General features: G+C 47.8%; 2 long non-coding RNA genes across 2 annotated transcripts in view; both read right to left on the reverse strand.

Moving 5' to 3' along the window:
- Window positions 1-71, reverse strand: part of LOC142907703 (uncharacterized) — a 9,556-nt gene extending 9,485 nt beyond the window's left edge. Inside the window, exon 1 of the long non-coding RNA XR_012931209.1 lies at window positions 1-71. This exon is cut by the window's left edge and continues 105 nt beyond it. This is a non-coding gene — a long non-coding RNA (uncharacterized LOC142907703).
- A 31,302-nt stretch (window positions 72-31,373) lies between these two features.
- On the reverse strand, window positions 31,374-46,814 carry LOC142907704 (uncharacterized). The gene is made up of 5 exons (XR_012931211.1): window positions 46,661-46,814; window positions 44,434-44,520; window positions 38,808-38,969; window positions 32,374-32,457; window positions 31,374-32,096 (listed from the first exon to the last, which is right to left on the reverse strand). It is a non-coding gene; the product is annotated as an uncharacterized LOC142907704 (long non-coding RNA).
- Window positions 46,815-72,089: the final 25,275 nt, after the last annotated feature.

Here is a 72,089-nt window from a genome sequence, read left to right on the forward strand (position 1 = left end):
GAATCCAAATCGGCCGCTCGCCACCCACAATGCACAGCGCCGCCTCCACTCGCCCCGGCCTCAGCGGAAGAAGCAGCGGGGGGAGGGGCGGGGAGAGGGGGCGGGGTGAGGGGGGTAAAGGGGTGGGGCGAGGGGGTGTGGCCATGGGAGGGAGGAGCTCCGGTGGGGGGAGGGGCTCAGGGCTGTTTACGTCGCAGTGGGCGTGGTCTCATGGTACCGCCCCCTCGTCTCGAGCCACGCGCTTCCTCCTGGCAGTTTGTCCGTTAGAGAGGCGGGGAGAGCATCTGGCGAAGGTGAGGAGCGGTGAGGTGATGTGAGTCTGTGTGTGTGTGAGTCTGTGTGTGTGTGTCTGTGTGTGTGTGTGAGTCTGTGTGTGTGTGTGAGTCTGTGTGTGTCTGTGTGTGTGTGAGTCTGTGTGTGTGTGAGTCTGTGTGTGTGTGAGTCTGTGTGTGTGTAGTGGTTAACGCGCCGCGCTATGAACCCGGTGACTCCGAGTTGGATTCCCGCTCAAGGCCAACACCGGTGACGATTATGTGAACCGATCCTGGGCCTCCCCTAGGTCGACTCAGCCTCAAATGAGTACCTGGTGTGGTGTGTAAACGTCGCCACTAGGGAGACAAAGGCGGCCGGGCGTTGTGTTGGCCACCTACGCCCTCGTGTGCCGTTCTGGCCTTCATAGGTACTGCTGGCTAACAGCACTTGCCCCAACAGTCTATTTCATCTATAAGGGGGATCTTTATCTTTGTTGCTAGTGGTGTTGTTGGTGGTGTTGATGGTGGTGGTGTTGATGGTGGTTGTGTTGGTGGTGGTGGTGTTGTTGGTGGTGCTGTTGGTGGTGTTGGTAGTCGAGTTGGTGGTGGTGTTGTTGATGGTGGTGTTGTTGGTGTTGATGGTGTTGGTGGTGGTGTTGGTGGTGGAGGTGGTGTTGTTGGTGGTTTTGATGGTGGTGGTGTTGTTGGTGGTGGTTTTGGTGGTTGTGGTGGTGTTCGTGGTGTTGGTGGTATTGATTGTGGTGTTGTTGGTGGTTGTGTTGGTGGTGTTGATGGTGGTGGTGTTGGTGGTTTTGGTGATCGTATTGGTGGTGGTGTTGTTGATGGTGGTGTTGATGGGGGTGGTGTTGATGGAGGTGGTGTTGATTGGGGTGGTGTTGTTGATGGGGGTGGTGTTGGTATTGTTGGTGGTGTTAGTGATGTTTTTGGTGATGGTGTTGATGGTGGTAATATTCTTGTTGGTGGTGGTGCTGGTGTTGTTGGTGGTGGTGTTAGTGGTGGTTCCTACGATCCGTCATGGCTTTAAACAGGCTGGATTGTGTGAGGGGCTCACAAATCCTTGAAAGATCTGGACACTTTCCCACCAGTAAGCTCCTCCGGCAGGCAAGGCTGCGTTGGCTGGGTCTTGTAGCCCGAATATTCAAGCAGTTTTTTTGGCCGCATAAAGGTGGCTAAACGGGCATGACATGGGCTGTCGAAAATATGCACTGATGCTGTCTGGGAGGATGTGGAGCTGAGTGGACTTGCAGAAGAGTGGTATCAGCGGTGTAAATAGCATCCTTCACGAGGAAGCTCGTGAAGGATGCTACTGGGCAGTTGGAGGCAGTCGCCCTCCAACAACAACTGAGGGCAGAGGAGTGACGCTCACAACGAGTGGCGGATAAAATTCAGCAAGTTGGCACAGTTTGGGATACAGCTGGTGTATCTACCAGTCATCTCAGCCAACCTTTGGAACCTGGGTCTATCCCGTGACGTCTTGACAGCCTTCGGCACTTGACGTGGCCTAAAAGTGCACCTGGCCCGGCACAGGCGCCGTGGTGACATTACCGCTACTTTGTGGCGAATGTCGGTTGTTGTTATTTTTGTGTTTCGTGTTGTGAGTAAGTGGTGATGATGTGAGTCTGCGTTGATGATGTGGGTTCATGGTGAGGATGTGAGTCCTCGTGTTGAGATCTGGGTGCCGTCACGCCCCCTCGACTATTTGTGATCCTCGCCTTCGTCTCCTGCTCCGCATGCAGAGACCCGGACTGTGCGAGAGACGCTGCGAGTTCTGTGCACCCTGCTCTGCAAGTTGCCACCATGGAGGTACGTGTGGCTCCTCCACTCGTGTGGTGAAGTATGGACGGACGTGAGCTCTCCACTTTGCGTGTGGCTACCTGTCACCTATCCATATACCTGAGTGTGCATCTGGTTGCCTGCCTGAGTGTGTGTGCATCTATCAGAGTATCTCCCCCGAGATCCTGTCTGTGTACCTGCCTGTCTACACGTGAATAATCTACAGTACGTTTATCTATCCACTACTGGATGAAGGCCTCCTTCCCTGAGACCCTGCTACCACCCCTCACGATCCTGCGATGGAATAATCCACCAGGCACCGATTTTGTCGCTTCATCTTTCTGCTGTCCTCTCAGACATGTTCCGATACTTGGCTGCAGCTCCGTTATTGTTCTTGATCATCGGCCATCGTTGTTGCTCCTGGCCGTGGCATGTCCTGGCCCAGCCCCTCTTCTCTTAACAGTTTGAAGGATGCCATTCACCTGCGTGTGTCCTCTAAATCCACACGTGTCTCATTGTAAATCCAAGTGTGACATCAGATATCGGCCAAATATCCCAACACTGAGAACTTACAACATCTTGGCAGGACCCTCCTGATTGCGGAGCCCAGGATCTCAGAGATCCTGGCTCAGTGCTCGCCTCCTGCGCTTTCCCCAACATCTTGCTAAAGCTTACGTGGTGGACCTTTGTCTTTGTGTGCGTGTAGATGAGCCGAGCTGGAGAGGCGAGGAGTAAGGGCGAATCTTGCACCACGTGGAGTGCGCTGTCCCCAGAGGGCACCGCCTCCGCCTGCAGCAAATCACCGCAAGGTAAGAACGGTAATGAGGGACGTCACAGAGGGCCATGGTGAATGCTGTAACATCACGATGGCCATGTTGTATGGTGGATGTCACAGTGGCCATGATGCAGTGGAGATTTCATAGCGGCCATGATGCATGGGTGATATCCAGGTGGCCAAGTTGCATGGGGGACGTCATGCTGGCCGTGTTGCATTGGGGACTTAATGGTAACCATGTTGCATGGGGGACTGCATCATGGTGGCCATGTTGCATGGGGATAATTATGTGTGCTCTGGCCTCAGCACATCACACGCTTTCAGATGCGCTTCCGATATTAGGAAGCCACTGTAGCTGTTCACTTTTAAATCATCTAGATTGAAAACTACTTTCTTTAGAACGTCTTTTCATGTGTAGTTTATTGTCCTTCCCCCGAGTATCCATTTGCCACCATTGGCTATGTACGGTGCAAAAGAAGTTCAACATACATACAGACATAACGGTATTGGCCAAAACATCCCAATCCTGAAATATTTTCCTACAAATTGCTCAAATTTGGGATCACACAGCTGTTGTTGTTATTCTCATGTCTGCAGAAATCATGGCTCTCTTTGGCCCTCACTTGACCAACCGTGAGAAGCTGGAACTCGCAGCCATGCAGGAAGTGTGGTACTTTGCACTCTACAACAAATCTGAGGGATGCAACAATGGTGGATACGACGACTACAAACGAAATTACATTCTGGTGAGGCTCGCCACGAAACGCCAACTGTGGGGGCAGTCACAGGGTCCATCAGTAGCGGGGTTTGCGGCTTCTTGTTATTGCACCTGAAGTACCAACCAGGGCTATCACACACACACACACCAATGCACTTCAGAATCAGAATTTGTATTTCCGAGTATAGCCCATTGTGCCAAGAAGCTCTTTTTTTAAGGGTGACTGAGCCAGCAGACATCAGAATATTCCAAAATGACAGATTTTAATAAAACTTAATAATTACAGAAAATATTTTAGAAAATTACATTCTCACTTAAATCTTGACTTAAAGCTTTCATGACTAGCAGGAATTCGTATTATTTGGGTCTTTCAGTAAAGTCACGTAGATAGGTTCAAAGAAAATAACAATAAACAAAAACTATGACGTTTCGATCACAGGAAAAGGGGGGTTAGCTTCCAAAGGCAAACTGTTTATGAGGGTTTAAAATGGGCGTAGCCCAAATGTCAGCAGCCAATATTAATTCAAGTGGTGGGCAGCCAACTCGGTAGGATCTGAAACACGGAATGGACCGATTCCTCGGCCGTGGCTGATCATTGTTTTAATGCGGTGGGCTCACACAAAATGTATTTCTCCAATACGAAGGTATTTTGCAAGCCCACTGGCTATCAACAAAGATTCGTTCATGAAGCCATCCATATACAGTATATAGACACAGACACAATTTCAACCGAGATGGGTACAAACTGAGCAATCATTGGAATGATGTTATCAACCAGTTTAAGTCATAACTGGCTATGATCTTCCCATCCTACCACCTTCTGATGTTAGTTGTGCTTTATGCCCATTTCGAACTTGCGCTTTCACAGGATTCACAGGAACACAGCCACTTCGCGCGCCAACCCCTCGGTTGCGGCTCTGCAATCTTCAATTAACATGCTCATCTCTAATTAACATGCTAATCTCTCATTGACATGCTAATTTTCACCTGGCAGGCCTTTGATTTGTTTTAGTTTTTGTTATTTTCTTTGAATCTATCTACGTAACTTTACCAAAAGACCCAAATAATATACATTCTCACTTCTTAAACTTTGTGATTTGAATTATATTCACTTTAAATTATTGTACCTTTTGTGCAGTTCCAGCATGAGCACCTCCACTACCGCTATGAGGTGCTGAAGAAGATTGGAAAAGGAGGTCAAGGCCAGGTGATCCAGTGCCTTGATCACAAAAGGAACAACCTGGTGGCCATTAAGATCCTGGTGTCACCATCGAGGTAAGACTTCAGAGCCGCCCCGTCACGAGCCCGATGTTGTTAAGTTCGTTGCCACGGGCAGCCGTGCGATGCAGTGGTGACACTTGTGCATCAAAGTGAGAAGGGGGGCCTGGGTTCGACTCCTGATTCGGGTGCCCTCCTGTATGGAGTTTGCATGTTCTACCCCTGTTCTGCATCAGTTCCTTCTGGGTTCTCAGATTTTTCCTCCCTAAAGCTTAAAATACACACACACAGTGTAAACTAATATTGGGGATAAAACATCCCATTGCTGAAGGATTACCTGCACATTATGGTAATTCCTCATTTAATGCTGTACATACATTCCTGAAAAGTTCCGCGTTCAGCAAAAAAGTATTGAGCGAAAATAATTTCCCCATAAATAATGTAATAATAATGTTTGGCGAGATACAATGCACTCATACACCTTGAGATGACGAGACCAATAACTGAGGGTATACCGTCATGTTACTTTATCATTGCGAGTAATGTATCATTGCAGCTCAAGAAAGTAGTTCGTTGTCGACTACTCACAAATCGTGTTATAACGGGCGGGTTCCGTGCTTTAACAGGCATGTTCCACGTTTTAACAAGTGTGTTTTGTTTTAAAACGAAAAGCGTTCCGTTATGCAATGGGCGCGTTCGTGTTATTACGGGCACATTCTGCGTTGTGCGAAAAGTGTGCCCTAATATGCGTTGTGTTAACATGCGTTTGCATTTAGATTTCTCAAATGACCAATCCGATTTGAATGGCTCTTCACTTCCAAATCCTATCGGGTGCCCTACATCGGCTCCTGCTCCCTCTGTGGTAGCTCCTCACCAATGATTGTCGAGTGTACTACTGGAACTCATGGTGCTGTTAGACCTGGTGAATTCATATTTAATTAATTTATTCTGACTAGAATTTGGTTCTGGATATCCCTTAAGCAAATATAGGATCTTCATTTGTGGACTTCCTCTGTGCAGCTCCAAGGAAGAAACATACCAGAAGATGGAACTCCAGATAGCTCTGGAACTTCAAGGCAAGGGCAGTGATGAAGATTTCAACGTCATCAAAGTCCTGAATAAATTTTATTTCAGAGGACACCACTGTATTGTCCTGGAGCTGTTGAAGTATGTACTGCATGCCGCCCCCCCGCCTCCGCCAATAATGTGGTTAACTTACTTAACAAACTTTCGTTAGTTTTTTAGAAGCGACCTGACCTTAACAAAGTAACATTTATATTCTTGGTTCTTTCGGTAAAGTCACGTAGAAGGGAAACAATACAATAATATAAATATAAAACAATAAAATTCTCACGACGTTAAAAATAACCGCCACTTTTTTTAAATTTTCTTGTTGTGGTTTTGACACCTGATGATTGCTTGTGTTGCCGTCGAAACGTCGTGAGAATTTTATTGTTTTATATTTTTATTATTTTATTGTTTCCCTTCTACGTGACTTTACCGAAAGAACCAAGAATATGAATCCCTGCAATCACGAAAGCTTTAAATCAAAATTTTAAAAGTAGCATGTAGTTTCTAAATGTGGAGGGGAAAACCAGTGGACCCACAGAAAAATCCACATGCCCACGGGGAGAACATGCAAACTCCAAATGTACAGGCGTCACGGTGGGGATCAAACCTACAACCTCCTCTATACCAGGCGGGGGAGATGTCATCTCGCCACCGCGGCAAGCTGTTAATTTTGAGATTCCCACGCCACCCATGCATTGCAATACTGTGGAGCTGCCATGTGTCATGGGTGCATTGGAGGCCACTTCTCTTTTCTCCATTAGCCCTGCCACTTTTACCAAGCCACGCCTCCACTCAATCAGCAGGGTGGCTGGATGGCAGTGGTGATGCTTGTGTCTCTCGGCGAGAATCCGAGCTTCTTTTCTGTATGGAGTTTTTATCTTCTTCCAATAGATAGCCCTCCACCACCCGGCAACAAAGCCAATGATATAAAGTTGTCAAGTTGGCATATATGCCAATTTATTTGGTCTATTGGCAAACTGACGACCTCAACTCACACGGAACTATAACTCTTAATATTGGTCATGAACGTGCACATGAACGTACAATATTAACATGATTATCGTTATCAGAATCAGTGCAGCATTGTAGGGGATGGCACTGATGCTGTGTTTTTGTTGCTGCTTCTGCCTCTCTCGCAGGGAGAGCCTTCATGAAGTGATTAGAAAAGCGGGGCTCCGGCGGTTGGACATGGCGATGGTGAAAACCTACACCAGGGGCATCCTCAAGTTCTTGTGCCACATCAATTCCAGGAAAATCGTTCACGCGGACATCAAGCCAGTGAGTGGACACAGCGTTCAGCTTTCACTTTGGTGCAGAGGTGTATCTTTATTGGGGACTCGTTCCACAGAGAAAACCGGCCATGTTTTCACAAGGTTGATACGTTAGCTCTGTCCTTCTCACTGGAAGGAGGCAGGGTCATGCTACCTCTGGTGGAGATGATCTGGTATGAATTAAACTATAGTGTAGAGTCGTGTCGCTCTTGGGGACTCACCAGAGATAAAACCGGCAACGTTGATCAGCGTTGCCCCAAACCCTGGGAGACACAAAACGGAGTCAAAAAGAATAATTTTCAAGACGTGCGAAACTTACATTTTGGCCTGACAACTGCTCGTTATCGAATTCCCATCTGCAAATTGAAAACGTCCAAAGACAAAGGTGCAGTGGAAAGCATCACGGAATCCTTGCACTCTCTTGTGAGTGGCTTTTAGTCTGTAACTCGTTAATGGGCACTCATCCGGCTGTGAGCTCCATGCAGCTCTCCTGTTGGAGCAACGGCAATCGGTTGTAAATAGAGCCACCCCCTTTACTTTGATGGTGCCTGAGAGTGCTTTGAACGTGACACGCCTCTACTCACATCTCGAATTTTGACGCACTTGAAAGGGGCACACCGCCCAGTGACAGCTGTCAGAAAACAGCGAATATTGCACTTGACTGACGCTAGTCGACAGCGCTATGCCTCATCTAGTTCTCCTGTTTAGTGCGTGTCATGGTATGTGATTGATCCACTGCTGGCTGAATGATATCGGCATAACCTCTGAGTTTGAATTCATTCTACCCCTCCTCCAGCGAAATGTTCTCGTCAAAGACACCGTGACTGGCACCGTGAGGATCACGGACTTTGGCATGAGCTTTTTCGTGGAAAGTCAACGTGAGTGACCTCACCTGGGTGTGTGAGTGTCTGCGTGTGTGTGTCTGTATGGCTGTCTTTATGCATGGGTGTCTCTGCGTCCGGGTGAGTGTCTATATGTTAGTGTTTGTCTGAGTGTGTCTGTGTGTGAGTATCTGAGTGTCTGTACATGTGACTGTTTATGTGTATAATGATGATGCTGTTTAAGACACAGTGTGTACACACGCACCAATGTTTGTTGTTCTTGTGATTATTGTACAGCTAAGAATGTTGGTGGGACCCTAGGATACTTGGCTCCGGAGCTGTTGCTGGGTTATAGCTTGACATGTGCAGTGGATATGTGGGCGCTGGGCTGCACGGTGGCGGAGTTGGCGACGGGCAGGAAATTATTCCGGTCCAACAGCCACGAAGATCACCTCCCGCGCTGCATAGAGGTATTTCCCACACGGCGTCTGTCTGCTCGTGATCCCCCTCTCTTTCCGTGGAGTCGTGGGCTATGGGGGTGGCAGGAGGGGGGGTGGTCACTTGGTGATCTGTGAATAACGGCCGTCATATGTTGTGTGTACACGTGTGTGTCTTGTATGTGTAGGGGAGCGGTAGTGTAGCGGTCAGCCTGCTGTGCTAGAAACAGAGTTCGATTCCAGCTCATGGCCAACACCAGTGACGATTGTCTGAACTGTCCTGAGCCTCCTCTAGTTTGAGTCAGCCTCAACTGAGTACCTCGTGGAGTGTGTGAAGTACCTGGGTCAATGTGGCCCGCCACTCCTGTCTCTGTGCGCCACAGTGCTGGCCCTCAACAAACGCTGCTGCTTTTGCTACTCGATCTAACAGCACTTGCCCCTACAGTTTACGGGTGACCTTTGTCTTCATGTCAACCATGTGCAGATTCTGGGGATGCCTCCAAGGTACTTGGTGAATGCAGCACCCGACAGAATGCTGTTCTTTGGTGAGTTGAAGCGTGGGGTGAGTGACAGACCGGATTCAGTTTTAGGGAGTAGCCTCAGGCTGTTGTTATTTTGTTTTGGAGGGGGCGTTTTTGTATTTTTAATTCCTTGGGTGTGTGGGTGGGTAAATGGGTGTGTGGGCAAGTGGGTGGGTATGTGGGTAAGTAGGTGAGTAGATTGGTGGGTAATTGCGCGAATGGATGGGTGAGTGTGTGAGTGAGTGGGTCAGCGGGTCAGTGAGAGGGTGGGTGAGTGGGTGGGTAGATGAGTGGGTGGGCAATTGGGTAGGTGGAAGAGTATGCGTGGGTAGGTGGATGAGTGGGTTGATGGATCGGTCAGTAAGTGAGTAGGTGGGCGACGTGCTGGTTGGTGACTTCGTCTCTCCCGCTGTGCATGGTTCCTGCAGACCATCGGGGGAAGATGTTCTGCCCAGGCATGAAAAGGGTGCCTGGGAGCTTCCCACTGCACGAGGTGCTCAACAGCGACGACCCGGAGTTTGTCAAATTCATCAGCTGCTGTCTGCGGTAAGAACCACCCACCACTCCCGCTCCCCACGAGGATCCCCCCCTCCAATTGATTGACGACCGCTCTGCACCGATCACCAGGAAGATGTGGAGCTGAGTGGACCTGCCAATAAGCGGTGCCACTGGCCCTCTGTGAAGTTAGCCCTCTGTGGAGGAGTGGGAGGTCTGTGCAAGCCACTGCTGGGTATCAGAGGGCTCCCACTGCTACTGCGGCTTCCGCTGCTGCTGTGCGTTCCTGGACCTCGTGGGAAAAGGAAGGAACATCAAAGCTCTCAGCATGCCTCTCTCACCACGTGGCCGCGTGTGTCCCCCGTGCATCTCTCAACAGATGGGATCCGAATCGTCGCATGACGCCAGCGCAGGCGCTGGCTCATAGCTGGCTCCGAACCGCAGCCACCAGCACCACCACGGCCAGCAAAGCCACCACCACCACCGCTGCTGCTCCTGGCAGTGTGAAGCGCCCTGGAACTGCTAAGCGACGGTAAGCCACTATCTGCTTGTCCAGTGGTCAAGGCAGTCTATAGGAGGGTGCGGGGCCTGGGGCAAGTTACACCGTGTGGGCTTTCGAATCGCGGAGAAATCCTCCTCTTTCGGTCTTAAATAGAGGGATGAATGTAATGTCACCACTTGTGAGCCAATCCGGAGCGAGAGCCTATGTGTTAAACGGAAATATCATGTCTGACACCGTGACATCGTAGCGCAGGGCCCCCCAAAGCTCAGGGCCCGGGGTCGTCACCCCCATACATCGTACCCAGGGGACGACTCTGCTCCTGTGTGTGTTTAATATGGATTTCTCTTTATTCTACTTTTACGCTTATTTAACCAGCAATAGCCTCACTCAGTCTCAAGACTTTTTCAGGAGGGTCCTGCCAAGTTGTTTGCTGTACAGAACACATCTACTGCTACTGCTGCTGTACGATCCCAATTGAGTGATTTGGAGGTGCAATTTACAACACTGGCAGAGATGTCCATCCAACACTGGTTGCACGGCGTGTTTCTGAGGGTTCAGTTGCCAAACCTAGAGGAATGGAAGTGAAATTTTAATGTGCAATTTTATTGAAGGATTGTCTTGGTGTGGTGTGAGGCTGTTTTTGTTGCTGTTGAAAAACGACAGGATTTTATTGACTTATGACATTTGTATTTATACACTTTATTATTATTTTTAGTGACTCTTATAGACTTTGTACTCCTTTTGTTTTGTTTGTTGTTGTAACCTGCTGACTCTGTGCCATGATGGGACATCTGTGAAAGAAAAGCTTCATTGCTCATCAGACTCCTCTTCATCCAGTCTAAATAAATATTCTGATTCTGGAAACCCATGTGGGGGGGGGGGGCAGTGTAGGGGGGTTGGTAGAACACACTCCACATTCCACACAGAGAATCAAACCCAGGTCCTCTCTGGCTGTGAGTTCCAGCCATAAAGAACGTGTAGATTCCATAATTGGTTTCTGGGTGAGGACAGATAATGAAGCGGCAATTTCTTTGCCATGTTGCCCTGCATCCACTGAGACACCGCCAGACTAATGCCCATTTCGTAACCAGACTCACGGTGGGCAAAGCTATGCTGCATTATTGCGGCACTGTTAATTATCTGGGTTAATCTTCTGTGGCACAGAGTTAGTCCACCCATGGACGATGGGGGGGAGGAGGGGGGGGGGGACTGATCTCTGCTGGAGCAGGAAGTTGGAACGGTGTCGTGCGCATCTCTTCACAGAGTGGAGCCGGCACAGCGCCCATCCTGCTGGCTCGCCCAGACCTCTAAAGCGAAGTTGAAGGTTGTGGAGGAAGAATGGACCCTGGTGGAGGAGCTGGTGGTGCAAGAGGAAGAGGAGACACTGGTGGAGGAACTGGTGGTACAGGAGGAGACTCTGGTGGAGGAGTTGGTGGTACAGGAGGAGACACTGGTGGAGGAGTTGGTGGTACAGGAGGAGACCCTGGTGGAGGAGTTGGTGGTACTTGAGGAGACTCTGGTGGAGGAGTTGGTGGTACAGGAGGAGACCCTTGTGGAGGAGTTGGTAGTACTTGAGGAGACCCTGGTGGAGGAGTTGGTGGTACTTGAGGAGACCCTTGTGGAGGAGTTGGTAGTACAGGAGGAGATCCTGGTGGAGGAGTTGGTGGTACAAGAGGAGAAGAGGAAGCAAGGGAGCCTGGCCCGCATAGGGAGAGCCATCCGCTCACTCTTCCGACGCGTGCTGCTTTGTGGTGGCCGGTCCACTTCACAGTATGCGTGGTGTGAACCATGACCACGTTCACCACACTCACCACACACACCCTGCACTCACCCACCCTGTGATACCCTCCACCCACCACCCACACCCTGCACCCACCACACACACCCTGCACCCACCACACACACCCTGCACCCACCACACACACCCTGCATCCACCACACACACTCTGCACCCACCACACACACCCTGCACCCACCCACAGCGTGATATCGACTACTCAACATACTCCACACAGAGGGTTAGTGGTTTAAGAGGGTTAGTGGTCTAAGAGGGTTAGGGGTTTAAGAGGGTTAGGGGTTTAAGAGGGTTAGGGGTTTAAGAGGGTTAGGGGTTTAAGAGGGTTAGGGGTTTAAGAGGGTTAGCGGTTTAGGGGTATAGGGGTTTAGAGGGTTATGGGTTTAGAGGGTTGGAAGTTTAGATGGTTAGACATTTATTGGACTAAAAGTTTAGGGGTTTACAGGTTTAAAGGATGATGGGTTTAAGGATTTAGAGAGAGGGGTTTAAAGGGTAAGGGGTTTAGAGGGTTAGGGTTTTAAGGGTAAAGAGGTTTTAGGGTTTTAGAGGGTGAGCGTTTTCAAGCGTAAGGGGTTTAGAGGGTTAGGTGTTTAGATGGTTATTGTTTTCGGGATTTAAAGGGTTTGGGGTTCAGAGGGATAGGGTTTTAGAAGGTTAGGGTTTAGAATATTATGGGTTAAGAGAGTTAGGGATTTAGATAGTTAGGTGTTTAGAGGTTTAGAGGCTTTATGGGTTTCGATATGTAGAGGTTTAGGGGGTTAGAAGTTTAGTAGTTTATAAGGTTATAGGTTTTAGAGTGTTGGGGGTTTTTAGGGGTTTAGACGGTTAGGGGGTTAGAGGTTTAAGGTTTTATGGTATAGGTGCTTAGTGAGGGTTTTAGAGGGTTAGGGGTTCATTGGGTTAGGGTTTAGAAGTTTATGAGTTTAGAGAGTTAGGTGTTTAAGAAGTTTAGAGAGTTTATGGGTTTCGATTGTTAGATATTTATTGGTTTGGAGGGTTTGACATTTAGAAGGTTATAAGTTTAGGGGTTTAGATGTTTGGGGGATTAGAAGATTTGGGTTTTCAAAGTTTAGGGGTTTTGAGAATTAGAGTTTTATAGGGTGATGAGGTTTAGGGGTTGAAAGGGTTAGGGGTGTAGAGGATTTAAGACCTAGACTTTCACAACTAATATTATTCATAATAAAGGTTGTTTGGGTTAGTCTCCAACACACCAGTGTGCTAAAGGAGAAACTAATTGGCAGGTTTTGTTAATGTGATAAACTTTGTCTGTTTAGAAATAAAATAAAACAAATCACAACGTTTCGATCGCAACACAAGCGGTTGTCATCAGGCAGAGGAGTCAGCCTCTAAAGGCAAACTGTTTATAAGGGTTTGGGGATAGACGTAGCCCAAATGTATCAACAGCACCAGGAGCATGGACGGTGCACGAGCGCCAATGCAGCAACAATGCCAATGCAGCAACAATGCCAATGCAGCAACAATGCCAATGTAGCAGCAATGCCAATGTAGCAACAATGCCAATGTAGCAACAATGCCAATGCAGCAACAATGCCAATGTAGTGGGTGAGAGAGCTTCCGTGGCAAGAGGTTAGATAGGTAAGAAGGAGGAGAGGAGCAAGGGGGGAGAGAGGGAGGGGGGGAGTGGGGTAGGGGGATGGGGGGGCTGCGTGAGCGCTAAGGGGAGAGAGGACGTGAAGCTGGGGGGGAAGTGGGCGGGGCTGCAAGTGGGAGGCTGGGAACGTTGGGGATGCAGGCTGAAATTAACTCGGAAAAATAGACTAGTACCCGGCAGATATGATGGAACAACCATAAACAGTTAAGGTTTTACTTGGTTAATAACATCCTTCCAATGATTGCTCAAGTTGTATCCATCTTCTTGGTTGAAGTTATGTCTATGTTTATATATCTGGATGGCTTCATGAACAAACCTATGATAGCCCGAAGGTTTGCAGAGTACCTTGGTCTCGGAAAAAACAATATCATGCGAGCTCACAGCGTTATAGCCACGGCAGAGGAATTGGTTCTGCCGTGTTTCAGATCTGCCTTGTGTTCGCGAACACGGTCCGAGACGTGTCGTTTCATTTCCCCAATGTAATTGCTACCGCAGGTACAACTCAGTTTGTAGACTCCAGAAGGGATTAGATCACGGATTTTGTGTACTGTATTGAATCGGACCTGGATCTTGTGTTTGTTTACGATTTTGGACATCTTTTTGGTAACACCTTCTATGTATGGTAATGTAATGGTTTTGATTGGCTTCTCAGGGGGTTGTTTCTCCAATGGTTGGAGAAACAGCTTTGCGAATAATGTGGTCCGAGAAACCATTCATCTTGAGGGCCTGGTGTACGTGTTCCAGTTCACTTGCTCGATGGTGTTGGTCGAAAATGCAGTGGGTCCTATGGTGTAGTGTTTTGATGAGGGAATTCTTCTGTGGCGGATGGTGGTGGGAATTAGGTTTCAGATAGGAATCTGTATGGGTGGCTTTCCTGTAGACAGAGTGTCCCAACGAGCCGGTCAGGTCTCTTCTCAAACAAAACATCCTGGAATGGTAGCTTACCATCCTTCTCCACTTCCATGGTGAATTTGATGGATGGGTGTATGTAATTTATGTGGTTGAGAAATTGGGTCAATGCTGGCAAGCCATGTGCCCAAATGGCGAAAGTGTCATCTACATATCTCTTCCACAAGGAAGGATCTAGGGTGGATGTCTGGATGCCATCTGTTTCACATTTCTCCATGAAAACATTCGCTATCACTGGTGATGAGGGGGAACCAATGGGGGTACCTTCATTTTGTTTGTAGAAAGTACCATTCCAGGTTAAGTAAGTGTTGGTAAGGCAGTGCCTAACCAGAGTAGGTACATCAAGATTCAGTCCATGTTGGACTAAATCTTCAATTATTGCTAAGGTTTCAGGTACAGGAACCGTGGTGAACAGAGAAACTACATCAAAGCTGACTAGCAAATCATCTGGGGACAGTGAAATTCTCTTGATTGGAGAGGCCAAGTGAGCTGAGTTACGTACTGCTGAGGTAGTCTTGCCCGTGAATGGAAGCAAGTTATCAGACAGAAAACGGGCCAGTTTGTAGGTAGGTGAGTTGATAGTGGAAACAATTGGCCGAAGTGGAGTACCTTCTTAATCCGTGATCTAATCTCATCTGGAGTCTACAAACTGATTTGTGCCTGCGGTAGCAGCTACATTGAGGAAACAAAACGACATGTCTCGGACCGTGTTCGCGAACACAAGGGACATCTGAAACACGGCAGAAGCAGTACCTCTGCCGTGGCTGACCATTATTATAATGCTGTGAGCTCGCATGATATTGTTTTTTTCCGATACCAAGGTACTCTGCAAACCTTTGGGCTACCATCAAAGGTTTGTTCATGAAGCCATCCAGATTTATAAACATAGACATAACTTCAACCGAGAAGATGTATACAAATTGAGCAATCATTGGAAGGATGTTATTAACCAAGTAAAACCTTAACTGTTGATGGTTGTTCCATCACATCTGCCGGGTACTAGTCTATTTATCAGAGTTAATTTCCCTCCGCATCCCCAGCGTTCCCAGCCTCCCACTTGCAGCCCCGCCCACTTCCCCCCCAGCTTCACGTCCTCTCTCCCCTTAGCACTCACGCAGCCCCCCCCCCATCCCCCTACCCCACTCCCCCCCTCCCTCTCTCTGACCTCCTTGCTTCTTACCTATCTAACCTCTTGCCACGGCAGCTCTCTCACCCACTACATTGGCATTGTTACTGCATTCGCATTGTTGCTACATTGGCATTGTTTCTGCATTGGCATTGTTGCTGCATTGTCATTGTTGCTGCATTGGCACTCGTGCACCGCCCATGCTCCTGGTGCTGTTGATACACTTGGGATATGCCCATCCCAAACCCTGATAAACAGTTTGCCTTTAGAGGCTGACTCCTTTGCCTGATGATGACAGCTTGTGTTGTGATCGAAACGTCATAATTTATTTTATTTCTAACTACGTGACTTTACCGAAAAAAACCAAAGAGTATGGATTCCTGCAGTCACGAAAGCTTCAAATCAAGATTTACTAATTGGCTGTCGCATGGTGGCGGGTTTAACGACACATTTATATTTACACAATCTAACCCAACAAACCATTATTATGGTATGAGAGGGTTAGGGCTGTAAAGTGTTATGGTTTTATTGGTTTAGGGGTTTAGAGGGTGAGTGGTTTAGAGCAGCGGTCCCCAACCTTTTTGGCACCAGGGACTGGTTTCGTGGAAGACAATTTTTTCATGGACCAGAGGTGGGGGGGTTCATCATTGGGTCTTTCCCCTGTTTCAAAGAAACTCTCCAGCGATGTTTGTTTTTTACTTATTTTCGGCTAGGGTTAGCTTGTGGGCTTACCAAAACTGCGCAGTGCGGGAAAGATTCACGGACGGAAGTGGTAAATAAAATGGGCAGGCCACACGCGGATTAAAATAAGTGTCGGATTCTGACTTTTCATAAGGAGTGCGCAACCTAGATCCCTCGCATGCGCAGTTTACAGTAGGGTTCGCGCTCCTATGATAATGAAATGCCACCGCTGATCTGACAGGAGGCGGAGCTCAGACAGTAATGCGAGCGATGAGGAGCGGCTCGCCCACCGCTCACCTCCTGCTGTGCGGCCCGGTTCCTAAAATGCCAGGGGTTTAGAGGGTTTAGAGGGTTGGTTTTTAAAGGTTTAGAAGGTTAGGGGTTGAAAGAGTTAGAGGTTTAGAGCGTTCGGGGTTTAGTGGGTTAGAGTTTTAAGGGTAAAGGGGTTTAGAGGGTTAGGTGTTTTGAGGGTTAGTGTTTTAGATGGTGAGCGGTTTGGATGGTTAGGGTTTTAGTAAGTTAGGTGTTTAGAGGTGTAGAGGGTTTATGGATTTAGATTTTGTGGTTTAGAGGGTTAGGAGTTTAGTCGTTTATAAGGTTATGGGTTTAGGAGTTTAGAGATTTTGGGGTGTTTAGGGAACTAGGTATTAGAAGGTTATGGGTTTGAGGCTTTTCAAGGGTCTAAAGGATTAGATGGCCATTGATGAGAGGGTTTAACACCTACACTTAACAATATTATCTGTAATAAAGGTTTTTTTTGGGTTAGTCTCCCAACACACCAGTGTCCTAAAGTAGAAACAAATCGGCATTTTTTAGTTACGTGATAAAATTTATGAATTGGCTGTCGTGTGGTGGCGGGTGTAACGACACATTTACATGAACTTACCACAAAACCCCTTTATTATGGGATTAGAGAGTTACATGTTGAGAGGGTTAGTATTTAGGGTTATAGAGGTTTAGAGAGTTAGGGGTTTAGAAGGTTAGGTGTTTAAGAGGATTGGGGTTTAGATGGTTTGGGATTTAGAAGGTTAGGGATTGAGGGTTTTAGAAAGTTACGGTTTTGAGGATGAGAAGGTTAAGGATAGAGTTTTAGGGTTTAGAAGGTTACGGGTTTCGAGGGTTATAGGTTTAGAGGGTTAGGTGTTTAGAGGTTTAGCGGGTTTATGGGTTTCGATTCTTAGAGGTTTAGAGGGTTAGTAATTAAGGAGTTTAGGTTTCTTTGAGTCTAAGGGGTCTGTGATAAGATGAAAAAAATTGCTTAGTTTCATTTGTATATTTGTAGATAATTTGTATACCTCTCCTGTCGTGTTTTGTATTCTATTTTTGTTGTTACATTTTGACCCGCCTGACTGGACATCCGTGAAAAATATCTTTATCGCTCGTTAGATTCCTGCAGTACAAATAAATATTTTTTATTTTTATTCTTATTGGCCTCGAGTCTATGGATTTCGGTGTAAGTTTTTGGGTCTCTTTGAATGGATGGATCTCTGAGGCTATGGGTCTGTGTGTGAGTCTATAAGGTCGCTGTGTGAGTCTGTGTGTGTGTGTATTGCAGTGTGTGGATGTCTGTTGGAATCTATGGGTCTCTGAGTATGGATGTTTGTGTGAGTCTTACATGTGTAATGAGCGATTTCCGCGACACGTCGTGTAGAGGGTATTTCTTTTATTCATATACGGGCACAACACCTTATCTCTCACTCTGAGTACAACATTGGATGTTAGCGTCTCTACGGGCTACACACACACGGCCGATCACTCAGCGTGGTTCCACCATCCGCGCTCGGCCAAGCTGCTGGCTGGCGGCGTGCGGGGGAGGGTGATGGAAGCTGAGGTAGATCTTCCACGTGGTCGGACGACAGAGAGATGACGGCGAGCAGCGACGCAGTCCGGACCCAAGAGTCCTCCGCCCCCGCTTATATCACCGCAAGCGCGGCTAGGCTCCGCCACTGGCCACGCCCTATCGTGGAACCTTCGAGCGGGTTCCCGAAGCATCCCGGCAAGCCCCACCCATTACCTTTGGCCCAGATGCCTCTCCCTTTCGGATTGGATGTTGTTTCAGCGGTGCCTGTACCCGTGCTTCCCTTTTTGTAACCAGCAGGTGTCATCATGTCATTGGACATGCACAAATTGAACTTAAAAAGGGCATTGAAGGGTGCGGAATCAGAATTGAATATTAACTTCCTGTAATGTTTTATAATAATATATTTACTCCAGGAAAGCCACACTGAGTCATAGTAAGGTCCTGAATTGAGTTTTCATTTTAAGATATTTCGACCAATGAATAACGAGCGCTTACACAAGTGGGGGGAAACCGGAGCACCCAGAGAAACTCCACGGTTACGAGGGGGAAACACTGTAAACCGTGGAGGGGATCGTCGTGGCGGGAGCTGGGCGATTGACAGCCGCAGTCGTTCGCGTGGTGGAAACCGCGCAATGAACGGTCTCCTGGGGTCGTTACACATGGATGAGTGAGTTTCTTAGTGAGTGACAGTGTGAATTTGTGAGTGAGTCCATGAGTGAGTGAGTGGGTGAGTAGTGAGTAAGTTTATAAGTGAGTGGGTGACCGAGTTTGTATATGAGTGAGTGGGTGAGGGAGTAGAGTGAATGAGTGGGTAGGTGAATGATTGGAAAATTTAGTTTTTGAGTAAGAGGGTGGGTGGTTAACTGAGTTTGTGAGTGCGTTTGTGAGTAAATCATTCTTTAATGATTGGGTGAGTTGCTGAATGATTGATGGAGGGAATAAATGGAAAAAATATTGAGTGAGCGAGTGACTGCTTGAGCAAGTGGATGAGCGAGTTTGTGACTGAGAGGTTGAATTATTTTATGAGTGAAGGAGCAGGTTATTGAGTGAGTGGGCGAGTAAAACGGTCCTTTTATGAGAAAGTGAGTGTCTGAGCGAGTTGGTAAGTGAGTTTCCGATTGAGTGGCTGAGAAAATGGGTGAGTAAGTGAGTACTTTAATGAGTGAGTGAGTTATTGGATGAGTGAGTGGGTGAATGGGTGGGTGAGTGAGAAGGTGAGTTTTTGAGTGAATGGGTCGGGGTTTGTAGGAGTTTCTGAGTGAGTGGATGAGTGAGTTGGCCAGTGAGTGGCAGAGTGAATGTATGAAGACATAGGTCAGTGAGTGGGTGCAAAAGAGTGAGGGAATTATTTGAGTCGGTGGTTTGGAGGTTGAGTTAGTTTCTGAATTAGTGGGTGAGTGAGCTTCTGAGCAAGAACTGTGAGTGAGTGTCTGAAAGCGAGTGAGTCTGGGAGCGAGTGAGTCTGGGAGCGAATGAGACTGGGTGCGAGTGAGTCTGGGCACGTGTCGTTGAGCAAGTGGATGAGTGGGTAAATGTTTGGGTGAGCGAGCATTTGAGTGTGTGAGTGGGTGATTTTCTGAGATAGTATATGAGTGAGTGAGTGGGTGAGTGAGTGGCTGAGTGGATGTGTGAGTCGGTGAGGGATCGAGTGAGCGAGTAAGCTTGTGAGGGAGTCGGTAAGTAAGTGGGTGGGTGCACAAGCAGTGAATAAGTGGGTGAGCGAGTGGATGCGTCTCTGTGTGAGTCTTTGGGTCTCTGTATGAGTTGGTGGGTATCAGTGTGAGTCGATGTGTATGTCTATGGGTCTCTGTGTGAGTCTTTTCTCTGTGAGAGTCCATTGTCTGAGTCTCTTTGTGAGTCTATGTGTCTTTGTGCAAGTATATTGTCTCTGTGTTTCGATGGGTCTCGGTGTGAGGCTATATGTAAATCTATCGGTCTTCATGGTCCCAATGCCTCTGGGTCTCACAGTCTCTCTGTGTGAGACTTGTCAAGACTTTTGGGCGACCCTGTATAAAAATCAATTTTCTTTTGACTTTTGGGCCACCCTGAACAATAAATCAATGTGTCCTGACTTTTAGGCCACCCTGTACAATAACCCTATGTGTCTTGGCTTTTGGGCCACACTGTACAACAATAACCCCGATGTGCCATGACGTTTTGGCCACCCTGGACAATCACTCAGTGTCCTGACTTTTGGGCCACCTTGTAAAAAAATTACCTTATGTGTCCTGACTTTTGGGCCACACTCTACAATGATAACCCGATGTGTCCTGACTTTTGGGCCACACCGTACAAAAAATAATGCGGGAAGGAATCATCCTTAGGTAATAAAGGAGTTTAGACAGACTCAGCTTCTTAATCAATCCGGAGCTCCGGACTTCAGGAAGCCTCCAGAGAAAGATGCTGAAGGAAAGCGCTGGCGAGTTCACGAAGGATCGCAGCTTCCCGGGTCCGCTTTCAGGCTCACCTTGTAGGGGAAATGTGGCCACCGAATGGAGAACTTGGGAACTGGTGAGGAGAGGGCGCATTGTGGGAGCGGAGCGCAAGGAGGGGCATGGAGGTCAGACGTTCCACGAGAGGAGGCGAGTCACGTCCTAATGCCTACGGGATGGAGGAGAGCACCGGGCTCACTGAAACGGGGGCTTCCATACAAAAGAATCGACGAGAATAAAAAAAAACAAGGAAAGAATCGAGCATGTTGTGAGCATTGATAGACAGTGAAGTATCCAGAGGCGTGAGAAGGGAGGCTTGCTACAAAGGGTAGGAGCGGCCCCTTCATCGCTCCTTATTCTCTCGTGATTAGACTGCTCTTTCTCTCCATCGCGCCGCTCAATGTTTACTTTCAGCCGGAACGGCTCCGGATCGCTGCACCGGGAATTATTTTGCCACGCCACATCAATCTCTCTTCATTTGGTCCTCATAATTTTGTATAAAATTGTTTATAGACGTATAAGAATATGAGGACGATAATGAAACATTATTATGGAAAGGCATACCTTACACTCTAGTGGTAGTGCCTTACGCCGATATTTCCCACTCCGAGCCAGCCTACAGTAGCATCCTGGGGGGAATGTAGAGCGAGGAATGTAAAGCCCTGCATCTACAAATGTGCAAAACGTCTCGAGCCTGTGAAATGGAGAATTGGGGGTGTGCCCGGCGCTGTTTAAAAGATACCACCCCGCCCCCATCAGAAACCTCTTCCCTGCAGCTGCCCCATGAGAGTGCTATGGTGAGCGAGTGGATGACTTGAGCACCTGCCAGCAAGGGGATTCAGAGAAGCGTCAGAGCAATTGTAAGAAAGGAGGACATGCGCGTGTGCCAACACTTGTTTCGCACAGTACAGGTACATGGTGCAATACGTGCGTTTGGGAAGTGGTGACGCAGTGCATCGCGCATCACGCTACAAACCCGGCGACCCGAGTTCGATTCCCACCCACGGCACGCATCAGTGGCGAGCGACATCTGGACTGACCGGCACCCACGCTTTCCTAACTCGCACTCACCAGCGTGGTGAAATATGGTCAAATGACCCCCCATTATGAACGCGACGTACGGGAGGGGCCTTCATCTGTTGTTGTGCTGAGAACGACTGGAATGGATTTTATTTTTGACCAATGTTGCAATATCATGTATTCGGGGAGTGGCGGTGCAGTGATTGGTGGTCTCAAGCTGCATTTCCAAGAGGGTCCTGAGGGCAAGGGCAGGAGCGGAATTGGTTGTCGTGTGTGGCAGCAAACTGGAGTGCCCGAACAAAGCCTACGTATATGGAGGGGATTACACTCAAGGAACTAATTTTATTTTTGTTCATCACGGACAGTCCCAAAGACCCAAGCACACAAAACAGCCAGAAAAAAACATGACCATTAAATGTGTCACCGATAAAAAGGTAATAAGTGTCTTGAATCAAGCACAGTTATAGGAATATTGGAAAGTACAGGGGGTACATTTTACGTGTGTCTGTGCGTATATTGTGTCATGTCGGATGTGAGGAAATTCCCCCTCAGCCTTTGCAGTCTGTCACGAGAATGATAAAATGCACCACGTGACACCCAAGTGTTCACCAAAAACTGGTAACGAGACAACAACACGCACAAATCTGCAGCCTTCTCTCTCAAGTGATATAATTTTTCTGAGTTCATTCCGAGCCGACGTTGCTCCCCCATTGGTTGTGTAAACACGGCGGCGTCTCCCAAGAACTTGTAAACAACCCGCCGAGCCCTCCCAGCCACAGTCCTGTTCCGAACGAGCCTGACGGCACGCGGCTCGTCGACGCGAGCCTTCGATTGATAACGGGGCGCAGGAGCTCACTCAGCAGACTCCCTGGCGGCATCGCGGCGATGACTACAGCCTCAAGCTAAACAAGCGCAGAACCTGCAGATCGCTGTGACATGGAAAGCGCGGCTCATCATAAAGACGAAACCGTGGGAGCGCAACGTGCGCTGTGCACATTTTCCTCGGAGTAGCCCTCGTTTACAGGAGAACATAACTACGTGTAATGCACGTACAGGAGAACATACATCCGTGTCACTCGACCACCTCGAGCATGCCGATTAAGGAATTCCCCTCCTCAAGGTGTGTATTAATTTGTAAAAATGTCAGGATAGTTTTTCAACTGGTCTTGTGCATGATTGGTTTTAGTCAAATCCATTGGTGCTAAACTAGTTTTGCGCGGAGGGAGCCACGTGGTCCCCGACCCCGCCTGCAGATGGGCCACTGCCGGTAAGTGTGGCCCATCTACGGCACTACACAATTACCGTTACAAAAACACGTCCAAAATATAAAACGTGCAAAATATTGAACACATACACAAGAGTATACATACGCACTGAAGACGAAAAGGTGATGATTGATTTTGTTGCGGTACATTATATTAGACCACGCTTACAAGCTAAAGCATACAGATGATTATTCAAAGTGTGTGACTGAAATTATAACATAACAACCTCGTTTTCTAGAAACATTCCGCTCAACACGAGTGTCCTTAAATGCGTTCATAAAACAAAGTCAGTGCAATATAAATTTGCAACTCTTAGTCCAAATCAAACTGGACATCACCATTTTGATATTTTAGACTGTATGTCGCTGTTATATCCTCTAAACTTTCAGCAGTTTAATGGACATAACCGGGTGAATATTTGCAAATTAACAGGAAGCACGGAATTATGCATGGAGATGTACATCTGTATTCAAACAGAAGCATACAACGATGCAGTGAGATGTACATACATATTAAGGTGTAATTACAATGTCCAGATTAGCTAAGCTATGTTGATTCATATGCGGATTGTAAATGTTAAAATTAACAATTGAATGCAAAGTCCATGATAGGCCAAGTCGAGAACAAAGGATTTGGATGCTACGGGGGAGTTATAAGGGGCCTAAAATGAGACCTCAAGACCATTTGGAGAGTAATTTTACTGAGGATAGACGCTCGACTCCTCGCTCTGTAGATTACTCTTCTCCTGCGAGACCCAGCCTGGCGCGCACAATTGCGTGGCGTCTGGTTGGCGACTTTGCTTCAGGAAAGTTAGTGGCGATCTCTTCAGACGGGTTACAGGGGCATCGATACGCCATGCATCAACAAAGTACTTGACTTTGTTAGTGGATAAACTTGAAATCGCGTGTAGTCCGATTTACGGGACGCTACTGTGTCTCGGTTAGACGTTAGTGAGAGTTTGCTTTTTGGCGATTTGATCCAGACATCAATGTCGGGATGAGTCACTCTGCGGTGTATTGCGAGCGTATCGGGTGGTCTCAGAGATACGCACGGTGGTTGATCTAAAATATTCAAAACAAACCAACCCTCTTGAAATGCCTCAAGTTTTGGCTGATTAAAAATGTGACAGTGGGGGCGATAAAGTGAGCCTGGAAAATTAGGCACGTACCAAAAGCGCCGCATTTACATCCCCGCTCTAACCCCACAGTCCTGCCGAGCTGCTACTTACAGCTGGAAGCTTTCATGAATTCAACAGTTAAAAAAACAATACGTAAACGTCAAATAATCATACTGTGTGTATATATGAATCCGTTGAGAGGGCAGATCCAGCAGTGGATAGTGTGATTTTAATACGACCACAATGTGATGCTAGTGATAATGCAATTCAAATCCCACAGCATGCAGTTTGCATATATACATACAAAATGTATTCATTCGAGCACAGTGTGATTCTAATACAGGTAATTACGAAAGGCACTTGACTTATCGGCCTTGCCTGCATCCCAACACCGATGTTCACCTTCAGTGCAGGCAGGAACAACCACCATTCCACGCTTGGGGCATACAGCTTCCTACAGCTCACCGCCACGGTCCCATGCCCCATATATTGCTTTGTTCAGAAGAAGAGCCACTGCCACTCTCCCTGTTGTTTGGCATTCCCCTGCCACGAGTAAAGTTCTGTAAAAACAACCCCATACTTCATCGGCGGTGGCAGACGGTAAAGCTGTTGTAAATGTGAGGAATCGCCTTTGGGGGGAAGGCTGATAGCCATCACAGCGGCCCACGAGGTCTCCGGACTGTTGCGAGGGGCTTTTAACCCCTCAACATTCAATGCACTTACCGTGAAAACGCGTAGACAATATATACACATTTCGATTTAAAGCTTTCGTGACTGCAATGATTCATTGCACACATACGTACACACAGCACTGTACATACACCACAGTGTAAGTACACACGATACTTTCTGCTATAGGCTGACAATGGTTATAATAATCTCCAACACTTACAAACTATACAATCCAAATGGGTAAGCACAGCAATTATAACCATTTAAAATTATCGAATATAACAATTCACCTTCGTTGTCTAGACACACAGTGATCAACAAGAGTCCTTACATATATTCATAAAACCACGTCAACACGCTATGAAGCATGCACCTCTTAGTTTAAGTATATCTCGATAAACATTGTAATATTTTAGACGGTATTTCACAGTTTGGGCCGATGAATTGATAGAAGTTTACTGGCCAAAATAAATTTGCAAACTAATAACATGCACATGATTATGCAAGGAGATGCTCATTCGTATTCAAACTAAAGCGAAAAATGATGCAGTGAAATGCACATTACTATTTAGGCTTAGCACAATGGCCACATGAGCGTAGGTATGTTGCTGGATATAAGGAGCGCTACTTCATAAATGGGAAGAATAATCCGAACCAGTGTGCCGAAGCAAAGGCAAAAAATTGAAGTATGAACTTGAAAAAGACTTCATGCAAATCAACTAAACGAATAACTTCACTACTCATTAAACATGAGGTCAATATTCTTGATATTGTTACTAATTTCAAACGTTTGTAGTGGAAACAGAGAATGAATTAGAATGGCACGCGTTTTTTTCAATATCATAACGTACTTCAGTGTTGTGGGGCATCTAAGATTCATATCGTCAGTTTAACCTTTGAAAATAATCACAAAACCTTGCTATCCTAGTCTACTACTGTTTGTATGTACATGAATCTGTATTGCTGTGTATGTCCACTCGTGTGTTTATTTACACTCGTTTATGTGGATATGTACATGCGTGAATGTATGTACAATCATTTGTTCGCACATTTGTTCGTGTAGTAGAACGCAATCCCTGTGTACGTACACTGCAGTGTATGTACACTCGTGTGTGTATGCGCACTCTTGTATGCATGTGCACCCGTGTGTGTATGTATGAAGCGGTGTGTATGTACATTCGTGTATGTTTTTACAGCGCTGTGTAAGTCCACTCATGTATGGGTGTACATGGGAGTGTATGTGTACTCGTGTATGATTGTGAATTGGAACAAACAAATTATTTTTATATTGTGTCGTACAAAGAATTGAGAGGCAACGTGGTAATGAATGCGCCACCACGACAGGGAACTACAGGGATGAGACTCCCCGCTCGTGGTGCTAAATTAATGAAAACAGCGCCACTGAGCGGACAGAGCCCCGCCCCTACAGCTCGTGAGTGTGACGTAAGGAGTGTGACGTAGTGAGTGTGACCAGCGGACCGCCACGATGCTACCAGGTAAGGGTAAACTTGTGTGATGGAGATGCTTCACCTGAAACTCGCCTCCACACGTGTTCGCTATGAACATTGTAGCAATAAGGGACGATCAGTCATCTTTAACATAGCAGGTCTTTATTGTTCTGCAAGTATATTAACGTTAGAACTCGTAGAAACACATGCACACCGCTTTATAGTCGTGTTTGGATGCACTCTCGTGTGTGTATGTCTACTCGTCCATGTTTTTTTAAGGAAGGATATGGTAGCAATAACGTACGATTAGTCATCGTTAAAAACAATTAAGGTCTTGATTAATATGCAAGAAAATGCACGTTAATACTCGTATCGAAATCTTTATTAATACGCATGCTCAAACAGGAAAGGAACTAGGCAAATTATTTCCCAATAGGAATTCAACAGTTAAAACATAATCTCAAAATCAAAGACGTAAACGTCGATTTCCCCAATTGACATCCTTTTCGACTGAAGCCATTCGTCTAGAAGTCCAAGCCATCAAACACAGGAACAACGAACGTACAATCCACGCACACTCTGAAGCCTATTATTTGAAGTGATTTAATTCATTACACAATGATGAAAATTAAAGAACATGTTTTAAATATTGAGCAAAGTTGTAACCACAGACTTTCTCCAACTTTTGCTCAACAAGACCACTTAACCGCGAGAGTAAAATCAGGAATTGAACCACCTCACAACCACTGCGTATCACACCACATCAACAAGTAATCCGATAGGACTACAAAGCACCACCTTAACGTGACGAAGTCTAGAATAAACTTCAACACTCACAAGACGGAATTCAACACAAACACCACCACAAAATGAATAACAGGAATGGACAAATCCTAAAACAAGACGGCCTTATTAATTGATCTAACATGCACATTCCAGGACTTTAACAGAAGTACTCAATACTTTGATTATCCAGCCACTCCAGCAGCCATTTCTCAGTATCAACCTGCATGGGGTCGAAAGAGGAATTGTCGTCAGGGCTCATTACATCCACGCATCTCTCCGGATCCACCTGTATAGGGTCGAAAGATAATTTTGTTCGAGGACTCATTGCAGCACTTTGTTTTTCACCTTTTGATTTCACTTCGCTATCATTGCGGATCTTCTCATGCTTGTTTCGGGGTGATGACCGTGAAAACGTCCTCTCCAACGGAGAACAATTCTACGGTTTCTCGCCCGTGTGAGTTTTCTGGTGGAGATGTGGTTTATGTGCAAATGCCTTCCCACACACAGCAATTGAACGGCTGCTTACGCGTGTGTGCGTGGCACTGTGGAGAGTTTATCTTTTCCATTGTTGATAATTAAAGGCAAACTCTAAGCAAATTCTAAATAACGTCTAACCGAGACAGAGTAATGTCTCGTAAGTGGAACTACACGCGATTACCAGATTATCCACTAACAAAGAAACTTACTTGTTGATGCACGGCGTATCGATATCCCTGATGAGATCGACACGACCTCTCCCGAAGCAAAGTCGCCAACAAGTCGCCACGCAATCGTGCTCAACACGCTGGGTCTCGCAGGAGAAGGGTAGTCTGCAGGGCGAGGAGTCGAGCGTCTATCCTCAGGAAAATTCCTCTCCAAATGATCTTGATGTGTAATTTTAAGCCCCTTATAACTCCCCTCTAGCATCCAAATTCTTTGTTCTCAACGTGGCCTATCATGGCCTTGGCATTCAATTGTAAATTTTTACATTTACAATCCGCATTCCTAGCAACATAGCTTCGCTAATTTGGCCATTGTCCTTCAACTATAATAAGTATACACATCTCACTGAATAATTCTGTACTTCGTGTTAATTTGCTAATATTCATGCCCGCAATGTTCTGTAAACTTCTGCAGGTTTAGAGGATTTAATAGCGACATACAGTCTGAAGGATCAAAATGATGTCGAGTTCAATTTGGACTAAGAAGTGCAAGTTTATGCTGTGCTGACCGTGTTTTATAAATATATTTAAGGACACTCTTGTTGAGCAGGGTGCTTCGAGAAAACGAGGGTGGTTATGCTTCCAATTTGTCATAAACTTTGAATAATCATCTGCATGGTTTAGCTTGTAAGCATGGTTTATAATAACGTAACGCCAAAAAAACAATCGTCACCTTTTAGTCTGTAACATACGACATTCGGTGTGTGTATACACCAGTGTATGTATTCAATATTTAGCACGTTTAATATGTTGGACGTGTTTTCATAGTAATTACATTCAATATTGAGGGGTTTACCAGCCCCTTGCACCCGTCCAGAGGCCTCGTGGGCCGCTGTGGTGGGGGAAATTGCTCACATCCACCACAGCGTTACCGTCCGGCACCGTCAATGAAGGAAGAGGGTTGTTTTTGCAAAACTTTACTCGTGGCAGGGGAATGACAAACAACAGGGAGTGCCTCCTTCTGAGAAACAAAAAACGAATGAAGGGGGTGTGGGAGCGTGGCGTAAGGTGTAGAAAGGCGTAAGGTGTAGAAAGCCGTAAGTCACAGGTATTATTAGAATTGAGACAATGACACCAGCACACAATGGTGGGGTCGTTTGGAATGATGTTGCAATGATGAAAGATGGAGTTCTCGACTTGGCATTTCATGAACTTTACATTCCATTGTTATTTTTTGAATTTACAATATGCATATCTAGCAACAGAGCTTCGCTAATCTGGCCATTGAGCTTAAGCCTGAATACGTATGTTCATCTCACCGCATTATTCGCGTTCATTTGCTAATATTCACCCTGCAATGTGCTGCAAACTGCTGCCAATTCAAAGGCGTTACCAGGGACATGCAGTATTCAAATTGTGATTTGGAATTTGAGGTGCAAGTTTATACCGTGCTGACCTTGTTTTATAAATATATTTATGGACACTCGTGTTGATAATTGTTTGTCAGAACAACCAAGGTGATTTGTCCACGAATTTTTTTACAATTGCTGTAATACACTTTTAATGATCATCGAAATGGTATGGCTTGTAAGAGTGTATTTACACTGCTGTGTATGTACACTTGACTTTGACTCGTGTGTGTGTGTACAGGTGTTTGTTGTAAGCAGGAACAGGTTCGCAGATTTGCTGAGCATTTCTGTGAGGTCCTGGGGGAGGGAAAATCCCTCAGCCAGGAAAACATCGTGGCACAAAGTGAGGATGACCCTGCTGAGGCTGCGGTGCCTCAAATATTGGAAGAAGTCACCCCCTGTGAGTGGCTGGCTGAGGTGCCATCTGCTGAGGAAGTATTGAAGGCGATCCGGAGTCTGAGACCAGGAAAGGCAGCGGGCAGAGATGATCTCCCAAGCGAAATGCTGAGGGAGGGTGGCGTTTGTGCACAGACTGCCCTATATGACATCATAACAACAGTCTGGACCACTGGACGGGTTCCGCAGGATTGGAAGGATGCCCTGGTGGTCCCCCTTTTTAAGAAGGGGGACCGCACAGACTGTAACAACTACAGGGGCATCTCACTCCTCAGTGTGCCGGGAAAGGTCCTGGCAAGGATTATTCAGCATCGCCTTGCCAGGCACGCTGAGGAGAGGCTTGCGGAGCCCCAATGCGGTTTCAGGAAAGGGCGGTCCTGCACAGATGCCATATTTTCTGTCCGTCTGCTACAGCAGAGGTGTAGGGAATTCCAACAAGACCTACATCTCTGCTTTATTGACCTGGTCAAGGCCTATGATACCATCAGTAGGCCTGGGCTCTGGGTCGTTCTTCGTGCTTTTGGAGTACCTGACCCTCTGCTCACCATCATTAAGGACCTTCATGATGGTGAGCGGGCCCGGGTAAAACTACGTGGCCGGGAGTCAGAGCCATTCCCTGTACACCTTGGGGTGCGACAGGGATGTCCTCTGGCTCCCACATTATTTAACATCTATTTTGACCACGTAGTTCGTGAAGCCTTCAATAGCTGTACCGGGGGAATCTCCATATGGTACAGATATAATGGGAGGCTAATCGATGCCCGGGTGCGGTCAAGGGATGGCTCCCTATTGCTCAACCACGTTATGTATGCTGATGATTTGGTAATAGCTGCTCAATCAGAGGAGGAATTGGAGACGCTGCTGCTGAGACTGGAGCGTGCCACTAAGAGGTGGGGCCTTACCATCAGCCCCATCAAAACTAAGCACCTGCCTGGGTATTTTGTACCATCGGACACTCCACCCCCACAACTCCCAATCGGTGATGGGGCAGTTGTGGAGAGAGTGGAGAGTTTCCCATACCTGGGCAGTGTGCTTATGACTGGCTCCAGTTTAACAGCAGAGGTCTCACTCCGAATCAGTCGAGCGGCAATATCTTTTCATCGGTTGCGTAACGCTGTGTGGAAGCTACCTGGTCTGTCGCTCCGCACTAAGCTTCAGGTCTTCTCGGCCACGGTCATTCCCTCCCTTCTCTACGCTTGCGAAACGTGGACCCCCCTAATGGAACATCTTCGCCGGTTAGAAACATTTAGGCTGGCCTGCCTACGATCCATCCTGGGTTTAACCAGACTGGATTGTGTGAGGAGCTCACAAATCCTTGAAAGATCTGGGCAGGGTCCCATCGGTGAGCTCCTCCGGCAGGCAAGGCTGCGATGGCTGGGTCATGTAGCCCGCATGCCCAGCCACCGCATGCCGAAACAGCTTTTGTTTGGCCGGATTGAGGGGGCTAAGCGGGCGCGGCACGGGCTAGAGAAGAGATGGAGTGATGTGGTACAGGAGGACGTGGAGCTGAGTGGACTTGCCGATGACTGGTACCAGCGGTGTCAAGATCGACCTCTGTGGAGGAGGCTCGTGAAGGATGCTACTGGGCAGTTGGAGGCAGTCGCCCTCCAACAACAACGGAGGGCGGAGGAGCGACGCTCACAACAGCGAGCGGAGCGCCGGGTGGCTAAAGCACAGCAGGTTGGCACAGTAGGGGGCACAGGTGGTGCATCAGCCAGTCATCTCAGTCAGTCGACCCGTGGCACCTGGGTCTGCCCAGTGACCTCCTGCCAGCGGGCGTTCGACACTTCACGTGGCCTCACGGTGCACATAGCCTGGCACAAGCGTCGTGGTGACGTCACCGCCACTTAGTGGCGAATGGCGGTTGTTGTTGTTGTAAGCATTGTACAGTTAACGAACCATCAGAAAACTTTAAAAAATCTGATTTGTATTCATCTGCAAAAAAATATTAACGATAATATTGCTGTGCATGCACACTCGCGCGTGTGTACACTGCTGTGTATGTACACTCACGTGTGTATATATGTACTTCTGCGTGTATGTATAACAAACCATAATATAGGAAACACCACAAGACGAGCACTCGTCTGTGTATGTACACGTTTGTGTGCATATGTATGTAGGTACAATCGGTCGTGTTCGCATTGGAACGCAATCCTTGTGTACATACACTGCTGTGTACACTGCTGTGCATGTACACTGCATTGTATCTCTGTATGTATGTACACCCCTGTATATGCACACTCGTAAGTGAATGCCCACCGCTGTATATATAGTCGTGTTTGGATACACACTCGTGTGCATGTCTACTCGTCCGTGTTTTTTTTAAGGAAGAATATGGTATCAATAATGTACGATCAGTCATCTTTAAAAACAAATCAGGTCTTAATTCATCTGCAAGAATTTTAATGTTAAAACTCGCATCAAAATCTGTATTAATTAGCTTGGTCAAACAGTTAAGGAACTAGGAAAATTATTTCACTTTCAGGAATTCAACAGTTATAAAATATTCTCAAATCAAACACTTTAAAGTCGATTAATCATTTCCAATTGACGTCCTTTTCGATTTAAGCTATTCGTCAATAGGACCACAAAGGACTACAAAGCACCACCTTAACGTGACGAAGTCTAGAATAAACTTAAACACTCAAGAGACGGAACTCAACACAAAACACCACTACAAAATGAAAAACAAAAATGGGCCATTCCTAAAACAATACAGCACACATAGGCATAAGTATAATGACCACATTAGCTTAGGAGCGCTGATTAATATGCGGATTGTAAATTTACGAAATCAACAAGTGAATGCAACGTTCATGAAAGGCGACGTCTAGAACCGAAGATTTGCATCCCCAGGGGGGATTATGAGAGATATTTTACAAATGCGCAGGATAATCTGACCCAGTACGTTGCGGCAAAAGGCAAATAAATGGAAGTATGGACTTGAAAAAGACTTGACGCACATAAACAATATTATTTACTGAACCTGAGGCCAAGCTGAACAAGAGGCCAAATTTCTCAATATCAGTAGTAATTGAATGCAGAATGCATTAGAATGGCATGCATTTTTGTCATCGTCATGAAGTCCTTCAGTGTTCTTATGTTTAACCTGTGAAAATAATCACAAAACGCTGTTATCCTATTACACTGCTGTGCGTATGGACATGCGTAGTGTAGTGTACTGGTAGGGTAGTGGTAGTGTAGTGGTAGTGTAGTGGTAGTGTAGTGGTAGCTTAGTGGTAGTGTAGTGGTAGTGTAGTGGTAGCTTAGTGGTAGTGTAGTGGTTAGCGCGCTGCTCAATTCTCTTTGGTTCTATTCGGTAAAGTCACGTAGGTAAAAAATTAAAACAACAAAAATCACGGCCTTCATCAGGTGAAGGGACCAACCTGTCCAGCGGACAGCATTGGAGTGAAGAAAGCCAAGCGCTGGTCGCCTCCCTTTAAGCTGTGAGGGGGCAAACAGCAAACGCCCTGACAAAGAAAATTAGCATGAAACGCACCACTGACAAAGCTTGGAATTAGCACAAGATGATAATACACCACCCTGGGAGTTTGGAATACCACTACTAGAATAAATATACTGTACCATTGAAATTTAGATTTGAAGCTTTCGTGCCTGCAAGGCTCCATACTCATTGGTTCTATTAGGTAACGTCACGTAGGTAAAAAATAAAACAAAAATCACGACCTTGGAAGTTTGGAGTGCCACTATTTGAAATAAATATACTGTACCATTGAAATTAGTTTAATGTTTGGTTCGATTTAGAACATCTTTCCAATGGTTGCTTAATTTGAAACCATCTTCTCGGTTGAAATTGTGTCTGTGTTTGTAAATCTGAATTGCCTCGTGAACAAATCTCTGATGATAACCTGTCGGTTTGCAAAGGACCTTGGTATCGGAGAAAATTATATCGTGATCACCCACAGCGTTGAAACAATTATCAGCTACGGCAGAATTCGTTCTGCCGTAGCAGAATTCGTTCTGCCGTGTTTCAAATCTGATTTGTGCTCGCGAATTCGGTCAGAGACATGTTGTTTCGTCTCCCCAATATAGCAATCACCACAAGTGCAGCTCAATTTGTAAACCCCGGAGTACTGTAAATCAAGAATGACATCTTTCACGGATGGGATCAGGTCACGGATTTTGTGTACTGTATTGAACCGGACCAGGATCTTGTGTTTGTTTAGAATTTTGGAGATCTTTTTAGTAACGCCTGCTATATATGGTAGTGTGATGGTTTTGACCTGAGTATCAAGTGGTTGTTTCTGTATGGAGGGAGAAACAGCTTGGCGGATGGTATGGTCAGAGTATCCGTTTCTCTTGAGGGCCAGATGTACGTGTTTTAATTCACTGGCCAGGAGGTGTTGGTCCGAAATACAATGAGCCCTGTGGTATAACGTTTTGATGAGATAATTCTTTTGAGTCGGGTGGTGGTGGGAATCAGGTTTCAAGTAGGTTTCCTGTAGACAGAATGTCCCAATGAGCAATCAGGTCTCCTCTCAAACAGAACATCCAAGAACGGAAACTTGCCATCTTTCTCCACTTCCATGGTGAATTTGATGGCGGGACGTCTGGAATTAATGTGGTGTAGGAAGAGGTTCAAAGCTGGGAGGCCATGTGGCCAAATGACGAAAGTGTCGTCTACATATCTCTTCCACAGGGAAGGTCTGAGGGTGGAAGTCTGGATGGCGTCTGATTCAAATTTCTCCATGAAAACATTGGCTATCACTGGTGATAAGGGAGAACCCATGGGGGTACCCATGGGTTCTCCCTTATGTAGACACCGTGATATTTTGGCAGACTTCTTACGACTGTTTCCAGGCCAGCTGCCAAGTTGCCTTGGAATGCACAGAGACAGCTACCACTGGGAGGGGTGTCCAATTTCAAATGCGTTGAGATGCGAGATGTGAGTGGCTCATTGCGCTCATTGCACTGAGATGCCTTTGACGTCAAGGGAGGCGGCTTTGTCGACCTCAAATCACTGTCGGATATTTTATCGAAATCTTTGGATGGGTTGAAGCAGCCAAAGGATCGCACACTCATCGCTCACCGCTTACAGTTCAGATCTTGCTTCCCGCCCTGGCTATTACTGCCGCTGCATTAACCACAAAGATACACACCCATTCCGTCACAGCAGATGTTCAGGATCTCCACTGATGTAATTTTAAATGCTTAGGCCACTATGTCCAAGGGGAGAATGACACATAAAAATATCACAAAAAATGAATCAGCTAAATTTACACAGCAACGCCACCCACTACTGTGAAACTACAACAGTCTGTGTGAGACACAGCTGCACCTATCTCAAGGATAGCCTTGCCCCATGAGAATGGCAGCGCCAATACCAAGCACACTCACTGGCCATGTCGTTACTGCTGTTTATATTAAGCTCGAATGAATCCACCACACATTCCACCCACGGATGGGGAGATGGCGATGTCTGCCGTAGCAGGAAGGTGAAATGGTGTCGTGTTTGTCTCTTCACTGATCTGAGCCAGCGCAGCCCTCCTCCTCACTTGTCCAGGCCTTTGAAGTGAAGTCAGATGTTCTGGAGGAGTCGAAAGAAGAGGTGGAGGAGATGATGGAGGATGAGGTAGAGACAGAGGAGGAGAAATCGGAGGAAGAGAAGGCAAAGGAGGACGAGATTGTGATGGTGACAATGGAGGAGAACACGGAGGGAGAGGATAAAGACAATACGGAGACGGAAGGCAAGGAGACAACAAAGGATGAACAGATGGTCGTGGTGGAGGAGATGGAGACGACGGACAAAGCGGAAACAATGGTGGTGGTGGAGGCAGAGAAGATGGAGAAGACAGAGGTGGCGCCACCGCCAACACCACCGCAGCAACCACCACCTCTGCCGCTACCACTGCAACTGACACTACCGCCACCACCACCACTGCCACCTCCGCCACCACCGCCACCGCCATCACAGCCACCACCATGGCAAACACCACCGTCACCACGGCTACCACCGCTATCACCTCCACCGCTATCACCTCCACCACCTCCGCCACCACCGCTGCTTCCACCACCACCTCTACCACCTCCCGAGGACAAGGAGGATGAGGAGGATGAGGAGGAGAGAACGGAGAAAACAGAGAAGGGGGAGAAGATGGTGGTGAGGGATGAAGAGGAGGTGGAGGAGGATGAGACAAAGGAGGAGGAGATGGAGGAGTAGGCGTGGTGGCGGTGGTCGTGGATCGGTGCCAACAATGACCGCTATCACCATACGACCCACCCACCCCGTGACACACGCCACACACACACCGCACGGTTCCCCAGAGAGACTGTGCCACTGGGACCACAGCTGGGGAATGAAGCTGAGCAGAAGATGTCAGGACTACAGGGGAGAAGGACTGCTATCAGGACACCTCACATCACACATACACACGGGACTATGCCATAAGCATAGCCGGCCCCACACTGGGCCCCTTCCATGCTGGTTTTCATTAGGGGCAGTCCTCATGGGATGACCTTGCCATGGTTTCCAGGACGTGGAAGGGGCAGCTGACCCAGTGTGAGAGAGCTGGAGGGGTCTGGTGCAGACAATGAACAAAACCTGCACGTGCCAAGTCTCAAGGCCACCCTGTTAAGAATTAGGATCAATATCATTGTTGTTATTGTTGTGACTATAAACTCTGTGAAATCAACCCATGAGGACACAACGTAAAGTTGCATTTCTTGCGAGTGCTGCCTGGGTTGGTTAAATGTGCCTTGGCTCGTGTGTGCGGTATCCCGGCTATGTTTGCGGCGGTACAAGGACAAATAGATAATAAGAGACGTTTTACGAAATGGTTCTTCTTCAGAGCACATACAAGCGGTGGTGGGAAAACATATTCAGGTGATTCGCCTTCTTCCCGACAAATCCGCCCCTCCTCTGCCAAACTGCTACACTGCCCCACCGCTCCACTGCCCCTCTGCTCCACCATCTGCCACAGCAGTTGAAACAAATGATTGAGTATCTTAAATCCACCTGCCTCTGTGCACCAACCAGTGAAAATGGGTGCACAACAATCGAGCGGCAAGTTGCGTTTGGTGGATTAAAGAGAAAGCAAATGCAGGACTGTGCCACGCTCCACAATCCCAATTGCTTTGGCAAAATATTCAAAGAATGCTGCTGCTCACTAAACAGGTTGCTGCTTATGTCTTTAACGTGGGGGATGTTTAGAGGCGGCCCATGGACCTAGTGGTCAAAGCACTGAATTGGCACCACGGTGTACCTGGGTTTGAATCCAGGCAGCAGCCTGTGATCAAAGCATATTCTCAAGTCTAGCGAGTTAATGGTCTCAGCCCGGTCATCATTCACTGCACAACATAAACTATCACATGGCTGCAATGTGGTTCTCCATGTACTTAGGATAAATTCCAGCTGTAAGAAGTAACAACATTGTTGTGACCAACGTTGCTCTTAAATAAAGAACAGGTGGGAAAGTCCTGCCCTTTACGATGTGGACCAGACAGCACTTGAAGGGTACTCAGAAATAGCTACGTGATATTAGTTTCAGTGTGCCATTCTCTAGCAAAAGGCTTGCATCATCATCACCACCCATCAACATTGCCAGCCACTCACCATGATACTTACACACCCACACAACAACAACCGCCATTCGCCACTAAGTGGCGGTGACGTCACCACGACGCTTGTGCCAGGCTATGTGCACCCTGAGGCCACGTGAAGTGTCGAACGCCCGCTGGCAGGAGATCACGGGGCAGACCCAGGTGCCACGGGTCGACTGACTGAGATGACTGGCTGATGCACCACCTGTGCCCCCAACTGTGCCAACCTGCTGTGCTTTAGCCACCCGGCGCTCCGCTCGTTGTTGTGAGCGTCGCTTCTCCGCCCTCCGTTGTTGTTGGAGGGCGACTACCTCCAACTGCCCAGTAGCATCCTTCACGAGCCTCCTCCACAGAGGCCGATCTTGACACCGCTGCTACCAGTCATCGGCAAGTCCACTCAGCTCCACGTCCTCCTGTACCACATCACTCCATCTCTTCTCTAGCCCGTGCCGCGCCCCCTTTGCCCCCTCAATCCGGCCGAACAAAAGCTGTTTCGGCATGCGGTGGCTGGGCATGCGGGCTACATGACCCAGCCATCGCAGCCTTGCCCGCCGGAGGAGCTCACCGATGGGACCTTGCCCAGATCTTTCAAGGATTTGTGAGCTCCTCACACAATCCAGTCTGGTTAAACCCAGGATGGATCGTAGGCAGGCCAGCCTAAATGTTTCTAACCGGCGAAGATGTTCCATTAGGGGGGTCCACGTTTCGCAAGCGTAGAGAAGGGAGGGAATGACCGTGGCCGAGAAGACCTGAAGCTTAGTGCGGAGCGACAGACCAGGTAGCTTCCACACAGCGTTACACAACCGATGAAAAGATATTGCCGCTCGACTGATTCGGAGTGAGACCTCTGCTGTTAAACTGGAGCCAGTCATAAGCACACTGCCCAGGTATGGGAAACTCTCCACTCTCTCCACAACTGCCCCATCACCGATCATGAGTTGTGGGGGTGGAGTGTCCGATGGTACAAAATACCCAGGCAGGTGCTTAGTTTTGGTGGGGCTGATGGTAAGGCCCCACCTCTTAGTGGCACGCTCCAGTCTCAGCAGCAGCGTCTCCAACTCCTCCTCTGACTGAGCAGCTATTACCAAATCATCAGCATACATAACGTAGTTGAGCAATAGGGAGCCATCCCTTGACCGCAACCGGGCATCGATCAGCCTCCCATTATATCTGTACCATATGGAGATTCCCCCGGTAAAGCTATTGAAGGCTTCACGAACTACGTGGTCAAAATAGATGTTAAATAATGTGGGAGCCAGAGGACATCCCTGTCGCACCCCAAGGTGTACAGGGAATGGCTCTGACTCCCGGCCACGTAGTTTTACCCGGGCCCGCTCACCATTATGAAGGTCCTTAATAATCGTGAGCAGAGGGTCAGGTACTCCAAAAGCATGAAGAACGACCCAGAGCCCAGGCCTACTGATGGTATCATAGGCCTTGACCAGGTCACTCACCATGATACTCACACACCTACACACTCACCATGATACTCACATACCCTCACACTCACCATGATACTCACACACTCACACACTCACCCTCAAAAACACACCCCTACCATCCTACTCTAACACACGTCATGAAAGTCACACATGCACCATTACTCACAAGCCTACAAACTCACAATGACAACAGCCGTAATTCGCCACTACATGACGGTGATGTCATCACAACAACCCAGGTGCCATGGGATGATTGCTGTGCCAGGCTAGGTGCAGGAGGAGGTCACGGAACAGAGCCAGGTGCCATGGGTTGACTGCTGTGCCAGGCTAGGTGCAAGAGGAGGTCATGGGACAGATACTGATGCTATGGGTTGACTGCTGTGTGACAATCCCACTTGGGCGACAGCCAAGGCCAAAGGTCGGAGTACAGCCAGTAAACTCCTGAACCTGCACCACCTAGAGAGAAGGGGACATGGAGACATGGGGAGAGAGAGGAGGGAGGGAGACACGGGGAGAGAGAGGAGGGAGACATGGGGAGATAGAGGAGGGAGACACGGGGAGAGAGAGGAGGGAGACACGGGGAGAGAGAGGAGAGAGACACGGGGACAGAGAGGAGGGAGACACGGGGAGAGAGAGGAGGGAGACACGGGGAGAGAGGGGAGGGAGACACGGGGAGAGAGAGGAGGGAGACACGGGGAGAAAGAGGGAGACACGGGGGGAGTGAAACAAAGGAGGCACCTGTGGGCCAGATGCCTCCTTTGTCTCCCCCCCCCCACCACCGCCACTGCTGATGTGTCCACACCACGCTTGGTTCACACCTTCTTCTGGCTGAGTCGATGTAGAGGAGGCCCAGCCAGCGAGCCGCCACTTCAGAAGCTCGTGAGCCACCGACGGTGACCGTGAGAGGGATTCCAAATCAGCCTCTCGCCACCCACAATCCACAGCGCCGCCTCCACTCGCCCCGGCCTCAGCGGAAGTAGCTGCGGGGGAAGGCGAGGGGGCGAGGGGGGTGTGGGGGGTGAGGGGGACATGGGGGGTGGCGCAGGGGGAGTTATGGGGTTGAGGCGTTTTGCATAATAAAGGTTTATTTGGGTTAGTCTCCAACACACCGATGTGCCAAAGTAGAAACTAATTGGCACTTTTGTTCACGTGACAAACTTTATTAATTGGCCGTGTCGGGTGGTGACGGGTTTTAAGACATTTATATTTACACGATCTTACCGCATAAAAAAGCGTTTATTATGGGATTGGAGAGTTGGGGGTTTAGAGGGTTACGGGTTTAGTGGTATAAGGGTTTGAGGGTTAGGGGGTGTTTAGGGTTTGGGTTGTAGGGGTATAGGGGTTTAAAGGGTGAGGGGATTAGAGGGTTAGGTGTTGAGGGTTTGGGGTTAGTTAGATGTTGAGAGGGTTGGGGTTTAGATGGGTTGGGACTTAGGTTAGGGATTTAGGGTTGTAGAATGTTAAGGTTTCGAGGTTCACAAGGTTAAGGGTTCTGAAGTTTACGCTTTAGAAAGATATGGGTTTAGAGGGTCAGGGTTTTAGAGGGTTTGGTTTTTAAGGGTTTAGAAAGTTAGGGGTTTAGAAAGTTAGGGGCTCAAAGAGTTAGGGGTTTGGGTTCAGAGGGTTAGGGGGTTAGAGGGTGAGGGGTTTAGAGGGTTAGGGTTTTAAAGGTAAAGAGGTTTAGAGCGTTAGCGGTTTAGAGAATTTGTTTTTTAAGGGTTTAGAACGTTAGGGGTTCAAAGGGTTAGGGGGTTGGATTTAGAGGCATAGGGGTTTAGATGGTGAGGAGTTTAGAGGGTGAGGGTTTTAAGGGTTAAGGGGCTTAGAAAGTTAGGGTGTGAAGGGTGAAGGGGATTAGAGGGTTATGGTTTTCAGAGTATAGGGGTTTAGAGGATTAGAGGTTTATAGGGTTAGGGGTATAGAGGCTTAGGTGTTTATAGGGTTAGGGTTTTAGGAATCTATGGGTCTGTGATTAACACGAACCCTATGGGAGACCCAATGATTAACACTGAACCCTATGTGAGCCCCAGTGATTAACACTGAACCCTATGGGAGCCCCAGTGATTAACAATGAACCCTATGGGAGATCCAGTGATTAACACTCAACCCTATGGGAGACCCAGTGATTAATACTGAACCCTATGGGAGACCCAGTGACTAACACTAAACCCTATGGGAGACAAAGTGAGTAACACTGAATCCTATGGGAGCCCCAGTGATTAACAGTGAATCCTATGGGAGCCCCAGTGATTAATACTGAACCCTATGGGAGACCCAGTGATTAACATTGAACCCTATTGGAGACCCCGTGATTAACACTCAACCCTATGGGAGACCCAGTGAGTAACACTGAATTATTTTAGATACCCAGTGATTAACACACGAATCCTATTGGATTCCCAGTGAGTAACACTGAATCCTATGGGAGCCCCAGTGAGTAACACTGAACTCTATGGGAGACCCATTGATTAACACTCAATCCTATGGGTGACCCAGTGAGCAACACTGAACCCTATGGGAGATCCAGTGATTAACACTTATCCCTATTGGAGCCCCAATGAGTAACACTGAACTCTATGCAACTCTCAGTGATTAACACTGAACTTTAAGGGAGACCCAATGATTAACACGAACCCTATGGGAGACCCAATGTTTAACACTGAACCCTATGTGAGCCCTAGTGATTAACACCACGAACCCTATGGGAGCCCCAGTGATTAACACTGAACCCTATGGGAGACCCAGTGATTAATACCGAAACCTATGGGAGACCCAGTGATTAATACTGAACCCTATGGGAGACCCAGTGATTAACACTGAACCCTATGGGAGACCCAGTGAGTAACACTCAACCCTATGGGAGACTCAGTGATTAATACTGAACCCTATGGGAGACCCAGTGAGTAACACTCAACCCTATGGTAGACCCAGTGATTAATACTGAACCTTATGGGAGACCCAGTAATTAACACTGAACCCTATGGGAGACCCAGTGAGTAACACTGAACCCTATGGGAGACCCAGTGATTAACACTTCATCCTATTGGAGACCCAATGAGCAACACTGAACTCTATGGAAGCCCCAGTGATTAACACTGAACTTTATGGGAGACCCAATGATTAACACCGAACTCTATGGAAGCCCCAGTGAGTAACACTGAACTCTAAAGCCACCCACTCCCGAGTGTGCTGATTCAGTCTTCATAGGTGCTCGCTAACAGCACATTCCCCAACAGTCTCTTCAGGCTAAAAGGGAATCTCAAACGGGGAATGTATTTGACTTTGTGTGAGAGCGAGTGAGTCAGAGTAAATTTGTGTGAGGGTGAGTTTGTGAGAGTGAGTGAGCTTGTGGGTGTGAGTGAGCTTGTGAGAGTGAGTGAGTTTGTGAGAGTGAGTGAGGTTGTGAGAGTGAGTTTGTGAGAGCGAGTGAGTTTGTGAGAGCGAGTGAGCTTGTGAGAGTGAGGGAGTTTGTGAGTGTGAGTGAGCATGTGGGAGTGAGTGAGTTTGTGAGAGTGAGTTTGTGAGAGTGAGTGAGCTTGTGAGTGTGAGTGAGCATGTGGGAGTGAGTTTGTGAGAGTGTGTCAGCTTGTGAGAGTGAGGGAGACTATGAGAGTGAGCGAGTTTGTGAGAGAGAGTGAGCTTGTGAGAGTGAGTGAGCTTATGAGAGTAAGTGAGCTTGTGAGAGTAAGTGAGCTTGTGAGAGTGAGTGAGTTTGTGAGAGCGAGTGAGTGAGTTTGTGACAGTGAGTGAGTTTGTGACAGTGAGTGAGCTTTTGGGAGTGAGTGAGCTTGTGAGAGTGAGTGAGTTTGTGAGAGTGAGTGAGTTTGTGAGGGTGAGTGAGTTTGTGAGAGAGAGTGAATTGGTGAGTGTGAGTGAGCTTGTGAGAGTGAGTGAGTTTGTGAGTGTGAGTGAGCATGTGGGAGTGAGTGAGTTTGTGAGAGAGAGTGAGTTTGTGAGAGTAAGTGAGCTTGTGAGAGTAAATGAGCTTGTGAGAGTGAGTGAGTTTGTGAGAGCGAGTGAGTGAGTTTGTGACAGTGAGTGAGTTTGTGACAGTGAGTGAGCTTTTGGGAGTGAGTGAGCTTGTGAGAGTGAGTGAGTTTGTGAGAGTGAGTGAGTTTGTGAGAGAGAGTGAGTTGGTGAGTGTGAGTGAGCTTGTGAGAGTGAGTGAGTTTGTGAGTGTGAGTGAGCATGTGGGAGTGAGTGAGTTTGTGAGAGAGAGTGAGTTTGTGAGAGAGAGTGAGCTTGTGAGAGTGAGTGTGTAGTATAGCGGTTAGTGTGTTGCGCTACGAACTTGGCGACCCAGGTTTGATTCCCTCTAATGGTCAACACTGGTGACGATTATCTGAACCAGGCATCCCGTAGGTCAACACAGCCTCAAATGAGTGTCTGGTGAGGTGTGTGCACCCCACCAGGCACTCATTTGAGGCTGTGTTGACCTACAGCCAACTTCGTCTCCCTAGTGGAGATGTGCACACACCTCACCACTAGGGAGACGAAGATGGCCGTGCGTGGTGCTGGCCACCCACCCCCTCGTGTTCCATGCTGGCTTTCATAGGTGCTTGCTAACAGCATTTGCCCCAACGGTCTGTTATGGCTATACGGGGGATCTTTATCATTGTTCCGTGGTTCTTTCTGTTTGTGGGTGTTTTTGTGTGTGCGTTTGTGGGTGGGTGAATTATTGAGTAGATGAGTGGGTGACCAAGTGAGAATTGGTGGATGAGAGAGTCTGTGAGTGAGTGCATCTGTGAGTGAGCGGTTGAGCGAGTGGATGAGTGAGTAGGTGAGTGAGTAGGTGAGTGAGTAGGTTAGGGAGTGAGTTAGTGAGTGTGTACATTTGTGTGTGAGTGGGTGAGTAGGTGAGAGAGTGGATGATTTGATAAATGAGTGGGTGGGTGAGTGCATTTCTGAGTGAGTTAGTGAGTGGGTCAGTGAGTGGCTAATTGAGTGGGTGAGTGAGTTTCTGAGTGATTGGGTGGATGGGTGAGCAGGTAAGTGAGTGGATACGTGAATGAATAAGTTAATCATTGGCGAAGTTGCTGAATGAGGAAGTGACGGAAGGAATAAATGGGAAAATATGGGTGAGTGAGTGAGTGACTAATTGAGCAAGTACATGAGCGAGTTTGTGAGTGTGTGAGTAAATGAATAAGCAGGTTACTGATTGAGTGGATGAGTGAGTGGGTGAGTGACTGATGGAGTGAGTGAGTAAGTGATGAAATTATTGGGAGGGTGAGTGGGTGATTGATATTCTGAGTTCGTGATTAAGGGAATGGGTGCTTGAATGAGTGGAGGAGTGGATAGGTAAGTGGGTGAGTGAGTGTGTGGGTGCGTGATTGAGTATGTGAGCTGTTGATCGATTGTGTGGGTGAGTAGGTGAGTGAGTTCATGAATGAGTGACTGATAGACTGGGCGAGCAAGTGAGTGAGTGGGTGAGAGAGAGTCTCCAAGTGAGTGGGTGAGTGGGTTGTTGAATGAGTGAGTGGGTGGTTGAGTGAGTGGATGAGCAATTGGATGAATGAATGAATGGGTGAAATTATTGAGTGGGCGAGTTAATGGTTGCGAGTGAGTCAGTGGGTGGATGAATGAGTTTCGGAGTGAGTGGATGAGTGAGCGAGTCTGTGAGTGAGTTGGTCAGTGAGTGGCTGAGCGAGTGGATGAGTAAGTAGGTCAGTGAGTGGGTGCGGATGAGCGAGGTAGTTTTTAAGTAAGTGGGTCGGTGGTTGAGTGAGTTTCTGAATAAGTTAGTGGGTGAGAGCTTTTGAGTGAGTCTGTGAGCGATTGAGTCTGTGAGCGAGTGAGTCTATGAGCGAGTCTATCAGAGAGGGAGTCTGTGAGCGAGTAAGTAAGTCGGCGAATCTGTGCGCGCATGGGTAAGTGGGCGAGTAAGGGCATGAGTGAGTGGGTAATGATTTTGTGAGTCAGTTTCGGAGCGTGTGAGTGGGTGAGTTTATGAGTGATTCTGTGAGTGGATGCACGAGTGGGTGAGCAAGTGGGTGGGTAAATGGGTGAGAGAGTTCTTGAGTTAGTGCCTGAGTGAGTAGGTGAGAGATTGGGTGAGCGAGTAAGCCTGTGAGTCGTTGAGTGGGTGGGTGCACGAGTGGGTGAGTAAGTGGATTAGTCTGTGTGAGTCTATGGGTCTTTGTGTAAGTATATTGTCTATGTTTCAACGGGTCTTCGTTTGAGCTAATTGGTTTCTGTGTGAGTCAATGAGTCTATGTAAATCCATGGATCTATGTGTGAGTTTTGGGTCTCTGTGCGAGTCTATGGGTCTGTGTGAGTCTATGGATCTATGTGCGAGTCTTTGGGTCTCTGTGTGGTGCACATAGCCTGGCATGTGAGTAGGGGGTACCGTAACCCTGTGTGTATGTGGGTGGGGTACCGTAACCCTGTGTGTATGTGGGCGGGGCACCGTAACCCTGTGTGAGGGGATCTTCCCCCCCCCCCCACCCGGGGCAGAGGGAGGATCTTGAAGGTGGACCCGGAAGCGCTCGGCTTGGGAGACAAACCTTCCTCTTCCTGCTTCGTGTTGTTGTGCTGGGGGGTAGGGGGTGTGGAGAGGGAGGAAGCGAGGAGGAAGAGAGGAAACTAAACTATTTATATTTTACCCGGTGAGGCCCACCGAGCTACACAGCTCTTCTTCAGAAGAGAAAAGGCCAAAAATTATCAGTCAACGAAGTGGCTTATCATCACGTCGACATTTATAGAAACCAAACACTCTGAACGCGACCACAGGGAGAGACACGCAAACTCAAAATATCTAGCAGGTGTGAGGGTAGGGATCGAACCCACGACCTCCTGTATTACAGGCAAGGTAGTTACGGGAGAAAGGAGAGGGATAGAGAGGCAGGGAAAGAGAGGGAGGTAGAGGGGGTGGGGGAGAGTGGAGGGAGAGAGGAAGAGGAAGGAAGAGTGGGTAGTGGGTAAAGGGAGGGGGGGCAAATAAGTCAAACTCACAGTATTGCTTGCACTCACCATGATACAATCACCATCAAACTCACACTGCCACATACCATCACTCACATCCTCACCACGAAACTCACAGACCCACACACACTCACCCTCGTAAACACACCATTACCATCCAACTCACACACACGACATGATAGTCACACACTCATCACAATTACTTACACACAAGCCCACCAACTCACAACGACAATGGCCGCCATTCGCCACTACGTGGCGGTAATGTCATCACAACAAACCAGGTGCCATGGGTTGACTGCTGTGCCATGCTAGATGCAGGAGGACAGGGGACAGACCCAGGTGCCATGGGTTGACTGCTGTACCAGGCTAGGTGCAGGAGGTCACAGGACAGATCCGGGTGCCACAGGTTGACTGCTGTTCCAGGCTAGGCACAAGAGGTCACGGGACAGATCCTGATGCTATGGGTTGACTGCTGTGCGACAAATCCACTCGAGTGACAGCCAAGGTCAAAGGTTAGAGTGCAGCCAGTAAACTCCTGACCCTTAAACCTTGACCACCAAGAAATAAGAGGGGGATGGAGACAAGGGGAGAGAGAGGAGGGAGACACGGGGAGAGAGAGCAGAGGTAGGAGGAGTGTGCGTGGAGGAAGCGAGAGCTCCTCTAGAGATGCAGGAGGTAAAGATGGCCCAGAATCAACGACGACTGCAAGGTATGCTGGGAGGCAAGGTCATGTGACCAACGCAGCACAGGGGCGGCAGTGCAGGCTGGAGCCATCGCTGTTGGAGCCGCATGGACAGAGGACCCAGAACGCATCCTTCATCCCAGCACCTGCACCAACCACAATCACCACCACAACTATAACCAAAACAACCATAAAATAACCACAACTAAAACCACACCTCCAATTAGCACGGTTGGCTGGGTAAGGTGCGATAGAAGTTCAAAATACATACAACTACCAAAACAACCATCATAACCACCTACACCACAACTATGACCATTACAACCACCACCTACACAATTATAACAAATATAACCACAAAGACCACAACCGCACATTTAACCACAACCTACACAACCACAATTATAACCACAACCAAAACCACCACAAGCACCACAACCAGAGCCACAATTACCATAACAATCAATAAAACCACCTACAACACAACTGTAACCTCAACCACCACCACAACCACCATCATAACCATCGCAACCACCACCATAACCAAACAACAAAAATATTAACGCAGATACTACACAACCACTGCATGAAGGGTCTTTATCCCTCTGTGGGTGGGTGGGTGAGTGGCTGAATTGGTGGGTGAGTGAGTGGCTGAGTGAGTGGGTGGCTGAGTGAGTGGCTGAGTGAGTGGGTGGCTGAGTGAGTGAGTGGCTGAGTGTGAAATGGACTCGAACCTGCACCTCTGCATTGCAAGTCCAGTGAGCTCACGGCCCGCGTGTGGAGGGGTAAAGTGTGGCTACGCCCAGCGTGGAAGAGGAGACCAAATACTCCACATCGCGGCCTCTAGTGGAGACCATTTCTGCCACGACAACAAATCCGTCCCTCCAGAGATACAAAAAAACTAAATTTAACTCATCCCATCAGCCGCAATCTGGCAGTGCCTCTCCTCATCATCAGCAGCAGGGCCGTGAACTCAGCAGGCGCCTAGCGCGTGACGGCTGTGGGCCAGGCGCCTCCTCTGCCTCCCCCTCCCCCGCACCACCGCCACTGCTGCTGTGTCCACACCGTGCAAGCTTCTCGCCTTCTTCGGGCTGAGTCGACGTAGAGGTGGCCCAGCCAGCGAGCCGCCGCTTCAGAAGCTCGCGAGCCACCGACGGTGGCCGTGAGCGGGAATCCAAATCGGCCGCTCGCCACCCACAATGCACAGCGCCGCCTCCACTCGCCCCGGCCTCAGCGGAAGAAGCAGCGGGGGGAGGGGCGGGGAGAGGGGCGGGGCGAAGGTGGTAAAGGGGTAGGGTGAGGGGGTGTGGCCAAAGGGGGGAGGAGCTCCGGTGTGGGGAGGCGCTCAGGGCTGTTTACGTCATGGTGGGCGTGGTCACATGGTACCGCCCCCTCGTCTCGCGCCACGCGCTTCCCCCTGGCAGTTTGTCCGTTGGAGAGGCGGGGAGAGACTCTGGCGAAGGTGAGGAGCGGTGTGGTGGTGTGAGTCTGTGTGTGTGTGTGAGTCTGTGTGTGTGTGTGAGTCTGTGTGTGTGTGAGTCTGTGTGTGTGAGTCTGTGTGTGTGAGTCTGTGTGTGTGTGTGAGTCTGTGTGTGTGAGTCTGTGTGTGTGTAGTGGTTAACGCGCCGCGCTATGAACCCGGTGACTCCGAGTTGGATTTCCGCTCAAGGCCAACACCGGTGACGATTATGTGAACCGATCCTGGGCCTCCCCTAGGTCGACTCAGCCTCAAATGAGTACCTGGTGTGGTGTGTAAACGTCGCCACTAGGGAGACAAAGGCGGTCGGGCGTTGTGTTGGCCACCCATTCCCTCGTGTGCCGTTCTGGCCTTCATAGGTACTGCTGGCTATTAGCACTTCCCCAACAGTCTATTTCATCTATAAGGGGGATCTTTATCTTTGTTGCTAGTGGTGTTGTTGGTGGTGTTGATGGTGTTGGTGTTGATGGTGGTGGTGTTGGTGGTGGTGGTGTTGTTGGTGGTGCTGTTGGTGGTGTTGGTAGTCGAGTTGGTGGTGGTGTTGTTGATGGTGGTGTTGTTGGTGTTGATGGTGGTGGTGTTGCTGGTGGTGTTGGTGGTGGTGTTGGTAGTCGAGTTGGTGGTGGTGTTGTTGATAGTGGTGTTGTTGATGGTGGTGTCGGTGTTGATGGTGGTGGTGTTGTTGGTGGTGCTGTTGGTGGTGTTGGTACTCGAATTGGTGGTGTTGTTGATGGTGGTGTTGTTGATGGTGGTGGTGTTGGTGGTGGTGTTGTTGGTGGTTTTGATGGTGGTGGTGTTGGTGGTGGTGTTGTTGGTGGTTTTGGTGGTCGTGGTGGTGTTCGTGGTGTTGGTGGTGTTGATTGGGGTGTTGTTGGTGGTTGTGTTGGTGGTGTTGATGGTGGTGGTGTTGGTGGTTTTAGTGGTCGTATTGGTGTTGTTGGTGGTGCTGTTGGTGGTGCTGTTGGTGGTGTTGGTAGTCGAGTTGGTGGTGGTGTTGTTGATGGTGGTGTTGTTGGTGTTGATGGGGGTGGTGTTGATGTAGGTGGTGTTGATGGGGGTGGTGTTGGTATTGTTAGTGGTGTTAGTGATGTTTTTGGTGATGGTGTTGATGGTGGTAATTTTCTTGTTGGTGGTGGTGCTGGTGTTGTTGGTGGTGGTGTTGTTCGTGGTGTTAGTGGTGGTTCCTACGATCCGTCATGGCTTTAAACAGGCTGGATTGTGTGAGGGGCTCACAAATCCTTGAAAGATCTGGACACTTTCCCACCAGTAAGCTCCTCCGGCAGGCAAGGCTGCGTTGGCTGGGTCTTGTAGCCCGAATATTCAAGCAGTTTTTTTGGCCGCATAAAGGTGGCTAAACGGGCATGACATGGGCTGTCGAAAATATGCACTGATGCTGTCTGGGAGGATGTGGAGCTGAGTGGACTTGCAGAAGAGTGGTATCAGCGGTGTAAATAGCATCCTTCACGAGGAAGCTCGTGAAGGATGCTACTGGGCAGTTGGAGGCAGTCGCCCTCCAACAACAACTGAGGGCAGAGGAGTGACGCTCACAACGAGTGGCGGATAAAATTCAGCAAGTTGGCACAGTTTGGGATACAGCTGGTGTATCTACCAGTCATCTCAGCCAACCTTTGGAACCTGGGTCTATCCCGTGACGTCTTGACAGCCTTCGGCACTTGACGTGGCCTAAAAGTGCACCTGGCCCGGCACAGGCGCCGTGGTGACATTACCGCTACTTTGTGGCGAATGTCGGTTGTTGTTATTTTTGTGTTTCGTGTTGTGAGTAAGTGGTGATGATGTGAGTCTGCGTTGATGATGTGGGTTCATGGTGAGGATGTGAGTCCTCGTGTTGAGATCTGGGTACCGTCACGCCCCCTCGACTATTTGTGATCCTCGCCTTCGTCTCCTGCTCCGCATGCAGAGACCCGGACTGTGCGAGAGACGCTGCGAGTTCTGTGCACCCTGCTCTGCAAGTTGCCACCATGGAGGTACGTGTGGCTCCTCCACTCGTGTGGTGAAGTATGGATGGACGTGTGCTCTCCACTTTGCGTGTGGCTACCTGTCACCTATCCATATACCTGAGTGTGCATCTGCTTGCCTGCCTGAGTGTATGTGCATCTATCAGAGTATCTCCCCCGAGATCCTGTGTACCTGCCTGTCTACACGTGAATAATCTACAGTACTTTTATCTATCCACTACTGGATGAAGGCCTCCTTCCCTGAGACCCTGCTACCACCCCTCATGATCCTGCGATGGAATAATCCACCAAGCACCGATTTTGTCGCTCCATCTTTCTGCTGACTTCTCAGACGTGCTCCGATACTTGGCTGCAGCTCCGTTATTGTTCTTGATCATCGGCCATCGTTGTTCCTCCTGGCCGTGGCATTTCCTGGCCCAGCCCCACTTCTCTTAACAGTTTGAAGGATGCCATTCACCTGCGTGTGTCCTCTAAATCCACACGTGTCTCATTGTAAATCCAGGTGTGACATCAGATATCAGCCAAATATCCCAACGCTGAGAACTTACAACATCTTGGCAGGACCCTCCTGATTGTGGAGCCCAGGATCTCAGAGATCCTGGCTCAGTGCTCGCCTCCTGCGCTTTCCCCAACATCTTGCTAAAGCTTACGTGGTGGACCTTTGTCTTTGTGTGCATGTAGATGAGCCGAGCTGGAGAGGCGAGGAGTAAGGGCGAATCTTGCACCACGTGGAGTGCGCTGTCCCCAGAGGGCACCGCCTCCGCCTGCAGCAAATCACCGCAAGGTAAGAACGGTAATGAGCGACGTCACAGAGGGCCATGGTGAATGCTGTAACATCACGATGGCCATGTTGTATGGTGGATGTCACAGTGGCCATGATGCAGTGGAGATTTCATAGCGACCATGATGCATGGGTGATATCCAGGTGGCCAACGTACGGTGCAAAAGAAGTTTAGCATACATACAGACATACCTGGTATTGGCCAAAATATCCCAATCCTGAAATATTTTCCTACAAATTGCTCAAATTTGGGATCACACAGCTGTTGTTGTTCTTCTCATGTCTGCAGAAATCATGGCTCTCTTTGGCCCTCACTTGACCAACCGTGAGAAGCTGGAACTCGCAGCCATGCAGGAAGTGTGGTACTTTGCACTCTACAACAAATCTGAGGGATTCAACAATGGTGGATACGACGACTACGAACGAAATTACATTCTGGTGAGGCTTGCCACAAAACACCAACTGTGGGGGCGGTCACAGGGCCCATCGGTAGCGGGGTTTGTGGCTTCTTGTTATTGCACCTGAAGTACCAACCAGGGCTATTACACACACACACACACCAATGCACTTCAGAATCAGAATTTTTAATCCCGAGTAAAGCCCATTGAGCTAAGAAGCTCTTTTTTAAGGGTGACTGAGTCAGCAGACATCAGAATATTCCACAATGACAGGTAAAAAAAACGTAATAATTACAGAGAATACTTTTGAAAATTACATTCTCACTGAAATCTTGAATTAAAGCTTTCGTGACTGCAGGAATTCATATTCTTTGGGTCTTTCGGTAAAGTCACGTATATAGGTTCAAAGAAAAGAACAAAAAACAAAAACTATGACGTTTCGATCGCAACACAAGTGGTCGTCTTCAGGAAAAGGGGGGTTAGCTTCCCAAGGCAAACTGTTTATAATGGTTTGAATTGGGCGTAGCCCAAATGTCAGCAGCCAATATTAATGCAAGTGGTGGGCAGCCAACCCGGCAATTTCAGATCTGCCTTATGTTCGGGAACAGAAGGCAGATCCGAAACTCGTTAGGATCTGAAACACGGTAGGACCATACCTCAGCCGTGGCTGATCATTGTTTTAACGTGGTGGGCTCACACGAAATGTATTTCTCTAAGACGAAGGTACTTTGCAAGCCTACTGGCTATCAACAAAGATTTTGTTCATGAAGCCATTCATATATATAGACAGAGACACAATTTCCACCGAGAAGATGGGTACAAACTGTGCAATCATTAGAAGGACGTTATCAACCAGTTTAAGTCATAACTGGCTATGATGTTCCCATCCTACCACCTTCCGATGTTAGTTGTGCTTCATGCCCATTTCAAACTTGTGCTTTCACAGGATTCACACGAACACAGCCACTTCGCGCGCCGACCCCTCGGTTGTGGCTCTGCGATCTTCCATTAACATTCTACTCTCTAATTAGCATACTAATGACTCATTAACATGCTAATCTCTCATTAACATGCTAATCTCTAATTAGCATACTAATGACTCATTAACATGCTCATCTCTCATTAACATGCTAATCTCTCAATAACATGCTAATTTTCACCTGGCAGCCCTTTGATTGTTGTTTTGTTTTTTGTTATTTTCTTTGAACCTATCGACGTGACTTTACCGAAAGACCCAAAGAATAAACATCGTCATTTCTTAAACTTTGTGATTGGAATTATTTTCACTTTAAATGATTGTACCTTTTGTGCAGTTCCGGCATGAGCACCTCCACTACCGCTATGAGGTGCTGAAGAAGATTGGAGAAGGAGGTCAAGGCCAGGTGATCCAGTGCCTTGATCACAAAAGGAACACCCTGGTGGCCATCAAGATCCTGGTGTCACCATCGAGGTAAGACTTCAGAGCCGCCCCGTCACGAGGCCGATGTTGTTAAGTCCGTTGCCACGGGCAGCCGTGCGATGCGGTGGTGACACCTGTGCATCAAAGTGAGAAGGGGGGCCTGGGTTCGACTCCTGATTCGGGTGCCCTCCTGTATGGAGTTTACATGTTATACCCCTGTTCTGCATCAGTTCCTTCTGGGTTCTCAGATTTTTACTCCATAAAGCTTAAAATACACACACAGTGTAAACTAATATTGGGGGAAAGCATCCCATTGCTGAAGGATTACCTGCACATTATGGTAATTCCTCATTTAATGCTGTAGATACATTCCTGAAAAGTTCCGCATTCAGCAAAAAGTATTGAGCAAAAATAATTTCCCCATAAATAATGTAATAATAATGTTTGGCGAGATACAATGCACTCATACACCTTGAGATGACGAGACCAATAACTGAGGGTATGCGGCCATGTTACTTTATCATTGCGAGCAATGTATCATTGCAGCTCAAGAAAGTAGTTCGTTGTTGACTACTCACAAATAGTGTTATAACGGGCGGGTTCCGCGCTTTAACAGGCATGTTCCACGTTTTAACAAGTGTGTTTTGTTTTAAATCGAAAAGCGTTCCGTTATGCAATGGACGCGTTCGTGTTATTACGGGCACATTCCGCGTTGTGCGAAAAGTGTGCCCTAATAGAAGAGCCACATTGAAGCTAAGATCCGTTGTGTTAACATGCTTTTTCATTTATATTTCTCAAATGACCAATCCGATTTGAATGGCTCTTCACTTCCAAATCCTATCGGGTGCCCTACATCGGCTCCTGCTCCCTCTGTGGTAGCTCCTCACCAATGATAGTTGAGTGTACTACTGGAACTCATGGTGCTGTTAGACCTGGTGAATTCATATTTAATTAATTTATTCTGGCTAGAATTTGGCTCTGGATATCCCTTAAGCAAATATAGGATCTTCATTTGTGGACTTCCTCTGTGCAGCTCCAAGCAAGAAACATTCCAGAAGATGGAACTCCAGATAGCTCTGGAACTTCAGGGCGAGGGCAGTGATGAAGATTTCAACATCATCAAAGTCCTGAATACATTTTATTTCAGAGGACACCACTGTATCGTCCTGGAGCTGTTGAAGTATGTACTGCATGCCCCCCCGCCTCCGTCAATAATGTGGTTAACTAACTTAACAAACTTTCGTTATTTTTTAGAAGCGACCTGGCCACAAATAAAAACTTAACAAAGTAACATGTATATTCTTGATTCTTTCGGTAAAGTCACGTAGAAGGGAAACAATAAAATAATAGAAATATGAAACAATACAATTCTCACGACGTTAAAAATAACCGCCACTTTTTTCAAATTTTCTTGTTGTGGTTTTCACACCTGATGATGATTGCTTGTGTTGCAGTCGAAACGTCGTGGGAATTTGATTGTTTTTTATTTTTATAATTTTATTGTTTCCCTTCTACGTGACTTTACCGAAAGAACCAAGAATATGAATCCCTGCAGTCACGAAAGCTTTAAATCGAAATTTAAAAAGTAACATGTAGTTTCTAAATGTGGAGGGGAAAACCAGTGGACCCACAGAAAAATCCACGTGCCCACGGGGAGAACATGCAAACTCCAAATGTACAGGCGTCACGGTCGGGATCAATCCTACGACCTCCTCCATACCAGGCGGGGGAGATGTCATCTCGCCACCGCGGCAAGCTGTTAATTTTGAGATTCCCACGCCACCCATGCATTGCAATACTGTGGAGCTGCCATGTGTCATGGGTGCATTGGAGGCCACTTCTCTTTTCTCCATTAGCCCTGCCACTTTTACCAAGCCACGCCTCCACTCAATCAGCAGGGTGGCTGGATAGCAGTGGTGATGCTTGTGTCTCTCGGCGAGAATCCGAGCTTCTTTTCTGTGTGGAGTTTTTATCTTCTCCCAATACATAACCCTCCACCACCCGGCAACAAAGCCAATGAAATAAAGTTGTCAAGTTGGCATATATGCCAATTTATTTGGTTTATTGACAAACTGACGACCTCAACCCACACGGAACTATAACTCTTAATATTGGTCATGAACGTGCACATGAACGTACAAGATTAACATGATTATCGTTATCAGAATCAGTGCAGCATTGTAGGGGATGGCACTGATGCTGTTTTTGTTGCTGCTTCTGCCTCTCTCGCAGGGAGAGCCTTCATGAAGTGAATAGAAAAGCGGCGCTCCGGCGGTTGGACATGGCGATGGTGAAAACCTACACTAGGGGCATCCTCAAGTTCTTGTGCTACATAAATTCCAGGAAAATCGTCCACGCAGACATCAAGCCAGTGAGTGGACACAGCGTTCAGCTTTCACTTTGGTGCAGAGGTGTATCTTCATTGGGGACTCGTTCCACAGAGAAAACCGGCCATGTTGGTCACAAGGTTGATACGTTAGCTCTGCCCTTCTCACTGGAAGGAGGCAGGGTCATGCTACCTCTGGTGAAGATGATCTGGTATGAATTAAACTATAGTGTAGAGTCGTGTCGCTCTTGGGGACTCACCAGAGACAAAACCGGCAACATTGATCAGCGTTGGCCCAAACCCTGGGAGACACGAAACGGAGTCAAAAAGAACGTACATTTTGGCCTGACAACTGCTCGTTATCGAATTCCATTCTACAAATTGAAAACGTCCAAAGACAAAGTTGCAGTGGAAACCATCACGGAATCCTTGCACTCTCTTGTGAGTGGCTTTTTGTCTGTAACTCGTTAACGGGCACTCATCCAGCTGTGAGCTCCATGCAGCTCTCCTGTTGGAGCAACGGCAATCGGTTGTCAATAGAGCCACCCCCTTTACTTTGATGGTGCCTGAGAGTGCTTTGAACATGACACGCCTCTACTCACATCTCCAATTTTGACGTACTTGAAAGGGGCACCACCCAGTGACAGCTGTCAGAAAACAGCGAATATTGCACTTGACTGACGCTAGTCGACAGCGCTATGCCTCATCTAGTTCCCCTGTTTAGTGCGTGTCGTGGTATGTCATTGATCCACTGCTGGATGAATGATATCGGCGTAACCTCTGAGTTTGAATTCATTCTACCCCTCCAGGAAAATGTTCTCGTCAAAGACACCGTGACTGGCACCGTGAGGATCACGGACTTTGGCACGAGCTTTTTTGTGGAAAGTCAACGTGAGTGACCTCACCTGGGTGTGTGAGTGTCTGCGTGTGGGTGTCTGTATGGCTGTCTTTACGCATGGGTGTCTCTGCGTCCGGGTGAGTGTCTATATGTTAGCGTTTGTCTGAGTGTGTCTGTGTGTGAGTATCTGAGTGTCTGTACATGTGACTGTTTATGTGTATAATGATGATGCTGTTTAAGACACAGTGTGTACACACGCACCAATGTTTGTTGTTCTTGTGATTATTGTACAGCTATGAATGTTGGTGGGACCCTAGAATACTTGGCTCCGGAGCTGTTGCTGGGTTATAGTTTGACATGTGGAGTGGATATGTGGGCGTTGGGCTGCACGGTGGCGGAGTTGGCGACGGGCAGGGAATTATTCCGGTCCAACAGCCACGAAGATCACCTCCCGCGCTGCATAGAGGTATTTCCCACACGGCGTCTGTCCGCTCGTGATCCCCCTCTCTTTCCGTGAAGTCATGGGCTATGGGGGTGGCAGGAGGGGGGGTGGCCACTTGGTGATCTGTGAATAACGGCCGTCATATGTTGCGTGTACACGTGTGTGTCTTGTATGTGTAAGGGAGCAGTAGTATAGCGGTCAGCCTGCTGTGCTAGAAACTGAGTTCGATTCCAGCTCATGGCCAACACCAGTGACGATTGTCTGAACAGTCCTGGGCCTCCTCTAGTTTGAGTCAGACTCAACTGAGTATCTCGTGGAATGTGTGAAGTACCTGGGTCAATGTGGCCCGCCACTCCTGTCTCTGTGCGCCACAGTGCTGGCCCTCAACAAACGCTGCTGCTTTTGCTACTCGATCTAACAGCACTTGCCCCTACAGTTTACGGGTGACCTTTGTCTTCATGTCAACCATGTGCAGATTCTGGGGATGCCTCCAAGATACTTTGTGAATGCAGCACCCGACAGAACGGACTTCTTTGGTGAGTTGAAGCGTGGGGTGAGTGACAGACCGGATTCAGTTTTAGGGAGTAGCCTCAGGCTGTTGTTATTTTGTTTTGGAGGGGGCGTTTTTGTATTTTTAATTCCTTGGGTGTGTGGGTGGGTAAATGGGTGTGTGGGCAAGTGGGTGGGTATGTGGGTAAGTAGGCGAGTAGGTTGGTGGGTAATTGCACGAATGGATGGGTGAGTGTGTGAGTGAGTGGGTCAGCGGGTCAGTGAGAGGGTGGGTGAGTGGGTGGGTAGATGAGTGGGTGAGCAATTGGGTAGGTGGAAGAGTATGCGTGGGTAGGTGGATGAGTGGGTTGATGGATTGGTCAGTAAGTGAGTAGGTGGGCGACGTGGTGGTTGGTGACTTCGTCTCTCCCGCTGTGCATGGCTCCTGCAGACCATCGGGGGAAGATGTTCTGCCCAGGCAAAAAAAGGGTGCCGGGGAGCTTCCCACTGCACAAGGTGCTCAACAGCGACGACCCGGAGTTTGTCGAATTCATCAGCTCCTGTCTGCGGTAAGAACCACCCACCACTCCCCCCCTCCCCTCCCCACGAGGATTCCCCCCTCCAATTTATCAGCGACCGCTCTGCACCGATCACCAGGAAGATGTGGAGCTGAGTGGACCTGCCAATAAGCGGTGTCACTGGCCCTCTGTGAAGTTAGCCCTCTGTGGAGGAGTGGGAGGTCTGTGCAAGCCACTGCTGGGCATCAGAGGGCTCCACTGCTACTGCAGCTTCCGCTGCTGCTGTGCGTTCCTGGACCTCGTGGGAAAAGGAAGGAACATCAAAGCTCTCAGCATGCCTCTCTCACCACGTGGCCGCGTGTGTCCCCCGTGCATCTCTCAACAGATGGGATCCGAATTGCCGTATGACGCCAGCGCAGGCGTTGGCTCATAGCTGGCTCCGGACCGCAGCCACCAGCACCACCACGGCCAGCAAAGCCACCACCACCACCGCTGCTGCTCCTGGCAGTGTGAAGCGCCCTGGAACTGCTAAGCGACGGTAAGCCACTATCTGCTAGTCCAGTGGTCAAGGCAGTCTATACGAGGGTGCGGGGCCTGGGGCAAGTTACACCGTGTGGCCTTTCGAATCCCGGAGAAATCACCCTCTTTCGGTCTTAAATAGAGGGATGAATGTAATGTCACCACTTGTGAGCCAATCCGGAGCGAGAGCCTATGTGTTAAACGGAAGTATTACGTCTTGCACCGTGACATCGAAGCGCAGAGCCCCCCAAAGCTCAGGGCCCCCCAAAGCTCAGGGCCCGGGGTGGTCACCCCCATACACCGTACCTGGGGGACGACTCTGCTCCTGTGTGTGTTTAATATCGATTTCTCTTTATTCTACTTTTACGCTTATTTAGCCAGCAATAGCCTCACTCAGTCTCAAGACTATTTTTCAGGAGGGTCCTGCCAAGTTGCTTGCTGTACAGAACAAATCTACTGCTACTGCTGCTGTACGATCCCAATTGAGTGATTTGGAGGTGCAATTTACAACACTGGCGGAGATGTCCATCCAACACTGGTTGCACGGCGTGTTTCTGAGGGTTCAGTTGCCAAACCCAGAGGAATGGAAGTGAAATTTTAATGTGCAATTTTATTGAAGGATTGTGTTGTCTTGGTGTGGTGTGAGGCTGTTTTTGTTGTTGTTTCGCTGCCTTGCCCAAGCTTGCATTTAGTGTTGAAAAACTGACAGGATTTTATTTATTTATGCCATTTGTATTTATACGCCTAAATTTTTTTTTTTAGTGACTCTTCTATACTTTGTACTCCTTTTGTTTTGTTTGTTGTTGTAACTTGCTGATCCTGTGCCTTGACAGGACATCTGTGAAAGAAGAGCTTAATAGCTCATCAGACTCCTCTTCATCCAGTCTAAATAAAGATGCTGATTCTGGAAACCCATGCAGGGGGCGGGGGCAGGGTAGGGGGGTTGGTAGAACACACTCCACATTCCACACGGAGAAAGTGGCCCACGTATGGGAATCAAACCCAGGTCCTCTCTGGCTGTGAGTTCCAGCCATAAAGAACGTGTAGATTCCATAATTGGTTTCTGGGTTAGGACAGATAATGAAGCGGAAATTTCTTTGCCATGGTGCCCTGCATCCACTGAGACACCGCCAGACTAATGCCCATTTCATAACCAGACTCACGGTGGGCAAAGCTATGCTGCATTATAGCGGCACTGTTAATTATATGGGTTAATCTTCTGCGGCACACAGTCCACCCATGGACGATGGGGGGGGGGAGGAGGGGGGGGGGGACTGATCTCTGCTGGAGCAGGAAGTTGGAACGGTGTCATGCGCATCTCTTCACAGAGTGGAGCCGGCACAGCGCCCATCCTCCTTGCTCGCCCAGGCCTCTAAAGAGAAGTTGAAGGTTGTGGAGGAAGAAGAGACCATGGTGGAGGAGCTGGTGCTGCTGGAGGAAGAGGAGACTCTGTTGGAGGAGTTGGTGGTACAGGAGGAGACTCTGGTGGAGGAGTTGGTGGTACAGCAGGAGACCCTGGTTTGGGATCTGGAGGCACCGGAGGAGACCCTGGTGGAGGTTCTGGAGGTACTTGAGGAGACCCTGGTGGAGGAGTTGGTGGTACAGGAGGAGATCATGGTGGAGGAGCTGGAGGTACAGGAGGAGACCCTGGTAGAGGAGTTGGTGGTACAGGAGGAGACCCTGGGGGAGGAGTTGGTGGTACAGCAGGAGACCCTGGTGGAGGAGCTGGATGTACAAGAGGAGACCCTGGTGGAGGAGTTGGTGGTACAGGAGGAGATTGTGGTGGAGGAGTTGGTGGTACAGGAGGAGACGCTGGTAGAGGAGCTGGAGGTACTGGAGGAGACCCTTGTGGAGGAGTTTGTGGTACTTAAGGAGACCCTTGTGGAGGAGTTGGTGGTACAAGAGGAGAAGAAGAAGCAAGGGAGCCTGGCCCGCATAGGGAGAGCCATCCGCTCACTCTTCCGACGCGTGCTGCTTTGTGGTGGCCAGTCCACTGCACAGTAGGCGTGGTGTGAACCATGACCACGTTCACCACACTCACCACACACACCCTGCACTCACCCACCGTGTGATACCCTCCACCCACCACCCACACCCTGCACCCACCACACACAACCTGCACCCACCACACACACCCTGCACCCACCCAGTCTGTGATACCCCGCATCCACCACACACCACACACACCCTGCACCCACCACACACCACACACACCCTGCACCTACCACACACACCCTGCACCCACCACTCACACCCTGCACCCACCACACACAACCTGAACCCACCACACACACCCTGCACCCACCACACACAACCTGAACCCATCACACACACCCTGCACCCACCCACAGCGTGATACCGACTACGCAACATACTCCACACAGAGGGTTCGTGGTTTAAGAGGGTTAGTGGTTTAAGAGGGTTAGTGGTTTAAGAGGGTTAGGGGTTTAAGAGGGTATAGGGGTTTAGAGGGTTATGGGTTTAGAGGGTTGGAAGTTTACATGGTTAGACATTTATTGGACTAAGAGTTTAGGGGTTTACAGGTTTAAAGGATGATAGGTTTAAGGTTTTAGAGGGAGGGGTTTAAAGGGTAAGGGGTTCAGAGGGTTAGGGTTTTAAGGGTTTAGAGGTTTTAGAGATTTAGAGGGTGAGGGTTTTCAAGCATAAGGGGTTTAGAGGATTAAGTGTTTAGATGGTTATTGTTTTCGGGGTTTAGGGAATTAAAGGGTTCGGGGTTGAGAGGGTTAGGGTTTTATGGATTAGGGTTTTAGAAGGTTAAGGTTTAGAATATTATGGGTTAAGAGAGTTAGGGATTTAGATAGTTAGGTGTTTAGAGGTCTAGATGCTTTATGGGTTTCGATATGTAGAGGTTTAGTGGTTTAGAGGGTTAGAAGTTTAGTAGTTTATAAGGGTATAGGTTTTAGAGTTTGGGGTTTTTTTAGGGGTTTAGACGGTTAGGGGGTTAGAGGTTTAGGGTTTTATGGTATAGGTGCTTAGAGGGTGAGGGGTTTAGAGGGTTAGGGGTTCATTGGGTTAGGGTTTAGAAGTTTATGAGTTTAGAGAGTTAGGTGTTTAAGAAGTTTAGAGAGTTTATGGGTTTCGATTGTTAGATGTTTATTGGTTTGGAGGGTTTGGAGTTTAGAAGGTTATAAGTTTAGGGGTTTAGATGTTTGGGGGATTAGAAGATTTGGGTTTTCAAAGTTTAGGGGTTTTGAGGATTAGAGGTTTATAGGGTGATGAGGTTTAGGGGTTGAGAGGGTTAGGGGTGTAGAGGATTTAAGACCTCGACTTTCACAACTAATATTATCCATAATAAAGGTTTTTTGGGTTAGTCTCCAACACACCAGTGTGCTATAGGAGAAACTAATTGGAAGTTTTTGTTAATGTGATAAACTTTGTGTCTTTAGAAATAAAATAAAACAAATCATGACGTTTCGATCGCAACACAAGCGGTCGTCATCAGGCAGAGGAGTCAGCCTCTAAAGGCAAACTGTTTATAAGGGTTTGGGGATAGACGTAGCCCAAGTGTATCAACAACACCAGGAGCATGGGTGGTGCACGAGCGCCAACGCAGCAACAATGCCAATGCAGCAACAATGGCAATGTAGCAACAATGCCAATGCAGCAACAATGCCAATGTAGCAACAATGCCAATGCAGCAACAATGCCAATGCAGCAACAATGCGAATGCAGTGGGTGAGAGAGCTGCTGTGGCAAGAGGTTAGATAGGTAAGAAAGAGGAGAGGAGCAAGAGGGGAGAGAGGGAGGGGGGGAGTGGGGTAGGGGGATGGGGGGGGGGTGGCACTGCGTGAGTGCTAAGGGGAGAGAGGACGTGAAGCTGGGGGGGGGAGTGGGCGGGGCTGCAAGTGGGAGGCTGGGAACGTTGGGGATGCAGGCTGAAATTAACTCTGAAAAGTAGACTAGTACCCGGCAGATATGATGGAACAACCATAAACAGTTAATGTTTTACCTGGTTAATAACATCCTTCCAATGATTGCTCAAATTGTATCCATCTTCTCCGTTGAATTTATGTCTATGTTTATATATCTGGATGGCTTCATGAACAAACCTTTGATAGTAGCCCGAAGGTTTGCAGAGTACCTTGGTCTCGGAAAAAACAATATCATGCGAGCTCACCGCGTTATAACAATTTTCAGCCACGGCAGAGGTATTGGTTCTGCCGTGTTTCAGATCTGCCTTGTGTTCGCGAACACGGTCAGAGACGTGTCGTTTCGTTTCCCCAATGTAACTGCTACCGCAGGTACAACTCAATTTGTAGACTCCAGATGGGATTAGATCACGGATTTTGTGTACTTTATTGAATCGGACCTGGATCTTGTGTTTGTTTAAGATTTTGGACATATTTTTGGTAACACCTGCTATGTTTGGTAACGTGATGGTTTTGATTGGCTTCTCAGGGGGTTGTTTCTCCAATGGTTGGAGAAACAGCTTTACGAATAATGCGGTCCGAGAAAACTTTCATCTTGAGGGCATGGTGTACGTGTTCCAGTTCACTTGCTCGGTGGTGTTGGTCGGAAATGCAGTGGGTCCTATGGTGCAGTGTTTTGATGAGGGAATTCTTCTGTGCCGGATGGTGGTGGGAATCAGGTTTCAGATAGGAATATGTGTGGGTGGCTTCCTGTAGACAGCGTGTCCCAACGAGCCGTCAGGTCTCTTCTCAAAGAAAACGTCCTGGAATGGTAGCTTACCATCCTTCTCTACTTCAATGGTGAATTTGATGGATGGGTGTATGTAATTGATGTGGTTGAGAAATTCGTTCAATGCTGGCAAGCCATGTGGGCAAATGGCGAAAGTGTCATCTACATATCTCTTCCACGAGGAAGGACGTAGGGTGAATGTCTTGATGGCATCTGTTTCACATTTCTCCATGAAAACATTCGCTATCACTGGTGATGAGGGGGTACCCATGGGGGTACCTTCATTTTGTTTGTAGAAAGTACCATTCCAGGTGAAGTAAGTGTTGGTAAGGCAGTGCCTAAGCAGAGTAGGTACATCAAGATTCAGTCCATGTTGGACTAAATCTTCAATTATTGCTAAAGTGTCAGGTACAGGAACCTTGGTGAACAGAGAAACTACATGAAAGCTGACTAGCAAATCATCTGGGGACAGTGAAATTCCCTTGATTAGAGAGACCAAGTGAGCTGAGTTACGTACTGCTGAGGTAGTCTTGCCCGTGAATGGAAGCAAGGTATTAGACAGAAAACGGGCCAGTTTGTAGGTAGGTGAGTTGATAGTGGAAACGATTGGCCGAAGTGGAATACCTTCTTAATCCGTGATCTAATCCCATCTGGAGTCTACAAACTGATTTGTACCTGCGGTAGCAGCTACATTGAGGAAACAAAACGACATGTCTCGGACCGTGTTCGCGAACACAAGGCAGATCTGAAACACGGCAGAACCAATACCTCTGCCATGGCTGACCATTATTATAACACTGTGGGCTCGCATGATATTGTTTTTTCAGATACCAAGGTACTCTGCAAACCTTTGGGCTACCATCAAAGTTTTGTTCATGAAGCCATCCAGATTTATAAACATAGACATAACTTCAAAAGAGAAGATGGATACAAATTGAGCAATCATTGGAAGGATGTTATTAACCAAGTAAAACCTTAACTGTTGTTGGTTGTTCCATCACATCTGCCGGGTACTAGTCTATTTATCAAAGTTAATTTCCCTCTGCATCCCCAGCGTTCCCAGCCTCCCACTTGCAGCCCCGCCCACTTCCCCCCCAGCTTCACGTCCTCTCTCCCCTTAGCACTCACGCAGCGCCCCCCCCCCCATCCCCCTACCCCACTCCCCCCCTCCCTCTCTCTGACCTCCTTGCTCCTACCCCCCTTTCTTACCTATTTAACATCTTGCCACGGCAGCTCTCTCACCCACTGCATTGGCATTGTTACTGCATTCGCATTGCTGCTACATTGGCATTGTTGCTACATTGGCATTGTTTCTGCATTGGCATTGTTGCTGCATTGGCACTCGTGCACCGCCCATGCTCCTGGTGCTGTTGATACACCTGGGATATGCCCATCCCAAACCCTGATAAACAGTTTGCCTTTAGAGGCTGACTCCTTTGCCTGATGACGACCGCTTGTGTTGCGATCGAAACGTCGTGATTTGTTTTATTTCTAAGAGTATGGATTCCTGCAGTCACAAAAGCTTCAAATCAAGATTTACTAATTTGGCTGTCGGATGGTGGCGGATTTAACGACACATTTATATTTACACAATCTAACCCAACAAACCATTGTTATGGTATGAGAGGGTTAGGGTTGTAAAGGGTTATGGTTTTATTGGTTTAGAGGTTTAGAGGGTGAGTGGTTTAGAGCAGCGGTCCCCAACCTTTTTGGCACCAGGGACCGGTTTCGTGGAAGACAATTTTTTCATGGACCAGAGGTGGGGGGGTTCATCATTGGGTCTTTCCCCTGTTTCAAAGAAACTCTCCAGCGATGTTTGTTATGGGTTTGAGGATTTTCAAGGGTCTAAAGGATTAGAGGGCCAGGGATGAGAGGGTTTAACACCTACACTTAACAATATTATCTGTAATAAAGGTTTTTTTGGGGGTTAGTCTCCCAACACACCGGTGTCCTAAAGTAGAAACAAATCGGCATTTTTTAGTTACGTGATAGAATTTATGAATTGGCTGTCGTGTGGTGGCTGGTGTAACGATACATTTACATTAACTTACCCCAAAAACCCTTTATAGGATTAGAGGGTTATGTGTTTAGAGGGTTTAGAGAGTTACATGTTGAGAGGGTTAGTATTTAGGGTTAGAGGTTTAGAGAGTTAGGGGTTTAGAAGGTTAGGTGTTTAAGAGGATTGGGGTTTAGATGGTTTGGGATTTAGAAGGTTAGGGATTGAGGGTTTTAGAAAGTTACGGTTTTGAGGATGAGAAGGTTAAGGATAGAGTTTTAGGGTTTAGAAGGTTATGGGTTTAGAGGGTTATAGGTTTAGAGGGTTAGGTGTTTAGAGGTTTAGCAGGTTTATGGATTTCGATTCTTATAGGTTTAGTAATTAAGGAGTTTAGGTTTCTTTGAGTCTAAGGGGTCTGTGATAAGATAAAAAATTGTTTAGTTTCATTTGTATGTTTGTAAATAATTTGTATATCTCTCCTGTCGTGTTTTGTATTCTATTTTTGTTGTTACATTTTGACCCGCGTGACTGGACATCTGTGAAAAATATCTTTATCGCTCGTTAGATTCCTGCAGTACAAATAAATATTTTTAATTTGTATTCTTATTGGCCTCGAGTCTATGGATTTCGGTGTGAGTTTTTGGGTCTCTGAATGTATGGATCTCTGTGTGAGGCTATGGGTCTGTGTGCGAGTCTATAAGGTCGCTGTGTGAGTCTATGTGTGTGTATATTGCAGTGTGTGGATGTCTGTTGGAATCTATGGGTCTTTGAGTATGGATGCTTGTGTGAGTCTTACTTGTGTAATGAGCGATTTCCGCGACACGTTGTGCAGAGGGGATTTATTTTATTCATATACGGGCACAACACCGTATCTCTCACTCCAAATACAACACTGGATGTTAGCATCTCTATGGGCTACAAACACACGGCCGGTAACTCAGCGTGGTTCCACCATCCGTGCTCGGCCAAGCCGCTGGCTGGTGGCGTGCCGAGGAGGGTGATGGAAGCCGAGGTAGATCTTCCACGTGGTCGGACGACAGAGAGAGATGACGGCGAGCAGCGACGCAGTCCGGACCCAAGAGTCCTCCGCCCCCGCTTATATCACCGCAAGCGCGGCTAGGCTCCGCCACTGGCCACGCCCTATCGTGAAACCTTCGAGCGGGTTCCCGAAGCATCCCGGCCAGCCCCACCCATTACCTTTGGCCCAGATGCCTCTCCCTTTCGGATTGGATGTTGTTTCAGCGGTGCCTGTACCCGTGCTTCCCTTTTTGTAACCAGCAGGTGTCATCATGTCATTGGACATGCACAAATTGAACTTAAAAAGGGCATTGAGGGGTGCGGAATCAGAATTGAATATTAACTTCCTGTAATGTTTTATAATAATATATTTACTCCAGGAAAGCCACACTGAGTCATAGTAAGGTCCTGAATTGAGTTTTCATTTTAAGATATTTCGACCAATGAATGACGAGCGCTTACAAAAGTGGGGGGAAACCGAAGCACCCGGAGAAACTCCACGGTTACGAGGGGGAAACACTAAACCGTGGAGGGGATCGTCGTGGCGGAAGCTGCGCGATCAACAGCCGCAGTCGTTCGCGTGGTGGAAACCGCGCGATAAACGGTCTCCTGGGGTCGTTACACATGGATGAGTGAGTTTCTTAGTGAGTGACAGTGTGAATTTGTGAGTGAGTCCGTGAGTGAGTGAGTGGGTGAGTAGTGAGTAGTGAGTAAGTTTCTAAGTGAGTGGGTGACCGAGTTTGTATATGAGTGAGTGGGTGAGGAAGTGAGCGAGATGAGTGGGTAGGTGAATGATTGGAAAATTTAGTTTTTGAGTAAGAGGGTGGGTGGTTAACTGAGTTTGTGGGTGCGTTTGTGAGTACATCATTCTTTAATGATTGGGTGAGTTGCTGAATGATTGATGGAGGGAATAAATGGAAAAAATATTGAGTGAGCGATTGACTGCTTGAGCAAGTGGATGAGCGAGTTTGTGACTGAGAGGTTAAATTATTTTATGAGTGAAGGAGCAGGTTATTGAGTGAGTGGGCGAGTAAAACGGTCCTTTTATGAGTAAGTGAGTGTCTAAGCGAGTTGGTAAGTGAGTTTCCGATTGAGTGGCTGAGAAAATGGGTGAGTAAGTGAGTACTTTAATGAGTGAGGGAGTTATTGGATGAGTGAGTGGGTGAATGGGTGGGTGAGTGAGAAGGTGAGTTTTTGAGTGAATGGCTCGGGGTTTGTAGGAGTTTCTGAGTGAGTGGATGAGTGAGTGAGTTGGCCAGTGAGTGGCAGAGTGAATGTATGAAGAAATAGGTCAGTGAGTGGGTGCGGATGAGTGAGGGAATTATTTGAGTCGGTGGTTTGGTGGTTGAGTTAGTTTCTGAATTAGTGGGTGAGTGAGCTTCTGAGCAAGAACTGTGAGTGAGTGTCTGAAAGCGAGTGAGTCTGGGAGCGAGTGAGTCTGGGAGCGAATGAGACTGGGTGCGAGTGAGTCTGGGCACGTGTCGTTGAGCAAGTGGATGAGTGGGTAAATGTTTGGGTGAGCGAGCATTTGAGTGTGTGAGTGGGTGATTTTCTGAGATAGTCTATGAGTGAGTGAGTGGGTGAGTGAGTGAGTGGGTGAGTGAGTGAGTGGCTGAGTGGATGTGTGAGTCGGTGAGGGATCGAGTGAGCGAGTAAGCTTGTGAGGGAGTCGGTAAGTAAGTGGGTGGGTGCACAAGCAGTGAATAAGTGGGTGAGCGAGTGGATGCGTCTCTGTGCGAGTCTTTGGGTCTCTGTATGAGTTGATGGGTATCAGTGTGAGTCGATGTGTATGTCTATGGGTCTCTGTGTGAGTCTTTTCTCTGTGAGAGTCCATTGTCTGAGTCTCTTTGTGAGTCTATGTGTCTTTGTGCAAGTATATTGTCTCTGTGTTTCGATGGGTCTCGGTGTGAGGCTATATGTAAATCTATCGGTCTCCATGGTCCCAATGCCTCTGGGTCTCACACAGTCTCTCTGTGTGAGACTTGTCAAGACTTTTGGGCGACCCTGTATAAAAATCAATTTTCTTTTGACTTTTGGGCCACCCTGAACAATAAATCAATGTGTCCTAACTTTTAGGCCACCCTGTACAATAACCCTATGTGTCTTGGCTTTTGGGCCACACTGTACAACAATAACCCCGATGTGCCATGACGTTTTGGCCACCCTGGACAATCACTCAGTGTCCTGACTTTTGGGCCACCTTGTAAAAAAAATACCTTATGTTTCCTGACTTTTGGGCCACACTCTACAATAATAACCCGATGTGTCCTGACTTTTGGGCCACACCGTACAAAAAATAATGCGGGAAGGAATCATCCTTAGGTAATAAAGAATTTTAGACAGACTCAGCTTCATAATCAGTCCGGAGCTCCGGACTTCAGGAAGCCTCCAGAGAAAGATGCTGAAGGAAAGCGCTGGCGAGTTCACGAAGGATCGCAGCTTCCCGGGTCCGCTTGCAGGCTCACCTTGTAGGGGAAGTGTGGCCACCGAATGGAGAACTTGGGAACTGGTGAGGAGACGGAGCATTGTGGGAGCGGAGCGCAGGGAGGGGCATGGAGGTCAGACGTTCCACGGGAGGAGGCGAGTCACGTCCTAATGCCTACGGGATGGAGGAGAGCACCGGGCTCACTGAAACGGGGGCTTCCATACAAAAGAATCGACGAGAATAAAAAAAAACAAGGAGAGAATCGAGCGTGTTGTGAGCATTGATAGACAGTGAAGTATCCAGAGGCGTGAGAAGGGAGGCTTGCTACAAGGGGTAGGAGCGGTCCCCTTCATCGCTCCTTCTTCTCTCGTGATTAGACTGCTCTTTCTCTCCATCGCGCCGCTCAATGTTTACTTTCAGCCGGAACGGCTCCGGATCGCTGCACTGGGAATTATTTTGCCACGCCACATCAATCTCTCTTTATTTGGTCCTCATACTTTTGTATAAACCTGTTTATAGACTTATAAGATTATGAGGACGATAATGAAACATTATTATGGAAAGGCATACCTTACACTCTAGTGGTAGTGCCTTACGCCGATATTTCCCACTCCGAGCCAGCCTACAGTAGCATCCTGGGGGGAATGTAGAGCGAGGAATGTAAAGCCCTGCATCTACAAATGTGCAAAACGTCTCGAGGCTGTGAAATGGAGAATTTGGGGTGTGCCTGGCGCTGTTTAAAAGATACCACCCCGCCCCCATCAGAAACCTCTTCCCTGCAGCTGCCCCATGAGAGTGCTATGGTGAGCGAGTGGATGACTTGAGCACCTGCCAGCAAGGGGATCCAGAGAAGCGTCATAGCAATTGTAAGAAAGGAGGACATGCGAGTGTGCCAACACTTGTTTCGTACAGTACAGGTACATGGTGCAATACGTGCGTTTGGGAAGCGGTGATGCAGTGCTACGCGCATCACGCTACAAACCCGTCGACCCGAGTTCGATTCCCACCCACGGCACGCATCAGTGGCGAGCGACATCTGGACTGACCGGCACCCACGCTTTCCTAACTCGCACTCACCAGCGTGGTGAAATATGGTCAAATGACCCCCCATTATGAACGCGACGTACGGGAGGGGCCTTCATCTGTTGTTGTGCTGAGAACGACTGGAATGGATTTTATTTTTTACCAATGTTGCAATATCATGTATTCGGGGAGTGGCGGTGCAGTGATTGGTGGTCTCAAGCTGCATTTCCAAGAGGGTCCTGAGGGCAAGGGCAGGAGCGGAATTGGTTGTCGTGTGTGGCAGCAAACTGGAGTGCCCGAACAAAGCCTACGTATATGGAGGGGATTACACTCAAGGAACTAATTTTATTTTTGTTCATCACGGACAGTCCCAAAGACCCAAGCACACAAAACAGCCAGAAAAAAACATGACCATTAAATGTGTCACCGATAAAAAGGTAATAAGTGTCTTGAATCAAGCACAGTTATAGGAATATTGGAAAGTACAGGGGGTACATTTTACGTGTGTCTGTGCGTATATTGTGTCATGTCGGATGTGAGGAAATTCCCCCTCAGCCTTTGCAGTCTGTCACGAGAATGATAAAATGCACCACGTGACACCCAAGTGTTCACCAAAAGCTGGTAGCGAGACAACGACACGCACAAATCTGCAGCCTTCTCTCTCAAGTGATATAATTTTGCCGAGTTCAGTCCGAGCCGACGTTGCTCCCCCATTGGTTGTGTAAACACGGCGGCGTCTCCCAAGAACTTGTAAACAACCCGCCGAGCCCTCCCAGCCACAGTCCTGTTCCGAACGAGCCTGACGGCACGCGGCTCGTCGACGCGAGCCTTCGATTGATAACGGGGCGCAGGAGCTCACTCAGCAGACTCCCTGGCGGCATCGCGGCGATGACTACAGCCTCAAGCTAAACAAGCGCAGAACCTGCAGATCGCTGTGACATGGAAAGCGCGGCTCATCATAAAGACGAAACCGTGGGAGCGCAGCGTGCGCTGTGCACATTTTCCTCGGAGTAGCCCTCGTTTACAGGAGAACATAACTACGTGTAATGCACGTACAGGAGAACATACGTCCGTGTCACTCGACCACTTCGAGCATGCCGATTAAGGAATTCCCCTCCTCAAGGTGTGTATTAATTTGTAAAAATGTCAGGATAGTTTTTCAACTGGTCTTGTGCATGATTGGTTTTAGTCAAATCCATTGGTGCTAAACTAGTTTTGCGCGGAGGGAGCCACGTGGTCCCCGACCCCGCCTGCAGATGGGCCACTGCCGGTAAGTGTGGCCCATCTACGGCACTACACAATTACCGTTACAAAAACACGTCCAAAATATAAAACGTGCAAAATATTGAACACATACACAAGAGTATACATACGCACTGAAGACGAAAAGGTGATGATTGATTTTGTTGCGGTACATTATATTAGACCACGCTTACAAGCTAAAGCATACAGATGATTATTCAAAGTGTGTGACTGAAATTATAACATAACAACCTCGTTTTCTAGAAACATTCCGCTCAACACGAGTGTCCTTAAATGCGTTCATAAAACAAAGTCAGTGCAATATAAATTTGCAACTCTTAGTCCAAATCAAACTGGACATCACCATTTTGATATTTTAGACTGTATGTCGCTGTTATATCCTCTAAACTTTCAGCAGTTTAATGGACATAACCGGGTGAATATTTGCAAATTAACAGGAAGCACGGAATTATGCATGGAGATGTACATCTGTATTCAAACAGAAGCATACAACGATGCAGTGAGATGTACATACATATTAAGGTGTAATTACAATGTCCAGATTAGCTAAGCTATGTTGATTCATATGCGGATTGTAAATGTTAAAATTAACAATTGAATGCAAAGTCCATGATAGGCCAAGTCGAGAACAAAGGATTTGGATGCTACGGGGGAGTTATAAGGGGCCTAAAATGAGACCTCAAGACCATTTGGAGAGTAATTTTACTGAGGATAGACGCTCGACTCCTCGCTCTGTAGATTACTCTTCTCCTGCGAGACCCAGCCTGGCGCGCACAATTGCGTGGCGTCTGGTTGGCGACTTTGCTTCAGGAAAGTTAGTGGCGATCTCTTCAGACGGGTTACAGGGGCATCGATACGCCATGCATCAACAAAGTACTTGACTTTGTTAGTGGATAAACTTGAAATCGCGTGTAGTCCGATTTACGGGACGCTACTGTGTCTCGGTTAGACGTTAGTGAGAGTTTGCTTTTTGGCGATTTGATCCAGACATCAATGTCGGGATGAGTCACTCTGCGGTGTATTGCGAGCATATCGGGTGGTCTCAGAGATACGCAGGGTGAGTGATCTAAAATATTCAAAACAAACCAACCCTCTTGAAATGCCTCAAGTTTTGGCTGATTAAAAATGTGACAGTGGGGGCGATAAAGTGAGCCTGCAAAAGTAGGCACGTACCAAAAGCGCCGCATTTACATCCCCGCTCTAACCCCACAGTCCTGCCGAGCTGCTACTTACAGCTGGAAGCTTTCATGAATTCAACAGTTAAAAAAACAATACGTAAACGTCAAATAATCATACTGTGTGTATATATGAATCCGTTGAGAGGGCAGATCCAGCAGTGGATAGTGTGATTTTAATACGACCACAATGTGATGCTAGTGATAATGCAATTCAAATCCCACAGCATGCAGTTTGCATATATACATACAAAATGTATTCATTCGAGCACAGTGTGATTCTAATACAGGTAATTACGAAAGGCACTTGACTTATCGGCCTTGCCTGCATCCCAACACCGATGTTCACCTTCAGTGCAGGCAGAAACAACCACCATTCCACGCTTGGGGCATACAGCTTCCTACAGCTCACCGCCACGGTCCCATGCCCCCTATATTGCTTTGTTCAGAAGAAGAGCCACTGCCACTCTCCCTGTTGTTTGGCATTCCCCTGCCACGAGTAAAGTTCTGTAAAAACAACCCCATACTTCATCGGCGGTGGCAGACGGTAAAGCTGTTGTAAATGTGAGGAATCGCCTAGAGGGAAGGCTGATAGCCATCACAGCGGCCCACGAGGTCTCCGGACTGTTGCGAGGGGCTTTTAACCCCTCAACATTCAATGCACTTACCGTGAAAACGCGTAGACAATATATACACACATACGTACACACAGCACTGTACATACACCACAGTGTAAGTACACACGAGACTTTCTGCTATAGGCTGACAATGGTTATAATAATCTACAACACTTACAAACTATACAATCCAAATGGGTAAGCACAGCAATTATAACCATTTAAAATGATCGAATATAACAATTCACCTTCGTTGTCTAGACACACAGTGATCAACAAGAGTCCTTACATATATTCATAAAACCACGTCAACACGCTATGAAGCATGCACCTCTTAGTTTAAGTATATCTCGATAAACATTGTAATATTTTAGACGGTATTTCACAGTTTGGGCCGATGAATTGATAGAAGTTTACTGGCCAAAATAAATTTGCAAACTAATAACATGCACATGATTATGCAAGGAGATGCTCATTCGTATTCAAACTAAAGCGAAAAATGATGCAGTGAAATGCACATTACTATTTAGGCTTAGCAGAATGGCCACATGAGCGTAGGTATGTTGCTGGATATAAGGAGCGCTACTTCATAAATGGGAAGAATAATCCGAACCAGTGTGCCGAAGCAAAGGCAAAACATTGAAGTATGAACTTGAAAAAGACTTCATGCAAATCAACTAAACGAATAACTTCACTACTCATTAAACATGAGGTCAATATTCTTGATATTGTTAATAATTCCAAACGTTTGTAGTGGAAACAGAGAATGAATTAGAATGGCACGCTTTTTTTTCAATACCATAACGTACTTCAGTGTTGTGGGGCATCTAAGATTCATATCGTCAGTTTAACCTTCGAAAATAATCACAAAACCTTGCTATCCAAGTCTACTACTGTTTGTATGTACATGAATCTGTATTGCTGTGTATGTCCACTCGTGTGTTTATTTACACTCGTTTATGTGGATATGTACATGCGTGAATGTGTGTATAGGTATGTACAATCGTTTGTTCGCACATTTGTTTGTGTAGTAGAACGCAATCCCTGTGTACGTACACTGCAGTGTATGTACACTCGTGTGTGTATGCGCACTCTTGTATGCATGTGCACCCGTGTGTGTATGTATGAAGCGGTGTGTATGTACATTCGTGTATGT

The sequence above is a fragment of the Petromyzon marinus genome, chromosome 82 (assembly GCF_048934315.1).
Source record: "Petromyzon marinus isolate PM22_M1 ecotype Great Lakes invasive population chromosome 82, UKy_Petmar_22M1.pri1.0, whole genome shotgun sequence".
Lineage (NCBI taxonomy): Eukaryota > Metazoa > Chordata > Hyperoartia > Petromyzontiformes > Petromyzontidae > Petromyzon > Petromyzon marinus.